Consider the following 72,089-nt stretch of genomic DNA (forward strand, 5'->3'; position numbering starts at 1 on the left):
TAACAGTTGGTAGTACGGCCGAGGCGTGGGTGCCAGTCCGTGTGGGTGGTGGATAGTGCTAGTGGGGGTAGACCATGATGCTTTTATGATTGCGGCCTGCCAGCACTGTCAGCTGTTGGGACTGTCAGTCTTTGTCAACATGTGCTGATTATTCTTTTTGGCTGATAGCCCCTTGGTTGATGGGCTCTTCGGCTGGGGCCGAAGTAGCTCACTTCAGTTGGTCGGTTGCTCGGGGCCAAGGTTGTTCTCCTCGGCTTACGTTCGAGGTCAATGGGGCAGATCTGGCCCGAGGTCGAAGTGTCTAATATTTCCCCCAATACTAGATAATAATGAATTTAAAGACTTTTTTTTTGCTTGCCTATGGTGTTTGCTCTGTTATGGTGTAATTTCATGATGAAAGTTTTTCTAGGAACGGGATGGTAGATGAAATGAGAAATAAAACCGAGAATATAAGCTTTAAGGCTCGTAGGATATTTGTTTAAGGTGTTAGTTGCCCACACTCAATATTTGAGTTTGATGAAGGCTCCAGAAATACACATTCAGAATGCAACATTGCATTATAGGATTTGCAAGCATCAATTTTGATAAAAAACCCACAAATCCTTCTCTGAAAACCTTCAACCCTTGGATTATATAAAATAAAATAATCAACAACTTGTGGCAGTGGTCTGACAATCTCGTATTCAGCTTTATTTATAAAATTCCAGAGTTTATCAGAAATAGAAACTCATAAAGGTTTATCTCCAAAAGATGCCTTTTTAGAAGGTATTTTATGTGAAAATCCAGTTGAGAAACACCGATTAATGCCTATCAGTTGAGAAAGCCAACAGTCTATTAAAAACAACTAACTTAAGAAAACAAATAAATTAAAATAAGTAAAATAATATAAATATATTATATTATATTTAAAATACAAATAGTTTTGAGTTTTAAGATTCGTCATATGAGGGTATTATGTAACATGCTAAATCCTTTTTCTCACACATTTCTTTTAGTGCAGATATTCCCTAAAATTTCTTGCAAGTGCATGATTTTAGTATTCAATCACAATTTTTCGTTTAACCTGGGACTTCCTACACCAAAATTAAATGTAGGGAAAATAATTGCTATTTTAAATTATTTAAAGTTTCTTTGGAACATTATGTTGTTTTGAACTTTGGCTAATTACAAGTAAGATAGTAGTCATAACCAACTTATTCTTGCTAATTAATATTCATATGGTCATACATAAGCTTATATCTTGATGTGTCAGTCTCTAACAGTATAAGTGGTCATACTTTTCTAGAAAGCTTGGAAAAAAAAAAGATGAGAGATCAATTAGAGAGAGAGAGAGAGAGAGAGAGAGAGAGAGAGAGAGAGAGAGATACCATATTGACAAAGCGTCAACAGAAACCTCTGGATTTTGAAGATAACCAGCGAAAAGAATTAACGCCATAAAATACCAAATCTCCAAGCTGCAAAATAAATATATAAATAAAATAAAATAAAATAACAACTCTTTTCAGCCGCATAAATAGGTAAAAGTTTTATACACTGCATCGCAAAGCAAATGCATGAAAGACTTAAATGACATGTTAAACTGATATCGTCATATATACTAAAATAATCACAGATGCTGTACTCTAGTTAATGCTTACAATGTGTTTCTCTTTGTATTAAGTATTTGGAAATGATGCCAGAGATAACATACTCCTAGTAGCTAATAGTATGGCCACACACAATTCTTAATATACAATATAAATCCCTAATTAAATAATTAAAAGAAACCTATCCTCCTCTTAGGATATGTGGAGAATCCTTTCATTCATTTTTCTTAAAATAAAATCCACTAGAAATATTAATTCTCATATTTAATCAAATTTTGATTTTTTTTTTTCATATAACTCTACAAAGAAAATAAGCTTGTATAGCATAATACTAATAGTTTCTAGTGCAACTTAATAAAATTTTCATTCAGATCCTAAATTATAAATTGACATATATGCAACAACCTAGATCAAACTCTGTTTTTTCCAAAATAAATCTAGATCAAGGCTTTTATTTTTCTTGCTAACTTTTTCGTAATACACTTTTATGTACAATATCTTGCAACAACATGTCATCTAACAACTGTAGTAGACGTATTGCAGCCACAGCCTAAAGCCCATGAATATATAAGTGTAACTAAAATTATGCTATACAAGCTTATTATATGATGGTTAACATTGTATGGAGTGCTTCTAGACTAGATAAACGCCATAAATACCAATGTTAAAAGTGGACTTCATGTTTGCAATAGTTCATATATGTCATGCACATAATGTTAAGATTTGTTGAACTGTCATGAGCCACACGTTTGGGAGTGTACCGAGCCATAATGTCATGCACATAATGTTAAGATTTGTTGAACTGTCATGAGCCACACGTTTAGGAGTGTACCGAGCCAAACTGGTGCATAGTGCTGTCAAACCAACTTGCAAACTTGGTCCTGACTTAAATCCGATACCGGCCTGACTAAAAATGGGTTGGGCATGAATACAAAGTAAGACCTATTGAAACTTCTAGATCGGATTTAGTTTTGATGTTTTTATACTTGAATCAACCTATACATGACTTAAACCTACATAATTAACTGGTTCATTATATATATATATATATATATATATATATATATATATATATATGGGGATTGATAACCTACTCTCTGTTATGGTAGGTTATCAATCTACCCATTTTTCATTGGACAAAAATACCCTTACTTTTTGCAACTCTTAAGGGTTATTTTATGTCTTTTTACGGTCCCAAATTAACTCACCCTCTCAACCTCCCAATTAATACTCTCTCCCTCTCTCTCATATATATATATATATATATATATATATATATATATATGTATATGTATATAAATACATGTATGTATATACACATATGTATATAGATACATGTATGTATATATACATATATGTACATGTATACATATATGTATATATACGTACGTATACATGTATACGTGTGTGTATATATATATGTTCATGTATGCATGTATGTACACATGTATACATGCATGTACACATGTAAATATATGTACATATATGTATATATATATATATGTATACATATATGTATACTGGAGAGAGAGAGAGGAAGAGAGTATTAATTGGGAGGTTGAGAGGGTGAGTGAATGTGGAATTGTAAAAAGACATAAAATACCCTTAAGAGTTATAAAAACTAAGGGTATTTTTTGTCTTAGAAAAAATGGGTAGATTGATAACCTACCATAGTAGAGAGTAGGTTATCAATCTCCATATATATATATATATATATATATATATGTATGTATGTATACATATATATACATATATGTATACTGGAGAGAGAGAGAGAGGAAGAGAGTATTAATTGGGAGGTTGAGAGGGTGAGTTAATGTGAAATTGTAAAAAGACATAAAATACCCTTAAGAGTTATAAAAACTAAAGGTATTTTTTGTCTACGAAAAAATGGGTAGATTGATAACCTACCATAGCAGAGAGTAGGTTATCAATCTCCTATATATATATATATATATATATGCATACATATATACACACATATATACAAAAATATGTACATACATATACAAATATAATATTAGTTTTATTTTTATATATTTCAGTTTCTAAACTTAGCATAGGAATTTTATTGGAACATGTTTGTGTGTTTATATTTTACTTTACAACACAATAATCACTATTCCTATATAAGTTTTGCTCACCATTGATGAGGTAAACTTGCACCTGGGGGATATGAAGGGTTCTAGCATGCTATAATGGGAAGCGGAAGCTAGGAATTTTAAAAATTTCTTGATAAAGTTCCTTAACATAAAACCCTTATAAGCCAAGATCACCTTAATGGAAGCAATCAAATAATATAATATAAATGCAGAAATAGAAGAATACCTCTAACGCTAATCCAATGTGCAGAATTTTCACTAGGTGCCCAAGTGTTCACCCTCCAACGTTGATCCACACGAAAACTTGATTTAAGTCTTAAGTTTCAAAGACTTTGATCCTTAATGCAGAATTCTTCAGCTCCAAAGACTTTGATCCTTAATGCAGAATTCTTCTAAAGAACTCTAATTGCTTGCTTTCCTTTCTTTCTATTTTTCTTTAACCTTCTAAAATTACTTCTAATCCTTTTGTCCTAAAGAAGACCACCTTGTCTTGGCTTAGGACACACTAGAAGCAATGCTAGAAAAAAAGAAACTAATGTAAGAAAGAAAGAAGAGAGGAGTGAGGTGGAGTTAGAATGATGAAACCCGTGGAGTGCTAGCCTATTTATAATAGGTGTAGGGATGCATCTCCAAGGGATGCATCCTATCCACACATCCTCTCATGAAAATGCATCATCTAAAGGGCCATATCAAATAAGAGGAGGTGCAGATCAAGTGAGGAGGTGTATCAAATAATATGTCCTTTCATGTGGTGCCATATTTTGACCAAGTCAACATCACATGCTAATCACATGTCCATCACGCCTCACCTCTTGATCTTTCATGATGATGATCCAAGGGCTCCAATGCAAGGTGCCATTCACTTAACCCATTATGTCTTCATCCAATGGTGGGATTAAGATCCAATGGTCAATTATGGTAGCCATCCTCTAACTCAATCCAATTGGGTTAAACCAACTCTCCATTATGTCTTCATCCAACGGTAGATCAAGATCTAACGGTCTAGATGGAATGATTTATTAAATTTAATCCAATTAGACTCAAACCAAGCCAATTAGGTGCCAACTCTTGGCTAACCCATATTAGAATATGATCTAATCAAATTAGATCAATTAAGAATCAGATTCGAATCCAATTCAAAACAGATTCGAATCCAATTCGAATCAGGAGCTAAGGTTTGCAATACCTACTAGGATGTTTATCTTGCAAACATGATCTAATCCAATTAGACCCTTGATAAGTTTTCTTGTGTGTGACCCATTGGGTTCCATACTTAGCCAGCAATAGGTGTGAGTGCGAGTTGACCCAACTTGATTAGAACTCTTCTAATCGATTTAAGTCCAAACTGCGCGAATCCGAACTTAACAATTAGAATCCTTTCTAATTGGTGATCGAATTAAACTCTTTAATTCGATCAAACCTATAAGACAAGATTGACATCTAGCAACATATCATGTCTACCCGGAAAATATGGAATTTGGTAGAAATACCAAAAATACCCTTCAGTGGCAAGTTACCGTGCAATTTAATCCTTTAATCAAACTGCATCCCAAATATGTATATGAGTATGAATATATGTCAAACTCAATTTCATATTCATATTTTTCTCAATCTTTTAATGATAATTCAAATAATGAAACATTTAGAAACTCTTTCTAATTTTCATTCTGCTTTGATCAAAGGCTTTCTGAATTATCATATGATTAGAATAACTAGGATGCTATCTTCTCTTACTAGAAGTGATTAATTTCTTGTTGACCTACTCATAATCTTCGTACATAATTCACCATATCCAAAAGACCTCGTACACAACTTATTGTCATGAATGAGTGTAAACTAAAATATGGGTTCATGTGCACAAGATACCATGGTGATCTCAGTTCATAGGATCAGTTGCACAACTCCCACTAAAAGAATCATCTTTTGACATGTAAGTAAGACTTCATAAGATTTCTCTTTGTAGGTCAATTCAGTGAACTCATTCTTCTGATGAGCACCCACATCTTTGTATTAGTGTCTCCACACAAATGATTGTGAGATCAATCATCCTCTGCATCGAGCATACATAAGACATGCCAGTCTTTCCGGTAATCATTGATCCCCGACTCAATGTACCAATGACTGGGAATATTTAAGATTAGGATTTTAGGATTTTAAGTCTCACTAGTATGATCTCATCATAGTCTTAAAACCATTGCCCTAATCTAAGGAGTTTATCATAAATATAATCAACAGCATATGATAAAACATAACGCCTTTATTTATATTTAAATGTCATGTACATGATTTGGACAAATCAAAAGAAAAAATCTTTCGCAATACATATTGCGATTGGCTTGTAGGGCATCTACTCTTTCAGGATAAACTCAATGTTGGTTAATTGGCTACTGCTAGCCATGGAACCAAGAAGTTGCGTTCTTCTGTTACCTACTCTAAGGCTACATATATAAATCTCTAAGGCTACATGTATAAATCATAAAATGCAACATGTTTGTTACCCCAAACCCCTGCTTTAGCTAGTCAATTGGGTTACCATGCATATCTATAGTACCATTTTTCATGCCTATTTTAAAGAAAGGATCATTGATCACATCCTGATCATCTTCTCCTCCGTCCCTCTACTTTCATAGGGACTCAATCTATCAGCATATCTCGTCAATCTCATAGTGGAGGTCAGTCCCCTGCTTGTAGATTTTTTCTGATCAATGCAAAGAAGAGTCACCGAAGTTGGAACTTGTGCCAGAGGAAGTGCAATCACGCCTTCGACCCTACCTAGGGCATTTAAGATGCCATTGGTTGCTACCTTGCACCAAGGCATCTTGGTGGTTTAGCTGGTTATGAGGGGATTGCCAATCTGCCGTTGCATTTTCTGCACCACTGTTATTAAGGCCTGCACTTGCTAGGCAAGCAAGTTGAACCTGTTGAACTAAATTAAAATTTTGAAAACTAAATTAGTCAACGGCCAAGTGGCAAGCATCCGTGCACAAGCAAGAGAGCAAACATGGAAAAATACCCAAAGAAAGCAAACCATGACAAGTGTCATGCATCCAGCGCAAGAGCAAGCATAGAAAGGCTCCTTGTTGCCCAGAGATGGTCACCCAAGAGGGGGGTGAATTGGGTGTTTTAAAACTTTTTGCCTAATTAAAAATAAAACACACAAATGTATGAACTAAAATAAAGATAGAGGTATGAGAACAATCAATCGCAAACACAAGGTTTTATAGTGGTTCGGAGCTTCCACTGCTCCTACATCCACTCCCCAAAGCACCCTTGGGAATTTCCACTATAATCCAAGATTACAATCCGGTAGTTTTGCGAGTGCACTACCCAACTCGTTGTTTTACACCGGGCTAACAACGAACCCTATAACCCCCAATTTCACCTAGGCTTGGGATGCCTTTCCCTTGTTCCAAGTCCCTTGACTGGAACAAGCACAATATTGAAAAAGTTTTACAAGGATTTAAAAGCTCTCAAGAAGCAAATAAAACAGTGAGAAATAATAGAACCCGGAAGAACCCTTTTAGCCGTTGGAAGCGTGGGAAATGGTGGTTCTTCCGATGTGGATCGCGTTGGCTTGAATGTGAGCTTTGAATGCCTAGCGGAAGAGAGTAGTTGAGCACGAAATCACTTGGGAAGCTTGAAGGCACTTGATTTCTTCACTTAAATGCACTAACTCCCTTGAACCTCTTTTTCTTTCTTCTCTCTTGAATGATCTTGTGTTGGGTTGGTGAGAAGTTGTTGGAAAGCACTTAAGAGCTCCCTTTTATAGCCCAAAAAGCAAATATAGCCGTTAGAGATAAAGTTAAGAGAGTTTGAAATTCAAACCAAACCTAAAAAAGTTGTCAGTCGCGTCCCAGGCGCTTCGGAGATGTCTCCGCTTCAACGCGAGACGTCTCGGCTGTAAGATTTTACTTTTGACGTTATTTGGGGTCGACTCGGCGCTTTACGGGGACGACTCCGATGATGAACGGTTTGAATCCTTGTTTTTCTGTTTTTCTGAGAGGGTCGCCTCGGCACTTTACGGGGACGTCTCGGCTTGTTTGCGCTTTTTGCATGGGGACGACTCCGCTGCCTTGGGGACGACTCCGCCGTTATATCTCCGAAAAACAAGTCTTCTGGAATTCTCTGAGAGAGTCGACTCCGCTCTTTCAGGGGACGTCTCCGCTGCCTTATCACCGAAAAAGACATCCTCTGGAATACCCTGAGAGAGTCGACTCCGCACTCTCTGGGGACGACTCGGAAACTCAGCTTTTACTTGCGGGGACGACTCCGCGTACTGTAGAGACGGCTCGTGTGCATCTCTTGAAATCGGCCTTTCTGCCGCCACTGAGAGAGTCGACTCCGCTTCTGAGAGAGTCGACTCCGACCCTGCGAGACGCCTCGCCAGGTGCCGGGGACGTCTCCAAACATGCCAGTTCTTCCTGTTTGTGCCAGAGACGTCTCTGGAACAAACCGAAGACGTCTCGGCTGTCCCTGATCTGTTTTCTTCATCTCAAAAATTCTTCAATAAATTCATAAAAATTATGGAAACTTGCCTAGACATTTTTTAACAATATTCTTAATTAAACACATGAAATCCTCAAGTAAATTGTTAAGATAAATGGAATTATACTCTAGTGTTTTGTATTCATCAAAATCCATTAGTGGGTCAACAATCTCCCCCTTTTTGATGATGACAAAACACTGAGTATATGCAAAATTCGAAATTTAAATATATACACAGTATTTGATCAGATGTACAAGTATAATGTTTTGATTAGAGCTAGATACAGTGTGCATAATTCAAAATAGTCAATTTTCAGTTCTATCCTTATGCATAAGATTGATCTTAATAGCTCTTAAGCAATTTTAGCATATCAACTGAATTTGAATCAAGTTAAAATGAAATATTGATGCTAAAGATAATTGAAAGCTAAGTTCTTTTTGACTCCCCCTTTCTTTTCCAGAAGGGCAATTATCTTAAAGCCAATATTCTTCAATTTTATCTTTTCTAATTCAACTTTAAGTATGAGTGTAAATTTTGCATTCCATATTCAGATTCTACTCCATATATAAGTTCTATATATCTACTCCCCCTTTTTGTCATCAACAATGAAGGGGACAAATTATACGTAGGTACTTAAAGCACAATTCCTAGGGGAATTCAGCATATTACAATGAACCACTCAAGGATATTCAAGTTATGCTCCCTCTGTCTATTGTTTTATTAATGAATTCAGAATTCATTTCACTCCCCCTTTGATATTCAGGTTGTGCTCCCCCTGTTTCATATGCATTGATAAGTTGTGTCAAATTTACATACACAAGGTTTCAAAAGGAATTGTATGTCATTCATTGTAAACATTTGAAGTCATTACAAGGTTAAAATGGAAATCATTACAAGTATTGATTCCTAATACAAAAGAAGTTTCAAAATGAGCCTAGGGTTTTACAAAAACAGATGAACTCTAGATGTCTACAAAATGTCCCTCATCGGCGACGTTGCTCATAAGCCCTAGCAGCTGCATCTATAAATGCATTAATTGAGTCCAGTAGAGTTTTGAACTGCTCTCCTTGAGATTGATGGAAGGCTGCCACTAGTGCTTCAAATTCAATGCTTGCCCTTTCAATTCTTCCTCTAAGTTGGGCAGCCACGGTGCCCACATTGCCTCCAGGGCTTGTCAACTCTTGAAGACCATCTGAAATGTTCCTCAAGCTGTCTTGTAGCTCAATTGATCTGAAGGTTTGGGTGGCACTCACACTAACTAGTTCTTGCGCTGTAGCTTCTATCTGAGTTCTGATTTCCTTCAACTCTTGTAGAAGCCCTTCATGTGAGGCTCTGATGGGGGCCAACTCAGTAGAGATCATTGATCTCATTTCCTCCCTCATTTGCTGGCATATCACAGATGCTAAAGTGCGCATCTGTTCTTCTGATAGGGAGAAGGGCCCACTGACTGTAGGAGGAGGTGGCATAGAGGTGGAAGGTTCAGCTGAGCTGGAGGGTATATCAGGGAAGTCCATGTGGCTGAGTGGAGGAGAGTGGTGGTCAGGCTCCTGATGTGGGATCTCAGGGTCTAAGGTTTGAGCTTTTCTTTTTGGTACCTTAACCCATGACCCATCTACCTTGTGAAACTCCATTCTACGCATTGTGCTCTCATTATAATAGTCGGTGTTTTTCAAGGGTTTTGCAGGTTTATTTTCTGGAATGTGAACTGTTGCTGGTGGTCCAAACCGAGAACGATTGGCACTGCGGTGTGAACGGAGTTCCGTCTGAGTTGTCTTGGTTGGTGTTGGTTGCGCTCCACCTTCCGCCAAGAAACCTGCAAACAAGCCTTGCACCACCACCAGGGTGGTGATGGCCCTCCGACGGTCAAGTCAGAGGAGATTGGAGGAGGAGGAGAGGTGATAATCGCAAGTAAGAGAGTGCTCTGGGAGATATTGCTCACCCCCCCCCCTTTCTCCCCCCAGCCGCATATATACCTGGCTGGGGGGTCTCTCAGGGGGTTCGTTATCGTGGGGCACGATGGTGTGGCCACTGACATGGCCGTTACAGGGCGTCGTGGAGCAGCACCGGGTACGGCCACGTCAGGGCATAGTGGGGCTCCGCTTTGTACGGCTGATGCAGGAGATCGTGGAGCAGCATCGGATACAGCCGTTGCAGGGAGTAGTGGAGCAGGAGGCCGCGGCGTGCCTCTGGGGAATAGCCTGTCGTTATCAAGAGATCTCCGACTCGGGGTCGGAGCGCTGGATCAAGGGGCAGCCGACTCGGGGTCGGGCTGCGGAGCCGAGGATATCCGACTCGGGGTCGGATTGCTGGATCAAAGGGCAGCCGACTCGGGGTCGGGCTGCGGAGCCGAGGATGTCCGACTCGGGGTCGGAGCGCTGGATCAAAGGGCAGCCGACTCGGGGTCGGGCTGCGGAGCCGAGGATGTCCGACTCGGGGTCGGATTGCTGGATCAAAGGGCAGCCGTAGTCTTCCTGGGCGCGCGTGCCGGTCACGTGGGGCATGGCGGCTTATTTCCCCCGTAACAGTAGCCCCCCACTTCCGAGCCTGGAACCAGAAGGGGAACAGGTGAAGGGAGTGATGTTTCGGGATTGCCGCCGTTCCTCGGAGAGGCGCGCGCGCTTCGAGCTCCCCGCCCTTTTTATGGCGTATGGCGGTTATTGCCGACCTGGCAGTCTGAGGATTTCGGCGGACATCCTTCCTCAATGGTGTCGATTCGCCTTTGGGGCGCGAGCGACCCTTCGGCAGCCAGGCGTCCTCTGGCGTCATCGAGGCGTCACTTTCCTTTCCGCCTATTTAATCGGGGGCCTTTCCCCGTCCGTCTTCTTCTTTACAGATATTTTCAAGTTTCCCCTTTGCGCAGCTGTTGCTGCCGTCGGACTGTTCACTTGTTTCTCCTTTGGCGCTCTCGGAGCCGTTCTTACCTCTTTTCCGGTGAGTTTTCCCCATTCTTCTACTTAGGGCTCTCCATACTTTCCCCTCTTATACTAGTGTACTCCAGTCGCTCCGGTCTTTCCCCCCTTCCTGTCCCCGTCCTAACCGTAGGTTTATTGGCCATTAGGAATGGGCGAAGTGAGAGCAGATCAAATTAAGTCGGAGCTGGTCGCCACAGATTTAGACAGACTCGTGGCTCGGTACCACCTTCCCGAGGCCTGCAACGCCACGCTCCCGGGGCCTGAGGAGAGGATGTCCCATCCTCCTCCAGGGAAGATCACCATCAATGAGGGCATTCTCCAGGCCGGGTTCCGCTTTCCCCCTTCGGACTTGGTCATGCAGGTGCTACGGGGTTTAAGAGTGGCACCGACGCAACTGGTGCCGAACTCGTGGCGGGCCCTGACGGTCTTCCAGGTTCTCTGCCGTATGCACGAGATCCCCGCCACCCTGAATGTTTTTTGGGAGTTCTACAGCCTGAGCGGCCACCCCCAGGACAAAGGGTGGTGGTGCTTCGCAGCGCGGCGAGGATGCGGCCTTGTCAAGGAGGCTCCTACCTCCATTCACAAATGGAAGGAGCGCTTCTTTTTTGTTGATGCAGATCCCTCTTGGGAAATCAGGGCGACCTGGGAGACCCCGATGAAGTCTCCGATCGGCCTATCGAGACTGTCAAGGGAGGAGTCCGATGGCTTGGCCGCCTTGAAGGGGTTGGTTGCCGAGGGCCAGCTCCCCCCGGTGGCCCGCCTTATTTCCGAGGATACTTTGGTGAATGTCGGTCTGAGCTCGGTCCCCACCGACCGTGAGTCCGCCACCGATTATTTCTTGACTTTTTCCCTTTTTTCGTCCCGTTCTTTCCTTTGGTTTCTCCATCTCCGACTATCCCGTCCTTTTTGCAGAGATCGACGACGTCATGCGGTCGGTGAAGACAAAGGCTGTTGGTAGGGCGTCCCTGCTGGAAGCAGCCCAGAGGAGGAAACGAGCTCTTCCGAGCGGGGCCCCACCGGCGAAGAAGTCCCGTAAGGAGGTGCCTCCGACGCCGACCGACGAGTCCGGGCCCACCGATCAGGGAGACGTCGTGGGCACGGACCGGCAGCAGACGCTGTATCAGCCCTCCGGTGGTAAGATTGCCGCTACTCCGGAGGTATCATCCGAGCCTGCCCGAGACGGACGGGTCGGACGTGATCGGTCCCCGACCCGGCCTTCGACTCGGTCAACTCCTGATGACTCGAGGAGGGACGCGCCGAGGCCCCGACCGAGCGGGACCCTATCAATTCCTGGGGTGACCCCCGCCCCGAGCGCGATCGGCCGGACTCTTCCCCAGGCGATGGATAGGGGTAAGGCTGCAGAACCACCGTCCGGCTCTGGGGAGAAATCGGGGTCTGCCTTCACTACCGATGGCGCCCGAAATCTCATCGAAACAGTGCTGCTGGAGAAGGACCGTCGGCGGGTCCGGGAGTTGGAGGTCTCTGACGTTGGGGCTGCCAGCTGTGTCTGTCTCATGTCGGTGAGTGTTCTTCTGGCCGCTTTTCACCATTTATTGGCTCTGTTGTTCTCCGCCTGACTCCCTTATTTTTCCTATTTCTTAGCTCGCCCAGTACATGATCCGTCTGGAGGAGTGCTACAAGGAACAGGCGGGGCTTCTGGCGAAGGCCGAGGACCGGCTGAAAGCAGTGGAAAAGGGAGGCCAGGCTGTGGCAGGCAGGACGACCGGGGACTTCGAGGCGAGGCTCCGGGAGGCCGAAGAGCGGGCACTCGGCTTTGCTGCCCTCGAGAAGCAACTGTTGGAGGCTCAGGAGCAGCTCAAGGTTGCCTCGGGTCTCGAGGGCGAGGTCAAGAAGGCGGATGAGCGGGCCGAGAAGCAGTCCCGGAAGGCTGCCGACTACCAGGAGAGGTGGGAGAAGGCCCAGCGGTCAGCCGACAACGCCCGCAACCGAACCCGGTCTCTTGAAGCTAAGCTGGGCGAATTGGAGTCGGCCTTGGAGAAGTCCCGTGCGAGCGATCAGGAGCTTCATTCGCGCCTGACGGAGGCTGAGGCTGCTCGCATTGCTGCCGAAGCGAAGCACAAGGAGGCTCGGGCTGAGCTGCTGAGGGTCTCCACCGAGGCGGAAGGCCGGATTGTGGCGAAGGTCTTGGAGGCGAAAGCCCAGATTATGGAGCGGGCAGAGACGGCGCTGGCCGAGAGGAGTGCGGAAATCGGGCGTCAGGCGGTAGAGGCTTATCGCCAGTCCGCCGAGTTCGCTCATGATATGTCGGAGGCAGTACAGACCTATCGTCAGTCCGACGAGTTTGTCCGTGACGCGTCGGACGCGGGGGCCGAAGCCTTTGTCTTAGGCTTCGAGGAGGGCCTGGCAAGGGTGTCGGCTAAGTACCCCGAAGTTGACCTGAGCGAGATCTCCCTTCGCGACTCCTCTCCGGCGCCATTGCCTGTTGGTTCTCCTGCTGCTTCCCTACCTCCTGCGGACGAGCCCGACGTTCCCGACCCGGGAGTTCCTCCAAGCTGACCTCTTGTACCTTTCGTTGTCTTCTTTTTTTTTGTATACCGGCGTTTTGCCAAATTGTATGGGCCTCGGCCCTGAAACAATGAAAATTAATGCAAGTTGAATGTTTCTTCATCTCGCCTTCGTCCTTCTTTTTCTTTTAACTCTCGGTAGCGTCTTGCTGACTCCTGGCTCCCGAAATTCTTCCGGCGCTAGGCCAGGCATCCGAGGGTTAGGCCTCAGGAAACTCTTCCGGCGCTAAGCCAGGCATCCGAGGGTTGGGCCTCAGGAAATTCTTCCGGCGCTAAGCCAGGCATCCGAGGGTTAGGCCTCAGGAAATTCTTCCGGCGCTAAGCCAGGCATCCGAGGGTTAGGCCTCAGGAAATTCTTCCGGCGCTAAGCCAGGCATCCGAGGGTTAGGCCTCAGGAAACTCTTCCGGCGCTAAGCCAGGCATCCGAGGGTTAGGCCTCAGGAAATTCTTCCGGCGCTAAGCCAGGCATCCGAGGGTTAGGCCTCAGGAAATTCTTCCGGCGCTAAGCCAGGCATCCGAGGGTTAGGCCTCAGAAAATTCTTCCGGCGCTAAGCCAGGCATCCGAGGGTTAGGCCCCAGGAAATTCTTCCGGCGCTAAGCCAGGCATCCGAGGGTTAGGCCTCAGGAAACTCTTCCGGCGCTAAGCCAGGCATCCGAGGGTTAGGCCTCAGGAAATTCTTCCGGCGCTAAGCCAGGCATCCGAGGGTTAGGCCTCAGGAAATTCTTCCGGCGCTAAGCCGGGCATCCGAGGGTTAGGCCTCAGGAAACTCTTCCGGCGCTAAGCCAGGCATCCGAGGGTTAGGCCTCAGAAAATTCTTCCGGCGCTAAGCCGGGCATCCGAGGGTTAGGCCTCAGGAAATTCCACTCGTTGGTCGACCAAGGCTGGCGCATGCCGAGGCAACTGGTCGGGGCTTCAGGCTAGTCTGCTCCCGGGATGGTCATCGGGTTAGCCTGGCATCCGAGGGCCGAGCCTCGGGACCTTCCACTCGTTGGTCGGCCAAGGCTGGCGCAAGCCGAGGCGACCGGTCGGGGCTTCCGGCTAGTCTGCTCCCGGGATGATCATCGGGCTAGCCAGGCATCCGAGGGCCGTCAAGCCTCAGGAAATTCCGCTCGTTGGTCGGCCAAGGCTGGCGCAAGCCGAGGCGACCGGTCGGGGCTTCAGGCTAGTCTGCTCCCGGGATGATCGTCGGGTTAGCCTGGCATCCGAGGGTTGTCAAGCCTCAGGAAATTCCACTCGTTGGTCGGCCAAGGCTGGCGCGAGCCGAGGCGACCGGTCGGGGCTTCAGGCTAGTCTGCTCCCGGGATGGTCATCGGGTTAGCCTGGCATCCGAGGGCCGAGCCTCGGAACCTTCCACTCGTTGGTCGGCCAAGGCTGGCGCAAGCCGAGGCGACCGGTCGGGGCTTCCGGCTAGTCTGCTCCCGGGATGATCATCGGGCTAGCCAGGCATCCGAGGGCCGTCAAGCCTCAGGAAATTCCGCTCGTTGGTCGGCCAAGGCTGGCGCAAGCCGAGGCGACCGGTCGGGGCTTCAGGCTAGTCTGCTCCCGGGATGATCGTCGGGTTAGCCTGGCATCCGAGGGTTGTCAAGCCTCAGGAAATTCCGCTCGTTGGTCGGCCAAGGCTGGCGCAAGCCGAGGCGACCGGTCGGGGCTTCAGGCTAGTCTGCTCCCGGGATGATCGTCGGGTTAGCCTGGCATCCGAGGGTTGTCAAGCCTCAGGAAATTCCACTCGTTGGTCGGCCAAGGCTGGCGCGAGCCGAGGCGACCGGTCGGGGCTTCAGGCTAGTCTGCTCCCGGGATGATCGTCGGGTTAGCCTGGCATCCGAGGGCCGAGCCTCGGGACATTCCGCTCGTTAGTCGGCCAAGGCTGGCGCAAGCCGAGGCGACCGGTCGGGGCTTCAGGCTAGTCTGCTCCCGGGATGATCGTCGGGTTAGCCTGGCATCCGAGGGTTGTCAAGCCTCAGGAAATTCCACTCGTTGGTCGGCCAAGGCTGGCGCGAGCCGAGGCGACCGGTCGGGGCTTCAGGCTAGTCTGCTCCCGGGATGATCGTCGGGTTAGCCTGGCATCCGAGGGCCGAGCCTCGGGACTTTCCACTCGTTGGTCGGCCGAGGCTGGCGCAAGCCGAGGCGACCGGTCGGGGCTTCCGGCTAGTCTGCTCCCGGGATGATCATCGGGCTAGCCAGGCATCCGAGGGCCGAGCCTCGGGAAATTCCGCTCGCTGGTCGTGCGCTTGTCGCTCGCTGCCCGACGGGGTTTCTCCGTGGCCAGCCGCGATCATGTTTCTCCTTTTCTCTAAGCGTTGCCTGGGGGAACACGAGAAGGGCATTAAACGCTAATTAATGCGTTACCTGGGAAATCGGATCGCCAGCTGCTGCTTGCGAGGAGTGTTAGTTGAGCGGCCGCGATACGCGGGTTCTTCGAGGAGGATACGGCCTGGGCGCGAGCGGAGATATGTGGACCTAGGGGTACATGACACCCGGATTGTCCTGCACAAAGAATGCGGTTTAAGGAGAATGACGCTTAGGAAATCGCGGGGAGATACGCCTCGGGAGCCGGAACGGCTCCGGTTTCAATGCGCCTGCATTTATTGGAGCCACCCGCATCGGAACGACCAGGGGGCCGCAGTTTGGCTATAAATACAGGTGCAGGTACGATGGAGTTTGCCAAGCCGGAGCTGTTCAGGTTGCCATGGATCGCGGACCTCCTCCTTGGCATATGACTGAGAGACTCCTGTTGAAGGAAAGGGGAAGCGCTCCCCTTGCGACTTCAGCCAACTAGCCGTTTCATCTGGGATCAACAAGGAGGGTCTTCCCGGCGGAACTCCGCTCTAGGCGTTTCATCCGGGATCACATCTCCCCTCCTTGAAGTTCAGCCTCCCGATTGAGCTCTGCACCAGACGCTCAGTCCGGGACCGCGCCTCCATATGCTCTTCCCCCTCGAATTCCTTCTCTTTCCTACCACTGGGGAGGATGGGAATATCCTTTGGAGGCGGCGTTCCCCTGGGGGCAGCGGGAGCTTCTTCTGCGGCGGCTCCTCGCCTTTTTGGTGAGGTGCTGGATGGCGCCTCCGGTTAGAAGCACCCACTTCCGGTGGGATTGCAGCTGCTTTGGGTTGAGGGTTTGGGATCCTCGGTCCTCAGCTCCACGGATTCTCCACCTCTTCTTTGCTTTCTTTACTCCCTAATTCCCCTCTGGGAATTCCTTGTAATCACACGAGCACGCCATTGTAACCAGAAATTATTGAAATGAAAAGTGTTGCACCTTTTCAAATTGTCTTTCTGGCCTTGTTGTTCTACTGGTAATACATCCGCAGGTTAGCGGAATTCCAGCCCCTTGGAATTTCTCGGCCATCTAGGGCTTCCAACTGGTAGGAGCCAGGTCGGTTTACCCAACGAACTTTATACGGGCCTTCCCAATTCGGCGCTAGCTTCCCACCTTCCGTAGGTTGAGATGCCTTAGCTCGCCTCAGCACCAGATCTCCAATTCTGAAAAGCTTCGGTCGGACTTTGGAGTTGTAATATCGGGCCACCCTCCGCTGATACATTGCCATCCGAACCTGCGCCATTTCCCTTGCTTCTTCCAAGAGATCCAGGTTCCCTCGGAGTTGCTCCGAGTTGGCCTCGGGTCGGTGTGCGGCTACCCGAGGTGAGGGAAGTCCGAGCTCTACGGGGACAACGGCTTCCGTGCCATAGGTTAGGCTGAAAGGCGTCTCTCCGGTAGGAGTCCGATGCGTGGTCCGATACGCCCAAAGGACATTCTCGAGTTCCTCGACCCAAGCTTGCCCCGTCCGTCCGATCCGCGCTTTGATACCTTGGAGGATTGTCCGATTTGTGACCTCGGCCTCGCCGTTGGTTTGGGGATGCGACACGGACGTGAACCGATGTTCGATCCCGAACTCCTCGCAGAAGTCTCGGAAATGCTTGTTATCAAACTGTCGACCGTTATCCGAGATGAGGACCCGAGGTACCCCAAATCGGACAATGATGTTCTTCTTTACGAACTTCCGGACTTGCGCCTCCGTGATGGTGGCCAGTGGCTCTGCCTCCACCCACTTGGTGAAGTAGTCGATGGCGACAATCAAAAATTTCCGCTGGGCCGAAGCGATGGGGAATGGTCCGAGGATATCCATTCCCCACTGTGCAAAGGGCCAGGGGGCGGTGATTGGCGCCAAGGGAACAGAGGGGACTCTCTGGATGTTGGCGTGGCGCTGGCAGGCGTCGCATTTCCGTACGTGATCCTTTGAGTCTTCCAATAAGGTCGGCCAATAGTAGCCTTACCTCATGATCTTATGTGCCAGGGACCTAGCCCCCAGGTGCGATCCGCAGATGCCTTCGTGGACTTCGCTGAGGGCGTAAGCCGCTTCCGAAGGGCGGAGGCACCTTAAGAGGGGGGCGGTGAACGAGGTCCGATACAGCCTCCCTTCGTAGAGTACGTAGTGGGCGGACTTCATAACAAGTCGCCGAGCTTGATCTTCATCTTCGGGGAGGATCCCTTCGGCGAGGTAAGCTACAAGCGGGTCCATCCAAGATGGTTCCGGATCAATTGCCATTACCGCTTCAGCCTCGCCGATGCTCGGGGCATCTAGGGTCTCCAGGTATATCGCCCTTGACAAGTTGTGTGCCTCAGCGCCCACCAAGCGGGACAACCTGTCGGCCCTAGCATTTTCGCTCCTTGGGACCTGCTGAATGTCAATACTGCCGAGGTCGGGAATGAGTGCTTGCACCTTCCGGACGTAGCTCTGCATGGTCGGGCTCCGTGCCTCGAACTCCCCTCGAACCTGCCCGACCACCAGCCGGGAGTCGGTGAAGACCTTCAGACGCCGGATGCCGAGCTCCTTGGCGAGTTTGAGTCCCGTGACTAGGGCCTCGTACTCCGCCTCATTGTTGGTCACTGGAAATCCGAACCTCAAGGCATACACGGCTATCACTCCATCGGGATTGGTAAGGACCAGCCCAGCCCCTCCACCTTCAGGGTTCGACGACCCGTCAATGTGGAGCGTCCAGATCGGGAGATCGAGGCTGGGTGTTTCCGGCGGCCTAGGTTCCGCCTCCTGCACAGTGCACTCAGCGAGAAAGTCCGCGAGCACCTGGGCCTTGATGGCGGGCCGGGGCTGGTAGCGGATGTCGAACTCACCAAGTTCTACTGCCCACTTCACCAGCCGTCCCGCATTCTCAGGATTGCTGAGGATCTGCCGCAGTGGTTGATCGGTCAAAAGGGTGACAGAATGAGCCTGGAAATAGGGGCGAAGCCTCCTGGTCGCAGTCAGCAGCGCGAAGGCGATCTTTTCAGCCTTCGTGTACCGCGTCTCGGCATCCCGGAGGACTCGGCTGGTGTAGTACACGGGCTTCTGAAGTTTTGCCTCTTCCCGAACCAGTACTGCGCTGACTGCGGTTGGGGAGACCGCCAGGTAAAGGTAGAGCATCTCCCCCTCTTGCGGCTTGGACAGCAGGGGAGGAGACGCCATGTACTCCTTGAGCTGGTCGAACGCCACTTGACATTCAGCCATCCAGAGGAAGTCTTTCGGGCGCTTCAACACCTTGAAGAACGGTTGGCAGCGTTCGGCCGATTTTGCCACAAATCGTCCGAGCGCGGCGACCCTTCCAGCGAGCTCCTGAACCTCCTTCACTTTGGTCGGAGGGGACATATCTTGGATGGCCTTGATTTTGTCCGGGTTGGCCTCGATCCCCCACTGGTTGACAATGAAGCCGAGGAACCTCCCGGCCGAAGCACCAAAGGCGCACTTCGCTGGGTTTAGCTTCATACGAAACTTCCGCAAGGTGGCGAAGGTCTCCTCCAGATCCGCAATGTGCTGATCCGCATGGCGGCTCTTTACCAGCATATCGTCCACGTACACCTCCATGTTCCGGCCGATCTGCTCCTTGAAGATTTTATTGACGAGGCGCTGGTAAGTAGCGCCAGCGTTCTTCAGACCGAAGGGCATTACCTTGTAACAGTACAGCCCCCTGTCTGTTATGAAGGCCGTTTTCTCCTCGTCCTGTGGAGCCATCATTATTTGGTTGTAGCCGGAGAAGGCGTCCATGAAAGACAGCAGCTGATATCTGGAAGTCGCGTCGACCAGTTGGTCTATTCGCGGAAGCGGAAAGCTATCCTTGGGGCACGCCTTGTTCAGGTCGGTGTAGTCGACGCACATCCTCCACTTCCCGCTCGCCTTCCGGACAAGTACGACGTTTGCCAGCCACTCGGGGTAGCTCACTTCCCTTATGAAACCTGCCTCCAAGAGTTTGTCTACCTCCTGGTTGACCACCCGGATCCGATCCGGGGCACAGTGTCTCTTCTTTTGCTTTACTGGTCGGTGGGTCGGGTCGACGTTGAGGGCGTGAGAAATGACCTCCGGGTCGATCCCAGGTACATCGGCCGCCGACCAGGCAAACACATCAGCATTGGCTCGGAGGAATTCCACTAACCGGAGCCGAGCTTCCAAGTCGAGGTTGGCACCGACCCGGACCGTGCGGTCCGGGCGGCCTTCTTCGAGGGGAACTTCGATTACGCCCTCGGCTGGCTCCCCGTGCCGCAAGGCCACTTCGTCTCTGGCGTCAAGGGACTCGACGCTTAGGGCCTCCATGGGCTTCTTCCCTTTGAGAGTTGCTAGGAAACACTGCCGTGCGGTTGGTTGGTCACCTCGGACCTCTCCAATCCCGACCGCCGTGGGGAACCGCATGAGCAAATGGTAGGTAGAAACCACCGCGCGAAGGGCGTTCAGTCCGGGTCGTCCGAGGATAGCGTTGTAGGCCGAGGGGACACGGACGACCAAGAACCCGAGTCGCACCGTGGCTTCTGCGGGTGCAACGCCCGCAGTCACAGGCAGCTCAATGACACCTTCGGCCGAGATAGCGTCTCCAGTGAATCCTATGAGGGGGGTGGATGTTTTGTGCAACAATTGTCGGGACAAGCTCATCTTTTGGAAGGCCTCGTAATACAAAATATCAGCTGAGCTTCCACTATCCACAAGAACACGCCTTACATCATAGTTCGCCATAGTGAGAGAGATCACCATGGCGTCATCGTGGGGAGTCTGAACCCCCTTTACATCTTCATCACAAAAAGCGATTACATTTCCGACCCGCTGCCTCTTCGCGACGGCCACTCCTGATGCTTCCGCCGAGCCCCCTGCGTTCCTCACGGGCCGAGAGCAGCCCCCAGTGATGGTGTGGATCACTCCCGCAACGGGTCGATTCTGCTCCCGAGGCTCCTGAGGGGCCGGGTCGGCCGGACGCGGGTCTGCCGGGGGACGTCGGTCGTTTACATATCGACCGAGACGCCCTCGGCGAATGAGAGCCTCGATCTCGTCCCGAAGCTGGAAGCAGTCTTCGGTATCGTGGCCGTGGTCTCGGTGGTACTCACAGTACGCCCGAGAAGGCCTCCTCCCAGGGATCTTCTTCATCTGCCTCGGGACCGGGAGGTCCTCCCGCCCCTTGACCTCCATGAGGATCTGGGCCCGGGGGGCCAGGAGTGGGGTGTACCGGTTGAAGCGTCGGTGCGGAGAACGAGGGCGTGTGGCGCCGTGGTTCCTTGCTGGTGACGGGCTTCTGCGCCGGCGTTGAGGCGTCGGGCTCCTCCTCTGGGGTGCCTCTTTTCGCCTTTTCTTTCCGGGCTTTAGAGGGGCCTCGGCGGCCTCCTTGTTCCGGTGGGAGGCTGCCTCCTCGGCGTCTGCATACTGGTTTGCCCGAGATAACAGCTCCGGGAAGCTCCGCGGCAGGCGTTTGTCCAGGGAGAAGGTGAGTCTGCCCTTCCGGAAGCCACGCTTCAGGGCTGAGAGAGCCACTTCCTGGCTCAGGTTCCGGACCTCCAGTGTAGCCTTGTTGAAGCGGGTGAGATAATCCCGCAGGCTTTCTCCCTCGTTTTGCCGGACATCAAAGAGGGAGTCGGAGACCAGTCGCCGCCTGCTACTGACGGCGAAATGGCTGATGAAGAAGCGGGTGAACTGGTCGAAGGACTGGATGGAGTTAGCCTCCAGGCCGGCGAACCATGCCCTTGCCGGGCCACGGAGGGTCGCCGGGAAGGCCTTGCAGAGGAGCGGATCCGATGCTCCATGGAGGAGCATAAGAGTCCTGAAACTCTCCACGTGGTCCCGCGGGTCCGCCGCCCCGTCGTAGGGTTCGATCGCCGGCATTTTGAACCCCGGCGGGTTCGGGGTCCGCAGGATCCTCGAGGCAAGCGCCGGCTGGGAGGAGATCTCCAAGTCAGCGAAGGGATCTTTAGAGTGGCCCTTCAGGACCTGGAGTTGTCTGTGGAGATCGTCCACCCGCCGGTCCAGGGAGCGCGACCGGTGGGTGGGGGACAAGGAGCGGCGCGAGGGGGACCGACTGGAGTGCGGGCCCCTCGAGGACTGGGGTGTCTGAGAACGCGCCCGGGTCCGCCTCTCGTACCCCGCACAGCTCCGATGAGAAGGTCCTGGCAGAATGGACCGCACTCGAGAATCCTCCTCGCGCCGGCGCTCCTCTCCATGGGAGAGGAAGGAGCACGGGTTGTGAGGAAGAGGCGAGTGCTCGGGGGGCAGCGACTCCTGAGCCCGTTGCGGCACCCGAGAGATCACACCCTGCAGATTCTGCACTGCCTCCGCGAGGGTGCGAACCTGCTGGGCTAGCTGGTCGAACTGAGCAGCTTCGACCGTCTGAATGGGAGAAGGGGCGGTGGAGTGCTGCTGAGAGTGCGTTGGGGACGCAGCAGCCTCTCGGCCGGAGGCGCGAGAGGCTCCGCGACCGGAAGCATTGGAAGCTCCACGACCACCTCGCCGTGCCATTACGATCGTTCTAAGATTCGGCCCTCCTTCTAGCGCCAACTGTTGCTGGTGGTCCAAACCGAGAACGATTGGCACTGCGGTGTGAACGGGGTTCCGTCTGAGTTGTCTTGGTTGGTGTTGGTTGCGCTCCACCTTCCGCCAAGAAACCTGCAAACAAGCCTTGCACCACCACCAGGGTGGTGATGGCCCTCCGACGGTCAAGTCAGAGGAGATTGGAGGAGGAGGAGAGGTGATAATCGCAAGTAAGAGAGTGCTCTGGGAGATATTGCTCACCCCCCCCCCTTTCTCCCCCCAGCCGCATATATACCTGGCTGGGGGGTCTTTCAGGGGGGTTCGTTATCGTGGGGCACGATGGTGTGGCCACTGACATGGCCGTTACAGGGCGTCGTGGAGCAGCACCGGGTACGGCCACGTCAGGGCATAGTGGGGCTCCGCTTTGTACGGCTGATGCAGGAGATCGTGGAGCAGCATCGGATACAGCCGTTGCAGGGAGTAGTGGAGCAGGAGGCCGCGGCGTGCCTCTGGGGAATAGCCTGTCGTTATCAAGAGATCTCCGACTCGGGGTCGGAGCGCTGGATCAAGGGGCAGCCGACTCGGGGTCGGGCTGCGGAGCCGAGGATATCCGACTCGGGGTCGGATTGCTGGATCAAAGGGCAGCCGACTCGGGGTCGGGCTGCGGAGCCGAGGACGTCCGACTCGGGGTCGGAGCACTGGATCAAAGGGCAGCCGACTCGGGGTCGGGCTGCGGAGCCGAGGATGTCCGACTCGGGGTCGGATTGCTGGATCAAAGGGCAGCCGTAGTCTTCCTGGGCGCGCGTGCCGGTCACGTGGGGCATGGCGGCTTATTTTCCCCGTAACATGAACCTTAAAATGTTTGAATACTAGGGTAAAGATCATCCCATAGGGTATGCTAAACCTAGAATACCTATGACATATAGCAATGTAGTTCAACATAAGTCTAGGGAGGTTTAGGGGAATCCCTAGTAGGATGTGGTGCATGATAACTAGGTCTCGCTCCGAAACAAAATCGAAGCGACCGGTTTTTGGAAACAAGACCCGGTTGACAATACTCAAAAGTAGTCTCATTTCGGCATTTAGGTCTTGTGAGTTAACTACATCAAGAGGGCCGCAGTCCTCTCTCCCTAATAGTAGGTTTAGGGCTATTTCCCTTTGGGGATGTGAGGTCGGAGCCTCACCGTCTTTAGGAATTTGCAACACGCTAGAAAGGATATCCTCGTTAATCTCTACCAACGTCCCCCGGACATGTGCAGTGTACCCTAAGTCCCCTAAGGCCATATTACTAAACATCTCTCTAACTAGGCCGGGGTAGGTCGATGTATTGAGGGTACAAAGGTATTCCCACCCTTGGGCACGGAGTTTCTCTCCAATAGAGAGCCCCTCACTATCTAGAAAATGGAAATCTATGTACCTACCGGTGGTTACTGTGCGATTCGCACAGGAAATGGTCGTGGTTGGCAGAGCAACCGGAGGGGACGGCGCGGATGGCTCTTCCCTCCGTTCCTCACCGTCGGTTGCTACCCTAGGACGCCTCCCACCGGTTCGTCTAGCCCTCTTAGGTGCCATGGATGCTAGGGTTTGTGATGGAGAGCAAATGGAGGCTAGGGTTTGTGGTGGAGAGCAAATGGAGGCTAGGGTTTTTGTTTTTGTCGGGGATGGAAGAGAATAGCTCGGGTCGGCTCGAGCTGTTTCACCTATTTAAAAACCCTCGTTCGGTCCCCGAGACGTCTCCGCGACTGATGCGAGACGTCTCGCCGGGGGGACGTCTTTGCGATTTGCCAGAGACGTCTCCGGCACTGAAAAATTTCAGACTAATTTCTATCTTTTCCCAATTTATTTTACTCAATCACACTAATCAACATGATTTCTTTTGGTGACTACAGAGTGAGTTTGTTTGTGATCCTCCCCCTTAATAATACATCCTATAAAAGTTTGATAATGATTTTTTGAATTATTAACATTGAAATGAGGAATGTTTGACCAAATTTCGAATACCTATGAAATAGGCTCTGAAAATATCTCCATGAAGAGTCCAAGGGAGGGTAACCATCCTCCGGAAAGTCGAACAATTCGTCATTTAACTTAGATAGATTCATGCTTTCACTTATGTTGACCTTGAGGTGGATTACTAGTTTGAGTAGCAAAGCATTGCAATGCAAGTTCAATTTAATTGCTAGGATCATACAAGCTCAATGCATTCCTTAAGAAGTTGAACCTATCTTTACAAAGGGGCTTTGTAAAGATATCGGCCAATTGATTTTCAGTACATACATACTCAATCATCACATCATTTTTCAGCACATGATCCCTAATAAAGTGATGCCTAATCTCTATATGTTTTGATTTTGAGTGTTGGACAGGATTTTTTGTTAAATTAATTGCACTTGTATTATCACATTTAATTGGTATATTGTCCATTTTGATACCGAAGTCTTCAAGTTGTTGCTTAATCCATAGAACTTGGGCACAACAGCTTCCAGCTGCAATGTACTCAGCCTCAGCTGTGGATAAGGCAACTGAATTCTATTTCTTGCTAAACCAAGAAACCAAATTAGCACCCAAGAATTGACATGTGCCACTTGTGCTTTTTCTGTCGAGTTTGCACCCGGCAAAATCAGCATCGGAATAAGCAATTAAATTTATGTCAGATTGTTTAGAATACCATAAGCCTACATTAGATGTCCCTACTAGATATCTAAAAATTCTTTTAACAGCTTGCAAGTGTGATTCCTTAGGACATGCTTGATATCTAGCACACATACAAACACTGAATAATATATCTGGTCTACTAGCAGTAAGGTAAAGTAAAGAGCCTATCATACCTCTGTACAATTTGCAGTCTATACTTTTACCTTTTTCATCTTTGTCAAGCTTGCAACTTGAGCCCATGGGTGTGCTGATTTCCTTTGCATCCTTCATCTTGAATTTTTCCAACATCTCCTTGATATATTTGGACTGACTGATGAAGATGCCTTCCTCTGATTGTTTTATTTGTAGCCCAAGGAAGAAGTTGAGCTCACCCATCATGCTCATTTCAAATTCTCCCTGCATAAGCTTGGCAAACTCTTGACAAAGACTATCATTAGTAGCACCAAAAATTATATCATCCACATAAATTTGCACAAGCAATAAGTCATTTCCTTTTCTTTTAATGAAGAGGGTTTTGTCCACATTTCCTCTTTTAAATTTATTTTCAATTAGAAAATTACTTAATCTTTCATACCATGCCCTAGGGGCTTGCTTAAGTCCATATAATGCTTTATGCAATTTAAAAACATAATCTGGATGTAAGTGGTTCTCAAAACCTGGAGGTTGTCCTACATAAACTTCCTCCATTATATAACCATTTAAAAAGGCGCTTTTTACATCCATTTGATAGAGTTTGAACTCCATAAAGCATGCATATGCCAAAAGTAGTCTAATAGCCTCTAATCTAGCAACAGGAGCAAAAGTTTCATCAAAGTCTATTCCTTCCTCCTGATTATATCCTTTGGCCACTAGCCTAGCTTTGTTTCTTATTACTATTCCATCTTCATCTAGTTTATTTCTATATACCCATTTGGTGCCTATAATTGAAACATTAGGGGGTCTTTTCATTAGAGTCCAAACTTTATTTCTTTCAAATTGGTTTAATTTCTCTTGCATAGCATTCATCCAATTTTCATCTTTTTCAGCTTCTTCTAGTGATTTAGGCTCGATTTGTGAAACGAATGCAAGATAATTACTAGTGTTTCTTAAAGAGGATCTAGTTCTTATTCCTTGTGAAGGATCACCAAGGATTAGATCCCTTGGATGACCATGTGCATACCTCCATTCCTTAGGAGGATCTTGATTTCTCGATGGAGGTTGATCTTCTTCATCTTGCTGAATTGTATCTTCTTTGATCTCATCCTCATGTTGTTTGTCTTGTATGGAGAATTCCTTCATTCGGTCTTCAAGTATACCTGCATCACCATCTTCTTCTTTTCTAGAAGAATCTCCATTAGCTTCATCAAAAACAACATGAATGGATTCTTCAACAACGAGAGTTCTCTTGTTGAAGACCCTGTATGCTCTACTAGATGAGGAATAACTTAAGAAGATCCCCTCATCTGATTTAGCACTAAATTTACTTAGATTGTCCTTTCCATTGTTTAAAATAAAGCATCGACAACCGAAAACATGAAAATAGCTTATATTTGGTTTCTTACTTTTTATCAACTCATAAGGTGTTTTCTTTAAGATGGATCTAACTAAAGCACGGTTTAAAATATGACATGAAGTATTTATTGCTTCAGCCCAAAAGTACTTTGGTAAATCCGATTCGCACAACATGGTACGAGCCATATCTGCTAGTGTGCGATTCTTCCTTTCTACCACCCCGTTTTGTTGGGGTGTCCTAGGTGCCGAGAAATTGTGATTGATACCATTTTCTTCACAAAATTTTTCAAAATACTGATTTTCAAACTCGGTACCATGATCACTCCTAATTGCTTTTAGTTTAAGATTGAGTTCATTCGAAACTCTATTATGAAACTTGATAAAAGCGGAAAAGGACTCATCTTTGTGTGCAAGAAATGAAACCCATGTAAAACGTGAAAAATCATCAACAATTACAAGACCAAATTTCTTACCCCCTAGACTAGCAGTTCTAGTGGGTCCAAATAAATCCATGTGAATTAGTTCTAAGGGTTTTGATGTTGAGACTATGTTTTTAGACTTGAAAGAGCTTCTCGTTTGTTTCCCTAATTGACATGCAGCACAAATTTTGTTCTTTTCAAAATCTATTTTTGGTAGTCCTTTGACTAGATCTTTTGTAATCAATTTAGAGATTAAATCCATGCTAGCATGCCCTAACCTACGATGCCATAACCAACTAGTCTCATTGACTTTGGGATCCATGGCTACAAGACATTGGCCATCCTTCATGGTGAGATCATCAAGATCTACCATGTAAACATTTCCATGCCTATGTCCTGTAAGTATGATCTCATTGTCAACTGGACTACTAATTATGCAAAGTGAAGATTCAAATGACACTTTAAAGCCCTTGTCACAAAATTGACTTATACTTAATAAATTATGTTTGAGTCCATTAACTAACAATACATTGTCAATAAATGAGGAGGGTGATATGGAGATTTTACCAACACCAATGATTTGACCTTTAGCATTGTCTCCAAATGTGACTACTCCTTCTTTTGATTTTAAAGTGATGAAGAGACTCTTGTCACCGGTCATATGCCTTGAGCAACCACTATCAAGATACCACATTCTCTTTTTATTCCCGGCTGCAAGGCATACCTGCAAAATGATCATGTGAAGCTCTTACGTACCCAAGTTTTCTTGGGTCCTTCGTGGTTAGTGTAGTTGGTTCCCTTAGGCACTCATACTTTAGTTATGTTTTTAGCTTTTACAAATGTACTCTTGTTAGTTTGGATCTTTCTTTGAATACAAGAGTAGGCTTTATGTCCACTTTTTCCACAATTAAAGCATGTAGGTTTTTCAGTTTTGACATCTTTTGCTTTCACAAAGAAATTCTTTAGATACTTTTGTTGCTTGTTAGTTTTATATCCTAATCCAGCTTTATTAAAAACAGCTCTTTGATTTGAAAGAATAAGATTTAATTTCTCAGAGCTTTGTGTAAATTTTTCAACAATTGGTTTGTACTTATGTACCTCATTCTTAAGATCCAAATTTTCTTTAACTAGTTCTTCCTTATCCTTTTTAAGGGATTCAACATTTTGTGCAAGTGAGGTATTATTATTGAGTAGAGATTTAACTTTTAGATTCAATTCCTTAATTAGTGTTTTTGCCGTTTCATTTTCAATGCTAAGTTTTGAATTTTTATTTTCTAGATCAATGGTGTTAACATTTTCAACGCTCTCTTTCTCAATCAATAGTTCTTTGCTCCTAATATACTACAATCACTCATAAGTTCTTGAAAAGCTTCATATAATTCTTCTAAAGTAAAATTTATAGTTGAGCTTTGACATACCTCGTCGTTTTCAAATGCCATGAAGCACAAATTTGCGGTCTCTTCCTTCTCTTCCTCGGAGGAGGATGTGTCACTATCGTCCCACGTTGCCTTCAACGCCTTCTTCTTCTTCTTTCCAAAGTGCTTCTTTTGTTGAGGGCATTCGGAACGAATGTGTCCCGGTCTCTTGCAATCATAGCATATGATTGGGTCTATTTCTTTTTCCTTTTTTTTTTCCCAATCATTTCTCCCTCCAAATTTCTTTCTTGGGAAGGGTTTCTTTCTTCTCATGAATTTCTTAAACTTCCTTACTATTAAACCCAAGTCCTCATCTTCGCTTTCTTCTTCACTCTCACTACTTTCTTCTTCACACACACTCGAAGTAGCCTTGAGTGCAATTATCTTCTTCTTTGGCAACTCTTCTTCATGTTGCTTCATTGTGAGCTCATGCGTCATCAATGAGCCCAATAGTTGTTCTAGTCCCAAAGTGTTGAGATCTTTGGCTTCTATGATCGCCGTGACCTTTGCTTTCCATGCTTTCGGCAAAGACCTGAGAATTTTACTCACAAGTTCCGGATTAGTATAGGATTTACCCAAACTCTTTTAGACCATTAATTATATCGGTGAAGCGTGTAAACATGCATGTGATGGTTTCATTGGGTTCCATCTTAAACAACTCATATTTGTGAACTAGAATGTTCACTTTAGACTCTTTGACTTGATTCGTACTCTCGTGGGTAACTTCAAGCCTATCACATATTTCCTTGGCGGAACTACAGGTGGAGACTCTATTGAACTCATTTACATCTAGAGCACAGAATAATGAGTTCATGGCTCTAGAATTGAGTTGAACCATCTTACTGTCATTCTCATCCCAATCCTCCTCAGGTTTGGGAACTTGAATGCCATTAACCATGTGAGATGGTTCGTGTGGTCCCTTGATTATGACCCTCCACAAGGCATAATCTTGTGCTTGAATAAAAATCCTCATTCTAGTCTTCCAATAGGTATAATTTGTCCCATTGAAGAGTGGAGGTCTATTGGTTGCCTGCCCCTCAGCAGGAACATTGTTAAAGGGTGTTGCCATCTAGATCTTTGGCTAAGACGGTTAGGTCTTTCAAGAAATACACAGAGCACCCGCTCTGATACCACTTGTTGCCCAGAGATGGTCACCCAAGAGGGAGGTGAATTGGGTGTTTTAAAAACTTTTTGCTAATTAAAAATAAAACACACAAATGTATGAACTAAAGTAAAGATAGAGGTATGAGAACAATCAATCACAAACACAAGGTTTTATAGTGGTTCGGAGCTTCCACTGCTCCTACATCCACTCTCCAAAGCACCTTTGGGAATTTCCACTATAATCCAAGATTACAGTCCGGTAGTTTTGCGAGTGCACTACCCAACTCGTTGTTTTACACCGGGCTAACAACGAACCCTATAACCCCCAATTTCACCTAGGCTTGGGACGCCTTTCCCTTGTTCCAAGTCCCTTGACTGGAACAAGCACAATATTGAAAAAGTTTTACAAGGATTTAAAAGCTCTCAAGAAGCAAATAAAACAGTGAGAAATAATAGAACCCGGAAGAACCCTTTTAGCCGTTGGAAGCGTGGAAAATGGTGGTTCTTCCGATGTGGATCGCGTTGGCTTGAATGTGAGCTTTGAATGCCTAGCGGAAGAGAGTAGTTGAGCACGAAATCACTTGGGAAGCTTGAAGGCACTTGATTTCTTCACTTAAATGCACTAACTCCCTTGAACCTCTTTTTCTTTCTTCTCTCTTGAATGATCTTGTGTTGGATTGGTGAGAAGTTGTTGGAAAACACTTAAGAGCTCCCTTTATAGCCCAAAAAGCAAATATAGCCATTAGAGATAAAGTTAAGGGAGTTTGAAATTCAAACCAAACCTGAAAAAGTTGTCAGTCGCGTCCCAGGCGCTTCGGAGACGTCTCCGCTTCAACGCGAGACGTCTCGGCTGTAAGATTTTACTTTTGACGTTGTTTGGGGTCGACTCGGCGCTTTACGGGGACGACTTCGATGATGAACGGTTTGAATCCTTGTTTTTCTGTTTTTCTGAGAGAGTCCGCCTCGGCACTTTACGGGGACGTCTCGGCTTGTTTACGCTTTTGCATGGGGACGACTCCGCTGCCTTGGGGACGACTCCGCCGTTATATCTCCGAAAAACAAGTCTTCTGGAATTCTCTGAGAGAGTCGACTCCGCTCTTTCAGGGGACGTCTCCGCTGCCTTATCACCGAAAAAGACATCCTCTGGAATACCCTGAGAGAGTCGACTCCGCACTCTCTGGGGACGACTCGGAAACTCAGCTTTTACTTGCGGGGACGACTCCGCGTACTGTGGAGACGGCTCGCGCGCATCTCTTGAAATCGGCCTTTCTGCCGCCACTGAGAGAGTCGACTCCGCTTCTGAGAGAGTCGACTCCGACCCTGCGAGACGCCTTGCCAGGTGCCGGGGACGTCTCCAAACGTGCCAGTTCTTCCTGTTTGTGCCAGAGACATCTCTGGAACAAACCGGAGACGTCTCGGCTGTCCCTGATCTGTTTTCTTCATCTCAAAAATTTTTCAATAAATTCATAAAAATTATGGGAACTTGCCTAGATATTTCTTAACAATATTCTTAATTAAACACATGAAATCCTCAAGTAAATTGTTAAGATAAATGGAATTATACTCTAGTGTTTTGTATTCATCAAAATCCATTAGGGGGTCAACACTCCTCGAAGAAGGAAGAAAGCATGAACGACCAAGATGCAATAATCCGAAGAATCAAAGGAGCACAAGAAGACACGTCATCAATCCGCGGGAGGAAAAATTTTCTTCTTTTGACAAGCCTGAGCCTATATAAAGGGCTCTAGGGATCATTTCAAACACAATTAAAAAAATTTCTCTTCTCCCTATTTCAAGAGTCTAGATAAAAAGGGCTCTAGGGATCATTGGGGAGAAAAGAAATAAAAAAAATTTTTCTTCTCCTCATAATTTTTCTAAGTTTCTTTTGAGCTATCTGCAAGCGTGACGTGCTCTTCTTTCTTCCCTGGAGGTGCACTGACGGGGAAGACGTGGTTCTGTATTGGGTTGTCGTATCTCTAGGAGATCTGTGCCAGCAGATCCGTGCGTGGGGGGCATAACTTTTCTGGGACAGCGCATCAGCGTGCTTCGATCCACAGGCCATCTACTCTCTCTTTCTTCATTTTATTATTATATTGTCAAGATAATTATTTGCTAGTTTATTCTTCTTATTTATTATTTTTAAATATTAGAAATATTTTATTTATTAATTATATTTGTGCATCTAGGCTAACAATCCAGGAAAGTTTATATACTGTTAGCACTAGATTTTAGATTGCAATATTTATTAAATATTTTGCTACATAATTATAAATTGTTCTATTTTAGCTGTTACACATTTATGCTAGCTTTATTTTAGTACTTAATTTTTCAAACAAATAATTAGATTGCTCAACCTCCAAGAGGTTTATTAATACCTCCATTTGGACTCCTCATGGAGTAATTTCTAGATTCCATTCAAACGAAAATTCGAAAATTAGTTAATTCATAGGAGCTAGCTTAATATTGCACTTAGGATAAAATTGAACGATATCTAGTAAAATTATCTATTGAATAACGGTGTCTAAGAAAAGCTTGTCAAAAAGGCATACGTGCCTAAGAAAGGCTGATACTTAAGTGAGCCAAGTGCTCCACCACTGATCTGGAGCTGATCTGGCTATTATTCTTTGGATTTTTCAATTAGACATCTAAAGTTCAAATTAGATATCAGTGCAATAATTTGATATAAACCTTCCCATTTTCACATGTGTCAAAATTGTGTTAAACTACAAATTAATGACTTCCCACACATCTGAAATCTTAGTGCTAAATCTGAAATGTTTGATGGTCAAAACTTTAGAAGGTGGCGGAATCAAATACGGTTCTTGCTCACCACCCAAGGCTTGATTTCAGCCATTGGTGAGAGTACTACTAAAGTCAATAATGGGTCTAACCCATTTGCTCTCCTTCCCCATTTGATTTTCAGCATGTGCCCTGCATGGGAGAAGTTTGAATTTGAATTTGAATTTCACCTCATGCAGTTGATTAGGAAGTAGTTTCAATTATCCCGCCGACAAGCTATGTATGGCACATGAGTCTTAAGTCTACATAAGGGAGTCATAGGCCCTTTGTGAGGATACATCTTTGATCATTGTATTTGCTTTTTAATGCACTTGAACTTAATCCCAAAATTAGAATTTAAGAATAATGACAAATATGAGATATGTGTAGAGGCCAAATTACTAAAAGATCCTTCCACTCTGTAAGTAGAGATTCTGATCTTCTTAAACTCATACATAGTGATATATGTGTGTTGCCCAAGGAGACAACCCAAGAGGGGGGGGATGAATTGGGTTTTAATTAATTATGACCAATTAGAAACTATGATAAGTAATTAAATAAATTTAATGCAAGCAAATTAGATAATTTACTAGATGAAGTGAGAGTAGAGAGAAAAGGAGACAGCAGCCAATACAAACACAACCAAGTTTATAGTGGTTCGGAGCCAACTCTTGCTCCTACGTCCACTCCCCAAGCCGCACTTGGGTTTTCACTATAATCTCTAGGATTACAGCCGGTTGTTTTACAATCTCACAACCTAACTTGTTGTTTTTCCGAGATTCCAACTAACTCGGTCGGTTTTCACAGGCTCACGGACTAGAACCACCCAATTATTTTTTCAGGTTCATAATCAAACCCAGTTGGTTTTCTCTGGTTCACCAACCAAAACCTTACACCGTTGGTTTTATATTTGGCTCACCAACAAACCTTACAACCCTTGATTCAATCCCCTGATTAAATCAAGTAAGAAAAATAGAGTTTGGGATTTCACAGAGAAAGCTTCTAAACAAGCAGATGTGAAAACAATAAATGCGAAGTAAAGTTAGAAGCCCTCAAACAGATTTTGAAAGAGGAAGAAAGGGCTTCTCGAACTCTGAGTCTCCTCTTTGAGTACACTGAAGATTTGAATGCGAAGGAAAAACTTCTAAGAATGAATTGAATGCGTTTCTTCCTTCTTTTGCTTGTCTTTTCTCTCAATGGACTCTTGGTAGTTGGAAATGCCTTAATGCACAGATGGAGTAACTTTCTTGTTGTCTACTACTGTTTACTCTGGCTATTTAAACAGTCCCTTTTGAAAAATAGCCGTTAGACACTAATTTGTAGCCGTTCTGCACAGTCTGCACCTCCTGACAATGTATCCGTTGGGGTTGGAGTCGACTCGGCTGTTGCTGGAGTCGACTCATGCTTTATTGGAGACGACTTGCCCACTGTTCAGAATTTGAATTAAAGTGTCGTCCCAACCTGAAGTCGACTCGGTCCAAGCCTGGAGTCAACTCGCCAAGATCTGGAGATGACTCGACATTTTGGAGACGGCTCGTTCTCAGGATTCCAGAGATCTATTTTTCTGCATTTCTCTCTCGAGTCGACTCGGATCCTCTTGGAGTCGACTCGTCTCTCAGAGTCCGAAAAACCGATCCTCTGTCTATTGATCTGAGCTGCCTCAGAGTCGACTCGCACTTTGTTGGGGTCGACTCGGCTGACTTGGGGTCGACTCTGGAATTCTCGGAGTCGACTCGTTCATAGGGTCACTGAGTTTGGTTCTCTGCCTTTCAGTCCGCTTTCCTCTGAGAGTCGACTCTGGCATGATTAGGAGTCAACTCGCATCCTTCTGGAGTCGACTCGCATCCTTCTGGAGTCGACTCGGTAACAAGGTCTAGAAAACACCTCTCTGTCTTTCTGTCTGTTACTCCTTGGAGTCGACTCGGATCTGTAGAGAGTCGACTCGTCAAGCATCGGAGTCGACTTGAAGCCTTCTGGAGTCGACTCACTGACAGGGTCTGAAAACCATCTTTCTGTCTTTCTTTCTGTTCTCAGTCGGAGTCGACTTGTAGAGTATCGGAGTCGACTCGAGCTGGTGCCAGAAACTCTGAACTATTTGGAGTCGACTCGTAATCTTCTGGAGTCGACTCGAAAATCAGCCCTTGGTTTAAATAGGGTTCAATACTTGTCCAACTTATTTTGAACCAAAGCTTGAGGCACTTAATTGAAAATATACAAGTATATGCCTGAAATACTAGATTGAATTCATTAGTATAACATAAGATATACTCAAATGCTTTGAGCTCATCAAAATCAAATAGAGGTTTAATCAATCACTCCACAATCTCCCCCTTTTTGATGATGACAAAACATTGAGTATTTGTAAAGTGAATTGCTCAGACATGAATTGACTTGTACTAAAGTTTCAAAATGAATTCAAATGTCTAGTCATTTAGTGTATCCAAAATTGAAAGGTATGAGTCAGTAAACTTTGAAATTAAGGCTTTTCCTTTCATTTGGAATTAAATAAGTCTTCAAAGCATACACTCAATTGTTTGGCTTATATTCTTTCAATTTAAATTGCTTATAATTTTGATTCTCCCCCTCAATATTTGCATTCTCTTTTGTTCAAACTTTGTTCAGATTTTTTTTATTAAGTTTCTTTTGATTAGAGAGGGAAAAATCTGACAATTTGTTCTTTAATATGATTCAACTAATCTCCGAATATCCCTTGAATAGATTCTGGAGATTACTCCTTGAGGAGCCCCAACAGAGAAATAATCACCCTCGAGGTATTGAATCCACTAAGAACAAATTATATTTTTGATTAAAAATGTTTCTTTTGTTTATATCCCTTTGCTTAAGATTGTTTCTTTTGTTTGTATCCCTTTACATTTTTCTCCTCCTTTTTGTCATCACATCAAAAAGCATATAAAACATAAAGAGATAATAAGTCAAATTGCACAGATTTTTGAGGAAAAATCTCTATTCATTATAGTAAGTACAAGAATGAATACATATCAGAAAAGTCCTCATCATAAAATCAAAAATACACTAGGGTCGTCTAGTAGTGGAGGATGTGGCTCCCGTACTCAGTCTAGTATGTCGCATGACCAAGCTTATCCCCTCAGATACATTCCCTAGTTGTGTGATGATCTCCGAGATGGTCTTAGATTGTATCTCAGTTAGCTGGGTCACATTCTCCTGAATAGTGTCAAGCTTGAAGATTAAGGCATTTGCAAGGCTTTCCGCACCTTGACTTTAGCTTCTCATCTCTTCTCTGATGCTGTCTCGCATCTGCCTCGTGTCTTTCTTTATGTCTCTAAGGCTCCAGTATTGACCCTGGACTAGGCTCCTTCTGTTGGACATTTCCTCCCTAAAAACTGCTATCATCATGGATACCGCTGCTGTGGAGGGAATGACGTCAGTGGAGGGTACACTAGGTGGACCTCGCAGCTCTCTCACTATCTCATCTTTCAGCTTCCGGAGCTGCTCAGGGCTGATCTTGACCTCTAGGGGCTGCTGAGGTGGTGGAGCTGTAGATGGTCCAGCTGAAGTGGATGGTTTCAGTTTGGAATGAGGGACTAGAAGTGGATGGAAAAGTGGGAGGAGCTGTGTAGTAGTCCTGGTCATGGTCAGGGCTAGGTGAATGGTGAGTAATAGGGTCAGATGGTGTGGATGAAGATGTTTTTTCTAACCCAGACACCCTCTATTTTATGGAAGCCCATTCTGTGAAGAGTTCCCTCACCCATATGATCAGTGTACCTGAGGGAGCGTGTGGGTTCTCCCTCAAGGATAGGGACCTCTAATTCCCTAAAGATAAGTGTAAATAGCATTCCGTAGGGAAGACTTAGCCTAAGCTTATCTAAGGGTTCACAGAGATACCTATAGATTAGCTTTGGAAAGTTTAGGGGAATGTCATGTAGAATGTAGAACATCAATGCTAGGTCCTTTTCTGAGACAAAGTCAAACCGATCAGTCTTAGGAAAAAGGGTCCTAGATATGATGCTCAAGAGGAGTTGCATTTCAGCCGAAAGCTGATTTGCAGACACATCCTCTATGGGGGATTGGGGTGGTCTCCCTAAAATGGTCGTAAGGGCCTCTGTCCTATCTATGGGATGTGTGGGAGCGATCCCATCGCGAGACAAGTGGAGGACCCTAGCAATGAGATCTTCTGAAATGAGAATGGAGACATTGGCTACTACCCCTTGGACTCAACTGCCATCCCTTGTGAGATCAAGAGAGCAAAAATATTCTAAATTTTGGGCTCTAAGGTGATGCCCTAGGTTGAACCCTTTTCGGGAGAGAAAGTCAAAGTTGACTCGTCTTCCGATAGAGACAACCCTCCCGGCGCATAGTTGCGAGGGAACCATCCTCGGCAGAAAAGGAATCGGAGGTGGTGGCCTCATGGGTTTGTGTTAGATGTATGCCCTAGAAGCCAATTTGGCTGACACATTGTTGATTCTAGGGACATAATTTTGTACTTGACTATTTATTATTGAATAAATAAAAGGCATCTTTTTCATTCATATTGTTTATGTGTCTATGAATCGTCCAAGAAATTAATAAGATGATGATACATATTCTCAAGAGTTGAGAATTTGAGCCATGTATCATTGGTGATTAATTTCTAAATGCTCCTGATCAAAGGATCATCACGAGGACGGTGATCGATCCGATCAGTGCACAGATCACTCTCCTTCTGGATGGACGAGACTTGAGTCCACAGTGTAGGGACACTGAAGTGATAGTGCAGGTGCTTGTTAGAGAACAAGGGTACTGAGCGTGACCAATACAAGAAGTCACTTGGATGTCTATCCACTCGTCAGTGACTTGCTTGATGTTGCAGTAGTGTGACTGGTCCTTTGACCTGCGGTGCTTCGGCTACTCACAGTGAGGTTATTGTAGTTTGACTGCACACATACATGGTCTCTAGCCATATGGGTCCATGCAGTGTAGATTGGCTGCAGTAAGTTCACTGTAGGAGTAGGGTATGCACCTATATGGAATCTATCGACCTTGATAGATAAGGAGAGATCCTATGTGATTTATAAGACTGAGTTCGTAAGACCTCGGCCGGGGCAGTATGCACAGTGGAGAAAGAGTTTTTCACTATCGAACTCGAGTCGAATAAATCTTGACATATGACAGACGATGGGGTTTGACGAGTTGTCCATGACCTCCGTCCTGTAGGGATCCACGATAGTAGGACTGTATCACATGTTTAACTGCACCTAGAGGTTCATCATTCTATTCTGCTGGGTAGCCACTACATGCTGCTAGGTGTCACTGGTGGATGGTGGGACTCATAGGGATTATCTTGATGATCGATAAACCCTAATGAGTTGAGTTGGAATCGTTCCAACCCATTGAAAGGAGTTTTCAATGATATAGTGATAGAGATCACAATATATCTCACTACCAGTCAGAATAGAACCTATGGGGTCACACACACTAGAAGTATTGACCGATCCGATGGTTGAAATCGTGATTAGGAATCACAAGAAATCAATTTGATTGATAAGAAGTTGAAGAAGAACAAAGGGAATTAATTAATTGGACTTGAAACAAGAATCCTACTTCGGGTAGGATACCTAGAGTTCTAATTGGATTAGGACTGGGATTCCTACTTGGAATAGGATTCCTCAATCCTAATGAGATTAGGAGTTTTGAATTAAAATTGGATTCCTACTTGGAGTAGGATTCCTAGAAATCCTAATAGGATTAGGACTTCGGATTCAAATAGAGTCCTAATTAGATTAGGACTAAAATTAAACAAATCCTAATTGGATTAGGATTCCTTAAGTCTAAATTAATTATTAATCTAATGAATCAACATGACTCCTAATTGGATTAGGATTGAAGAGTTCAATTGAGTCATGGTTCATTCAAGTCCTAATTGGATTAGGACTAGCATAGATTGAACCCAATTTGGCCAATCCTAATTAGATTAGGATGAAACCATGAGAGAGGCACCTAATCCTCTTTGGAAGAGGATTAGGTTAACCAACTAAGAGGGGCATCAGCCCCTCTCCAAATGCTTGGGGCGACAAGAAGAGAGGAGCTAGGGCCGGCGCCCCCTTCTTATTTGGTAGGTTGTCATTGGAACTCCTAAAAGTTAGGAGCTCCAATCCCTTTTTAAAGAGGACTAGAGGCCGGCGCCCTAAGAGAGCTTTTCATCCTCCTCTTGCTGCCGCCACCCTCCCCTCTCCTCTCTTGGTTCAGCCGCAAGCAAAGGAAGAGCAAGGTCCAAGCGTTGGCGTCTTCCTCTTCCTCCAATCCTTCTTCCAACGCAGGGAAAAGAAAGAAGGCTGCAGAAGCTGTGTTCTTCTTCCTTGAGTTCCTTCTTCTTCTTCCTCCTCTCAAGCACTTTCAAGAGTTGAAAGAAAGAGAAGAGATCAGCCATCAAAGGAGTCTTTGCAAGGGAGCTAGCACCCCGGGAAGACAAGAAAGCTTTGATCGGTTCTCTACTTCGTGTGGATACCCGTAGAGGCCGGACGTTTGAACGGCTTCAAACGAACCCTCTTCCAAAACCACGAATTCAGATTCGCGGTGATCATCTACCCGCGCAAGGTGAAGATTTGATCTTCCTATTAGTTCTAAAAGTTTTAATTCTTACCTAATTACGAAAGGTCTCGAAACAAGCGTTCATGCGATGAACGTCGAACCCGTGCATGCCGATTCCGCTGCCATCTGAAATTTTTTGAAATATCAGCGGCATGGGCGGGTTCCCAACAGTGGTATCAGAGCCTAGGCTTCGTAGATTAAGGTAAGAATTAAATATCTAAAGGCATATTAGATCTGAAAATTAAATGATCATGCATGCTGAAAAATTCTGCATGCAGATTTTTTCAGGGGTGCTGATTTTTACATGCTGATTTTTATGTGATAAAAAGATGATTCTAATTGCATTGTTAATGGGATTACAAAGTTTAGAATCATGATTAGCATGATCAGCGACCTATGTCATGATATAATCAGTTAAGTTTCAGATCTGAAAATTATAATTGTAGCATACAGTGATGATCATAGGATTCAACCCCTTTTGGTATCAAATGTAATGACCTGCGATGTGATCTGCGATGTCATGTAATTTTTCAGATGCTTGCATGCATCTTATTTGATGTTTTGAGAGGCCTGCGTGCCTCCTAAAAGGAGATGTAAATTATTTTTATTTTTATTTTACATCTGGTTGTATTTCTGTGATGTGATGTACATCAACGATCAAGTCGAAGACGATGCATGAGATGAACAGGGGTCTAAGCGGTTGATGGCGATGGGATCAAGAGTTGATCAAGGATCGAATCAAGGAAGCTTGGATCCAATTCAAGAGTTGAAGACCACTTGATCGATTGATGTGCATGTGCTTGTAATACGACCTAATTAGAATCCATGATCATCACCTAGTTAAAGTTTAGCTTTAATTATTGCCGCGATTATAACTGCCTGCAATGCGCCGTTTGCATGTGATGTGAATGAGAGTCGGGTAGATAGGTCTACATGTGATGTAGCAAACCCAATTGAGACCTAAATCAAAACCTCCTCAATCAAGTCGAGAGTGAACCGACATGAGCAAGTCATATTAGATTAATTGATCTAATTGGTGTCTAGGAAAGCATGAAAGGTGGTTACTTAATTAGGACCTTACTCTCTGAGTAAGGGGAGCCTCCCACCTGCTTACCTGGCCAATTGTTCGATTACCTCTTATGAAAGGCTCAAGTTGCAAACACTAAGACCTGATTAACCAATATTAAGTCAATAGGTCTTCCACTGTAGTAGAGCTGCTAAGGCCTTTCTGATGTTGACTTGTCTCGGCTGGATACAGTGGTCAAGTTGCATTGGGGGGCTGGACCTCTCTATAGACATGAGATGTTGTAGGGTAAAGGTGGGGTTGGGCACCAATAACTGTTAGGTGAGGACCCAATGACGACTTTATTCCTACGGTTATACAGTGGGTCTGACTTAACTAAGAAATGAGACCAATAACTGTTAGGTGAGGTCTTCATGGCTTAGAGACCAAGTTGCACTGCAACATGCTTGAGAAGCATTGTACAAGAGTTGTACACTCATCCATCTATGTGTCACCAATAACTGTTAGGTGAGGTGGCATGTGAATTGGTGGGACCGCAGTACCCACTAGAAACCCTAGTCGTGTGGGATTTCCGTTTTCCTACCAGGGGAGTGTGAGGAATTCGAAAAAATAGTGGGAGTCATATTTGTTCTAAAAGACCTTAGGACAGATTAGGATCAAGTACAAGAGTCTAACTAGAATCTTTACTCTCTGCAGATACAATGTCGGCTTCAAACCCTTTGACCCGTATTCTTGAGACCAACCGACTGACTGGAACCAATTACAAGGACTGGCTTAGAAATCTCAAAATAGTTTTGGACTGTGAGAAGATAGGCTATATACTCGATTCAGATATCCCCACATTACCAGCACGTCCCACTGATGTTCAGCGTGAGATGCATAAAAAGTGGTTGGATGATGACATTAGAGTAAAATGCTATATGATGGCATCTATGTCTAATGAACTCCAATGCCAGCATGAAAATATAAAGACTGCTAGGGACATACTGGCACACCTACAAGAGTTGTATGGTGAGCAGAGTCGCACAGCTCGTTTTGAAGTGTCCAAGAGGCTTTTCAAAGCGAAGATGCGCGAAGGGCAGTCTGTTCATGATCACGGTCTGACCATGATCAAGGACCTAGAGGAGCTTGAGAAGCTCGGTATGGACATGCACAAGGAATTGCAAGTGGATTTGATCCTACAGTCACTTCCTGATTCATTTGGTCAGTTTATAGTAAACTACCACATGAATAAGATTGAATGCACTAAGACTGAACTAATCAACATGTTGGTAACTGCTGAGGGAGCCTTGAAAGGTTCAAGGGGCAATGTCCTCGCTGCTGAGTTGACTTCTGGTTCCAAGAGAAAGTCTACTTGGAAGAAAAGGAAGCCTACAAAGAAGCAGAAGAAAGACAAGAAGCCAAAGAAGGAAGTTCAAAAGAAAAAGGCTAACGACAAAGGAAAATGTTTCCACTGCAATGTCGAAGGCCACTGGAAGAGAAACTGTCCTTCATACCTCGAGAGCCTGAAGAACAAGAAAGGTGACACACCTTCAGAAGGTATAGACTTGCTCATAATTGAAACTAATCTAACGGTTTCTTCTACTTCCAGTTGGGTTATAGATTCTGGTTCTAGTGCTCATTTGTGCACTACCATGCAGGGTCTAAAGGAAAGTAGAAGGCTGGCAGAAGGTGCGGTAACCCTTCGGGTTGGCAACGGGGCAAAAGTTGCTGCTGTGGCTGTGGGCACCTACCATCTGCGACTACCGTCTGGATTTAGTTTAATACTTAGAGACTGCTATTATGTACCTGTTGCTAGCAGAAATTTGATTTCTGTTTCATGTCTAGCACAGGAAGGTCATGTTTTTACATTTGACAAAGACTGCTGTTCTATTTATTTGAGAAATAAAATAGTCGCACGTGGTTTTATGATTGACAGTCTCTATCATTTACATATGGATGTATCTGTGAATGTTACCGAGCAAGATGTGAGTGCCAAAGGATCCAAAAGATCCAGAGATGAGATAAACCAAAGATATTTGTGGCACCTCAGACTTGGCCATATTGGAGAAGATAGAATGAACAAAATGGATAAAGATGGGCTCTTAGGCTCATTGACTTCCGAGTCATATCCAGTTTGCGAGTCCTGTCTTCAAGGAAAAATGGCTAGACTGCCCTTTGTAGGACATGGGGAGAGGACCACTGAAATACTTACCCTAGTACATACAGATGTATGTGGCCCATTCGATGTGCTAGCCAGGGGACGTTATTCTTACTTCATTACCTTTACCGATGATTATTCACGGTATGGGTATGTGTATCTTATGAGACACAAGTCTGAATCCTTTGAAAAGTTCAAAGAGTTCAAAAATGAAGTAGAAAAACAAACTGGAAAACCTCTTAAGGCTCTTCGATCAGATCGGGGAGGAGAATACCTTAGTGGGGAATTCCGGGACTATCTCAAAGAAAACGGCATAGTCTCACAATGGACACCTCCGGGTACACCTCAACTCAACGGGGTGTCAGAGAGGAGAAATCGGACCCTATTGGATATGGTCAGGTCCATGATGAGCTTCACTGATTTACCTATGTTCCTTTGGGGAGATGCCTTACTCACAGCGATTTATTTATTGAATAGAGTTCCCTCTAAATCCGTTCCTACCACACCGTATGAGATATGGCATGGTAAGAAACCAAGTCTGGGTCATCTCAAGATTTGGGGATGTCCGGCCCACGTCAAGCGACTACAGGCGGACAAGTTAGAGGCTAGGACCATAAGTGCTCGTTTTATAGGATATCCTAAAGAGTCATTAGGATACAATTTTTACGTCTCAGAGGATCACAATGTGTTTGTGAGCCGTCATGCCATCTTCTTGGAAAATCAGTTTATCCTTGATAGAGGCAGTGGGAGGAAAATTGAGCTTGAAGAGAAAGTCTCTGAAAAGCAACGAGTCATGGATCCTAAAGAACCTATTCATAAGGAGCCAGTACACGATGTCCCTCAACCACCTCGTAGATCTAGTAGAGTCTCCCATCCTCCCGATAGATACTTAGGTATACTTGAAGAGGATACTGAGGAAATGTTCCTAGTGGGAGATAGGGATCACATACAGGATCCCAAAACCTACAACGAGGCGATATCTGATATCGATTCCGAGAAATGGCTGGAAGCTATGAAGTCAGAGATAGACTCCATGCATTCCAACCAAGTCTGGACCTTAGTAGATCCACCAGAAGGTATTGTACCTATTGGATGCAAATGGATCTACAAAAGGAAGATAGGTTCGGATGGAGAGGTAGAGACCTATAAGGCAAGGCTTGTGGCGAAAGGGTATAGTCAGCGCGAAGGCATTGACTATCAGGAGACCTTTTCACCTGTAGCCATGCTAAAATCCATCCGAACATTGCTTGCCATTGCAGCATTTCATGATTATGAAATCTGGCAGATGGATGTGAAAACTGCTTTCCTGAATGGATATCTTGATGAAGATATCTATATGGAAACAGCCTTTGGGTTTCACTTCCAGTGATGGAGATCACAAGGTCTGCAAGCTGCAAAGGTCCATCTATGGACTAAAGCAAGCATCTCGGAGTTGGAACACTCGTTTCGATGATGCAATCAAAACGTTTGATTTCATCAAAAACGAGGAGGAACCATGTGTTTATAAAAAGGTTAGTGGGAGTGCTGTCGTTTTTCTCGTACTGTACGTAGATGACATTCTCCTGATTGGGAATGATATTCCCATGCTAACCTCGGTCAAGGTCTGGTTGTCAAAAGAATTCTCCATGAAAGACCTTGGGGAAGCATCCTATATTTTGGGAATAAAGGTCTATAGAGATAGATCTAAAAGGATGCTTGGCCTGTCACAGAAAATGTACATAGAGGAGGTGCTGAAGAGGTTCAGCATGGAAAACTCCAAGAGGGGTCTCTTACCCCTAAGGCATGGAATTCATCTCTCCAAGAAGATGTGCCCCAACACATCTGAGGAAATTCAACGCATGAGCAAGATTCCTTATGCATCGGCAATAGGAAGCCTCATGTATGCCATGTTATGTACACGACCTGATATAGCTCTTGCTGTGAGTGTCACAAGCAGATATCAGTCGAATCCAGGTGAAGAACACTGGACAGCTGTGAAGAATATTCTTAAGTACTTGAGAAGAACTAAAGATTTATTCTTGGTTTTTGGAGGATCATCAGAGTTAAAGGTAGAAGGGTACACAGATTCAGACTTCATGACTGATGTCGATGACAGGAAGTCAACATCTGGATATGTGTTCTTGTGCAATGGTGGTGCGGTAAATTGGAAGAGTTCTAAACAACCGATCATTGCTGATTCTACTATGGAAGCCGAATACATCGCCGCCTCTGAAGCTGCTAAGGAAGGCTTCTGGTTCAAGAAATTCATTGCAGAGTTGGATGTGATGACATCAGATGCCATAACACTCTACTGCGATAATAATGGCGCCATAGCCCTTGCTAAGGAGCCAAGGTCTCATCAGAAGTCTAAGCATATAGAGCGGCGCTTTCACCTCATACGCGACTATGTGGAGAAGAAATATGTAGAGGTGCAGAGAGTAGACTCCGCGGATAACGTGGCAGACCCGTTCACTAAGCAGCTGAGTCAGCAAAAGACTGAAGCCCACCTTGAGAAGATGGGCCTAAGATATATGACCAATTGGCTTTAGTGCAAGTGGGAGATTGTTAGATGTATGCCCTAGAAGCCAATTTGGCTGACACATTGTTGATTCTAGGGACATAATTTTGTACTTGACTATTTATTATTGAATAAATAAAAGGCATCTTTTTCATTCATATTGTTTATGTGTCTATGAATCGTCCAAGAAATTAATAAGATGATGATACATATTCTCAAGAGTTGAGAATTTGAGCCATGTATCATTGGTGATTAATTTCTAAATGCTCCTGATCAAAGGATCATCACGAGGACGGTGATCGATCCGATCAGTGCACAGATCACTCTCCTTCTGGATGGACGAGACTTGAGTCCACAGTGTAGGGACACTGAAGTGATAGTGCAGGTGCTTGTTAGAGAACAAGGGTACTGAGCGTGACCAATACAAGAAGTCACTTGGATGTCTATCCACTCGTCAGTGACTTGCTTGATGTTGCAGTAGTGTGACTGGTCCTTTGACCTGCGGTGCTTCGGCTACTCACAGTGAGGTTATTGTAGTTTGACTGCACACATACATGGTCTCTAGCCATATGGGTCCATGCAGTGTAGATTGGCTGCCAGTAAGTTCACTGTAGGAGTAGGGTATGCACCTATATGGAATCTATCGACCTTGATAGATAAGGAGAGATCCTATGTGATTTATAAGACTGAGTTCGTAAGACCTCGGCCGGGGCAGTATGCACAGTGGAGAAAGAGTTTTTCACTATCGAACTCGAGTCGAATAAATCTTGACATATGACAGACGATGGGGTTTGACGAGTTGTCCATGACCTCCGTCCTGTAGGGATCCACGATAGTAGGACTGTATCACATGTTTAACTGCACCTAGAGGTTCATCATTCTATTCTGCTGGGTAGCCACTACATGCTGCTAGGTGTCACTGGTGGATGGTGGGACTCATAGGGATTATCTTGATGATCGATAAACCCTAATGAGTTGAGTTGGAATCGTTCCAACCCATTGAAAGGAGTTTTCAATGATATAGTGATAGAGATCACAATATATCTCACTACCAGTCAGAATAGAACCTATGGGGTCACACACACTAGAAGTATTGACCGATCCGATGGTTGAAATCGTGATTAGGAATCACAAGAAATCAATTTGATTGATAAGAAGTTGAAGAAGAACAAAGGGAATTAATTAATTGGACTTGAAACAAGAATCCTACTTCGGGTAGGATACCTAGAGTTCTAATTGGATTAGGACTGGGATTCCTACTTGGAATAGGATTCCTCAATCCTAATGAGATTAGGAGTTTTGAATTAAAATTGGATTCCTACTTGGAGTAGGATTCCTAGAAATCCTATAGGATTAGGACTTCGGATTCAAATAGAGTCCTAATTAGATTAGGACTAAAATTAAACAAATCCTAATTGGATTAGGATTCCTTAAGTCTAAATTAATTATTAATCTAATGAATCAACATGACTCCTAATTGGATTAGGATTGAAGAGTTCAATTGAGTCATGGTTCATTCAAGTCCTAATTGGATTAGGACTAGCATAGATTGAACCCAATTTGGCCAATCCTAATTAGATTAGGATGAAACCATGAGAGAGGCACCTAATCCTCTTTGGAAGAGGATTAGGTTAACCAACTAAGAGGGGCATCAGCCCCTCTCCAAATGCTTGGGGCGACAAGAAGAGAGGAGCTAGGGCCGGCGCCCCCTTCTTATTTGGTAGGTTGTCATTGGAACTCCTAAAAGTTAGGAGCTCCAATCCCTTTTTAAAGAGGACTAGAGGCCGGCGCCCTAAGAGAGCTTTTCATCCTCCTCTTGCTGCCGCCACCCTCCCCTCTCCTCTCTTGGTTCAGCCGCAAGCAAAGGAAGAGCAAGGTCCAAGCGTTGGCGTCTTCCTCTTCCTCCAATCCTTCTTCCAACGCAGGGAAAAGAAAGAAGGCTGCAGAAGCTGTGTTCTTCTTCCTTGAGTTCCTTCTTCTTCTTCCTCCTCTCAAGCACTTTCAAGAGTTGAAAGAAAGAGAAGAGATCAGCCATCAAAGGAGTCTTTGCAAGGGAGCTAGCACCCCGGGAAGACAAGAAAGCTTTGATCGGTTCTCTACTTCGTGTGGATACCCGTAGAGGCCGGACGTTTGAAACGGCTTCAAACGAACCCTCTTCCAAAACCACGAATTCAGATTCGCGGTGATCATCTACCCGCGCAAGGTGAAGATTTGATCTTCCTATTAGTTCTAAAAGTTTTAATTCTTACCTAATTACGAAAGGTCTCGAAACAAGCGTTCATGCGATGAACGTCGAACCCGTGCATGCCGATTCCGCTGCCATCTGAAATTTTTTGAAATATCAGCGGCATGGGCGGGTTCCCAACAGTTTGTTTCTCGCCTTGGACCGTCTCTCGGTGCCGCTCGCGGAGAGAGATCTCTTCCGGCTCGGGACAATTGCTTTCCTAGGAATTTTCGACCTAATACGGAAGGATGGACTCGAAGGACGGAAGAAAATAAGGAAGAAATGACGGGAAAAAGGATCGGAGACGATGTAGGAGACGACTCTAGATTTTGAACAGTGGTGCCGAGAATAGAAGTGGAGAAAAAGGATATTTCACTTAGGGTTAAAAGTCGGATTTCCGACCTCGAGTCGACTTCTGAACATGCGCGAGTCGACTCGACCTCGAGTCGACTCCTAAACATTGCGAGTCGACTCGCCCACGAGCCGACTCTAAAATCTATTCGAGTCGACCCAAACTCTGGCACATAACTCAAAAACTGAGTTAATTCCGTGCCAGAGGAGAGAGATATGGAAATTTTTTGAACTTAAGGAATGATTTGGTGACCATAGACGAAAATTCTATATCCAACTTAAGCTAATCATCAAAATCAATGAATTATAGAAGAGTATCACAAAAATGGATCAATCACTCCTAACCCTCTTCTAAGGATACAAAATCGATCTTCACTCAAAGATTTTATGAGGATATCAGCAAGTTAATCATCAGTACAAACAAATTCAAGCATCATATCACCATTTAACAATGATCTCTTATGAAGTGATGTCTTATCTCAATATGTTTAGTTCTTGAGTGTTAAATTGGATTTTTAGTTAGATTTATGGCACTTGTATTATCGCAATTTATGGGAATCTTATCTTGTTTAATGCCATAATCTTCAAGTTGTTGCTTGATCCATAAAATTTGAGCACAACAACTTCCGGCAGCAACATATTCGGCTTCCGCCGTGGATAGTGCAACCGAGTTTTGTTTCTTGCTAAACATGAGATTAAGTTCTCTCCTAAGAATTGACATGACCCGCTGTGCTTTTTCTATCAAGTTTATACCCAGCGAAGTCAGAATCAGTGTACCCTATTAAGTTTATGCTTGATTCTTTAGAGTACCATAGACCTATATTTTTTTCCTATTAGATATTTAAAAATTCTCTTAACTGCAATTAGGTTGATTCCTTAGGATTAGATTGATATCTACACACATGCATACACTAATATGATATCAGGTCTACTTGCTGTAAGATATAATAATGATTCTATCATACCTCTATACAGCTTTTGATCTACTGATTTACATGATTCATCTTGTCTAGTTGCATGATGACTCATGGGAGTGCCAATTGACTTGTTTCCATCCCATATCAAACTTCTTTAGCATTTTCTTGATGTATTTAGCTCGATTGATGAAAATTCCTTCCTTGGATTGTTTGATTTGAAGTCCGAAGAAGTAGTTCAATTCTTCTATCATGCTCATCTCAAATTCACTCTGCATTAATTCAGCAAACTCTTCGCAAGACGATTATTAGTAGCACCGAAAATAATATCATCTACATAAATTTGCACTACTAACATATTTTTATTTTTCTTTTTCAAAAATAGGTTGTATCAACATTTCCTCTAGAAAATTCATGGTCTAATAAAATTTGCTAGCCTTTCATACCATGCTCTGGGGCTTGTTTTAGACCATAAAGTGCTTTATTTAGTTTATAAACATGATTGGGGTATTGATGATTTTCAAAACCAGAGGTTGTTCTACATAAACCTCCTCATTAATATACCATTTAGGAAGACATTTTATATCCATTTGAAATAATTTGAATCTTTGAGCATGCATATGCTAGTAACAGTCTAATTGTTCAAGTCTAGCCACAGGAGCAAGGTCTCATCAAAACCTATACCTTCTTCTTGATTTTAACCCTTTGCTACTAGTCTAGCCTTGTTCCTAACCAAACTCCATTTTCATCAAGTTTATTTTATTATATCATTTAGTCCAATTATTGAATATTCGGTGGTTCTCTACTAAGTTCCATACTTTGTTCTTGTAAATTGGTTTAGTTTCTCTTGCATAGCATTAATCCAATTTACATCATTTTCAGCTTCTTCAATGTTTTTAGGTTCTAAATGTGAAACAAATGCTAGATAATTATTTAAGTTTTAAGGAGCTCTAGTTCTAATAGGTTTAGATGGATCATCTAAGATTAACTCTTTAGGATGACCATGAGTATACCTCCAAGCTTTGTAAGCCCATGTTCAGCAATTACCTCTTGACTGTTGAAGTCTTCTTCAAATTGCTTCAGTTCATCCTCTTGTAAGGTCATTCATCCATCTTTTGCTCAAGTATCCCTGTTTCATCATCGAAGGCTACTCTCTTGCTAGAAGAAGCATAATTAGTCTCATCAAAAACAACATGAATAGACTCTTCAATTACAAGAGCTCTTTTGTTGAAGACTCTATATGCCCTACTTGATGTAGAGTATCCCAAAAAGATACCCTCATCAGATTTGAAATCAAATTTTCCTAAGTTATCTTTATCATTATTATGAACAAAACACCTACAACCAAACACATGAAAGTAGTTTACTTTAGGCTTTCTATCTCTCCAAAGTTCATAAGGTGTTTTCTTAATAATTGGTCTCAATAAAACTCTATTTAATATAAACATGATGTGTTAATAGCTTCACCCCAAAAATACTTTGGGAGATCACTTTCACATAATATGGCCCTAGCCATTTTCTCTAGGGTTCTATTCTTTCTTTCCACCACTCTATTTTGTTGTGGAGTCCTAGGTGCAGAAAAATTATGAGTTATCCTCTTTTTACTACAAATTTTTTCAAATAGATGATTTTTAAATTCCGTTCCATGATCACTCCTAATAGCTATAACTGAAGCATTTCTTGAGTTAGTTACTTTCTTATGAAATTTCTTAAATACTGAAAATACTTCATCTTTATGAGCTAAAAACATGACCCATGTGTATCTAGAAAAATCATTTACAATGATAAGGTCATACTTGTTTCCACCAAGGCTTGTGGTTCTAGTTGGTCCAAAAAGATCCATGTGAAGTAGTTCAAGGGGTCTAGTAGTAGAGACACAATTTATGGATTTAAAGGAACTTCTAGATTGTTTGCCATATTGGCATGCTTTACAAATTTTATTTTTCTCAAATTTTAGCTTTGGCAACCAATCACAGAATCTCTTTTAACTAATTTTGATATTGTATATGTGGAGTGATTGATTATAACCCTATTTGATTTTGATGAGCTCAAAGCATTTGAGTATATCTTATGTTTTACTAATGAATTCAATCTAGTGTTTCAGTCAAATACATGTAAATTAATGGTTAAGAGTCTCTAGATTTGGTTCAATACATTTTGGATAAGTAAAGAATTCAATTTGAACCAAAGTCTGAGTCTCGAGTCGACTCTGGGAGATTACGAGTCGACTCCAAGCGTATCAGAAGCACTGGCACAGGCTCGAGTCGACTCCTGTACATTACGAGTCGACTCCAACTGAGAACAGACAGATGGACAGAAAGATTCATCTCAGAACCTGTCAACGAGTCGACTCCTGAAGAGCGCGAGTCAACTCCGATGCTTGCCGAGTCGACTCCAGGGTAGTACGAGTCGACTCCAGGGAGTAAGAGACAGAAAGACAGAGAAGTTATTTTGGACCCTGAGAGCCGAGTCGACTCCTGAGGAACTCGAGTCGACTCCGATGGTTGGCAGGTCGACTCCTAAGGAAGCGAGAGTCGACTCCCAGAGAGAAGCAAGGCAAAAGTCAGAGAGCCGATTTTGGCACTGAGAGCCGAGTCGACTCCCGCAAAGTCCGAGTCGACTCCAAGGCAGCGCGACCCCAAAAGACAGAAGACGGTATTTTCGTCTTTGAGAGGCGAGTCGACTCCAAGACAGTTCGAGTCGACTCCAAGGCAGCGCAACCCCAAAAGACAGAAGACTGTTTTTCGGATACTGAGAGCCGAGTCGACTCCGAAACAGTTCGAGTCGACTCCGAGACGGCATGAGTCAAAAGACAGAAGATCGGGAGTTCGGACTCTGAGTGCCGAGTCGACTCCTAGAATTTTTGAGTCGACTCGAGTGAGCAAACTTGAAAAATACATCTCAGGATTCCTTGGAACGAGTCGTCTCCAAAAATGCCAGGTCAGCTCCGGACATTGGGGAGTCGACTCCAGGTTAAGTCGAGTCGACTCCAAGTCGAGACAGCACTTTAATTCAAATTCGAAACAGTTGCCGAGCCATCTCCAGAAAAGCACGAGTCGACTCCTGCAACAGGCGAGTCGACTCCAGATCGCACGAGTCGACTCCGATCCCAACGGAAATATTGTCAGGATGTACAGAATGTGCAGAACGGCTAGGAGAGTGTGTCTAACGGCTATTTTTCTCTGAGAATGGCTTAAATAGCCTGAGGGAACAGTAATAGAGCAAGAAAGAGAGACTCCATTGAAAGCTAGAGTGATTTCCACCAACCAAGAGCTCTCTAGAGTGATTACACGTAAAAAAAGGAAGAAGTGCATTGAAGTCGATTCACCAACTCCCTTCCTCACATTCAAGGCTCTCCTCCAGACAGCAAGTCTACTTCAAATTCAAGAGGAGTCAAAGAGTTCGAAAAGCCCCAATCTCCATCTTCAAAATCAGTTTGAGGGCTTCTTACTCCTCCTTGTTTAAATTTTTTTAAATACACTTTTGAGAAGCTTCTTTTTCTGTTTGTTTCAAACCAGTTTGTTTCTTACTTGATTCAATCAGGGGATTGAATCAAGGGTTGTAAGGTTTGTTGGTGAGCCTAGGTTAAAACCAACGGTGTAAGGGTTTAATTGTGATCCCGGAAAAACAATTGGGTGGTTCTAGTCGGTGAGCCTGGAAAAACCGACCGAGTTTGTTGTGATCTCGTAAAACAACAAATTAGGTTGTGAGCTTGTAAAACAACCGGCTGTAATCCGAGGGATTATAGTGAATTCCCAAGTGAGGCTTGGGGAGTGGACGTAGGAGCAAGGGTTAGCTCCAAACCACTATAAATTTCCTTGTGTTTGTGATTGCTTTATTGTCTCTTACTTTCCTTTCATTCACTGCATATAGCAACTAATTAATCCACTTGCAAAAGTTTTAATTAGTTATTCATAAAGTTTTTAAATTGCAATAATTGTTTTAAAACCCAATTCACCCCCCCTCTTGGGTTGTCTATCTGGGCAACAAGTGGTATCAGAGCCGGAACTCTTTTACCAAAAGAGTAAAAGATCAAAATGACAACCCCATTTGGATCTTCTCATATTGAGGGTCAGTCCACCCATAGACCTCCATTCTTTAATGGATCCGACTACTCATATTGGAAGGCTAGGATGAGAATATTTATCCAAGCCCAAGACTATGAGATGTGGACCACCATACTTAATGGACCATACATCCCATCCATTTTTGTAGAGGGTGTCACTATACCCAAACTTGAAAAGGATTGGGATGACAATGACATAAGGAAGGCACAACTAAATGCCAAAGCAATGAATGTGCTTTATTGTGCTTTAGATAGAAATGAATTCAATAGAGTCTCTACTTGCATTTCTGCAAAAGAGATATGGGATAGACTTGAAGTGACCCACGAGAGCACAAATCAAGTAAAAGAATCTAAAATAAATATATTAGTTCATAAATATGAATTATTTAAGATGGATTCCAATGAAACAATCACTTGCATGTTTACTAGATTTACTGACATTGTCAATGGCCTAAAAAGCCTTGGCAAAAATTATACTAACAGTGAACTTGTCAGAAAGATTCTTCGTTGTTTGCCAAGGTCATGGGAAGCCAAGGTAACGGCAATCCAAGAAGCTAAGGACTTAAACAAGCTGCCACTCGAGGAGCTTCTTGGATCCCTCATGACGCATGAGCTAACTATGAAGCAACACAGTGAAGAAGAGTCCTTCCATAAGAAAAAGGTAATAGCCCTCAAATCTGTTTCTACTAACAAAGATTTATCTTGCAGCAGCAGCAGTGAAGAGGAAGATAATGAGGGAGATGATGATGAGGCTCTTCTCGTGCGTAAGTTTAGAAAATTCATCAACCGAAAGAAGTCCTTTCATCAAAGGAGAGGCCCCTCAAGTTTCTATCACAAGGATAAGGGTAAGAAAAGGGAAAATGAGGGAATCGGATGCTACGAATATAAGAAGCCGGGACACTTCAGAGCAGACTGTCCTTTGCTCAAGAAGGCCAGCAAATACAAGAAAAAGAAGGTCCTCGTCTCCACCCTATCGGACTCCGATACATCATCATCATCATCGGATGAGGAACAAGAAGAAAAGGCCAACCTATGTTTTATGGCAAACGACAATGAGGTAACATCTGAAACACATTTAGACTTTACCTTCGATGAATTATATGATGCTTTCAATGAATTAATGGACGAATATAAGACAATAAACCTTAAGAACAAAGAATTGAAACTAACTAACCAATCTTTCTTCCGTAAGTACGATACATTAGTTAAGGATAAAGATGTTATCATTAAAGAAAATTCAGAACTTAAGACAAGCAACCAACTGTTAATTCAAAAAACTAATACCTTAATTAAAGATAATAAAAAACAAACCAAGAAAATTTCTGTACTTAAAAAGGGTAAACAAACTTTTAGAGATAATTTCACAAAAGACTTAAATGCACTAAAATCAGAAAAATAAAAGTTGGCACTAGAACTTGAAAAGTACAAACCTTTTGTAGAAAAGTTTACATATAGCTCTGAAAAATTAGAAATGATACTTAATAGTCAACGAGCTGTATTCAATAGAGCTGGTTTAGGGTATAAACCAAAAAATAAGCAAAAGCTCCTTAGTAATTTCTTTGTAAAAGTAGGAGAAAGCAAAACTAAGAAAATAACCTGTTTTTGCTGTGGAACAATAGGACATAAAGCTAATGTGTGCGATTATAGAAAAGAAAAAACTAAAAAAAAAATTAAAAGGGTTTGGGTTCCAAAAGGAACCAACCTTACTAACCATGAAGGACCCAAGAAAACTTGGGTACCTAAAATTGTATGATTTTCTTGTGTAGGAGTGTCTTGCAGCCAAGGTCGACAAAAACTGTTGGTACTTGGATAGTGGCTGCTCAAGACACATGACGGGTGACAAAAACCAATTCTTCACCCTTGAGCCTAAGAAGGGAGGTGCAGTGATATTTGGAGACAATAACCAAGGTCACATCACTGGTATAGGTAAAGTACAAATCACCCCTTCAACCTTTATTGATAATGTTCGATATGTTGATGGTCTTAAGCATAACCTACTTAGCATTAGTCAATTGTGTGATAGAGGTTTTGATGTTCTGTTCAAACCATCTTTATGCATCATAACCAACTCAATTGACAACAGTTTAGTATTTAAAGGAATTAGACGTGGCAATGTGTACGTAGTAGATCTTGAGGATCTTGCCAAACATAACCCTTGTTTAGTTGTTAATGATACTAAAGAAAATGATGCAAGTTGGTTATGGCACCGTAAGTTAGGTCATGCAAGTATGGATACAATATCAAAACTAGTTAAAAGAGATTCCGTGATAGGTTTGCCAAAATTAAAGTTTGAGAAAAATAAAGTATGTGAAGCTTGTCAATATGGCAAACAATCAAGGAACTCCTTTAAATCCATAAATTGTGTCTCTACTTCTAGACCTCTTGAACTCCTACACATGGATCTATTCGGACCAACTAGAACCACAAGTCTAGGTGGAAATAAATATGGTCTTGTTATTGTAGATAATTTTTCTAGATATACTTGGGTCATGTTTTTAGCTCATAAAGATCAAGCATTTTCAGTATTTAAGAAATTTCATAAGGAAGTAACAAATGCTAGAGATACTTCAGTCATAGCTATTAGAAGTGACCACGGAATGGAATTTGAAAATCATCTATTTGATGAATTTTGTAGTAAAAAGGGAATAACTCATAATTTTTCTGCACCTAGGACACCACAACAAAATGGAGTTGTAGAAAGGAAAAATAGAACCCTAGAGGAAATGGCTAGAACCATGCTATGTGAAAGTAACCTCCCTAAGTACTTTTGGGGAGAAGCCATTAATACATCATGTCATATACTAAATAGAGTTTTATTGAGACCCATTATAAAGAAAACACCTTATGAACTTTGGAAAAATAGAAAGCCTAAAGTAAACTATTTTCATGTTTTTGGATGTAGGTGTTTCGTTCATAATAATGGGAAGGATAACCTAGGTAAATTTGATTCTAAATCTGATGAGGATATATTTTTGGGGTATTCTACAACTAGTAAAGCCTATAGAGTTTTTAATAAAAGAACCCTTATTATTGAAGAGTCTATACATATTGTTTTTGATGATTCTAGTGATATCTCTTCTAGCAAGAGAGTTGATCTTGATGATGATGCTGAAATTCTTGAAGAAAAGATTGATGAGATGACATTACAAGAAGATGAATAAAAACTAATTGGAAATGCATCATCAAGTCAAGAGGCAATTGTGGATCATGGGCTGACTAAGGCTTGGAGGTATGCTTATGGGCATCCTAAGGAATTAATTTTAGATGATCCATCTCAACCTGTTAGGACTAGAGCATCTCTTAGGAACTTAAATAATCATCTAGCATTTGTCTCACATTTTGAACCTATAGAGCATCTCTTGAACATTTTGAAGCTGAAAAAGATATAAATTGGATAAATGCAATGCAAGAAGAACTAAACCAATTTACTAGAAACAAGGTATGGAACCTAGTTGAACGACCCTCTGAATATTCAATTATAGGTACCAAATGGATATATAAAAATAAACTTGATGAAAATGGAATTGTAATTTGGAACAAGGCTAGACTAGTAGCAAAGGGCTATAATCAAGAAGAAGGTATAGACTTTGATGAAACCTTTGCTCCTGTAGCTAGACTTGAGGCAATTAGATTGTTACTAGCATTTGCATGCTCTAAGGATTTCAAATTATTTCAAATGGATGTAAAAAGTGCATTTTTGAATGGGTATATTAATGAGGAGGTGTATGTAGAACAACCTCCTGGTTTTGAAAATCATCAATTCCCCAATCATGTGTATAAATTAAACAAAGCACTTTATGGTTTGAAACAAGCACCTAGAGCATGGTATGAAAGACTTAGCAAAATTCTACTAGATCATGAGTTCTCTAAAGAAAATGTAGATACAACACTATTTTTAAAGAAGAAAAACAAAGAAATGTTAGTAGTGCAGATTTATGTTGATGATATTATTTTCGGTGCTACTAATAATCGCCTCTGCGAATAATTTGCTGACTTGATGCAGAGTGAATTTGAAATGAGCATGATGGGAGAGCTGAACTATTTCCTCGGGCTCCAAATCAAACAATCTGAAGAAGGGATCTTCATGAATCAAGCTAAATACATCAAGGAGATGCTTAAGAAGTTTGATATGGAAGGAAACAAGTCAATTAGCACACCCATGAGTTCATCATGCAAACTAGACCAAGATGAATCAGGTAAATCAGTAGATCAAAAGATGTATAGAGGTATGATAGGATCTTTATTATATCTCACTGCAAGTAGACCTGATATCATGTTTAGTGTATGCATGTGTGCTAGATATCAATCTAATCCTAAGGAATCTCATTTAATTGCAGTCAAGAGAATCTTTAAATACCTAATAGGAACAAAAAATATAGGTTTATGGTATTCTAAAGAATCTAGCCTGAGCTTAATAGGATATACAGATTCAGATTTTGCTGGTTGTAAACTTGATAGAAAAAGCACCAGCGGGTCATGTCAATTCTTAGGAGAAAATTTAATCTCATGGTTTAGCAAGAAACAAAACTTGGTTGCATTATCTACTGTTGAAGCCGAATATGTTGCTGCCGAAAGTTGTTGTGCTCAAATCATGTGGATCAAACAACAACTTGAAGATTATGGAATTAAACAAGATAAAATTCCCATTAATTGTGACAATACAAGTGCTATTAACTTAACTAAGAATCCAATTCAGCACTCAAGAACCAAACACATTGAAATAAGACATCACTTCATAAGAGATCATATACTGAATGGTGATGTTACACTTCAATTTATTTGTACTGATGATCAACTAGCTGACATCTTCACAAAACCCTTGAGTGAAGAGCGATTTTGTGTGCTTAGGAGAGGATTAGGAGTGATTGATCCATCCTAGTGATGTTCTCTTCTAGTTCATTGATTTTGATGATTAGCTTGTGTTAAATATAGAGTTTCTCATCTATGATTATCAAATCAGATCATAAACTTAGTAATTATCCCTTGTCTGGCACGAAAATAACATGATTTTTAGGTGCGTGCCAGAGTTCGAGTCGACTCGGATACATTTTAGAGTCGGCTCATGAGGGAGAGTCGACTCGCACATAGATAGGAGTCGACTCGAGGTCGATGGCATCATAGGGGGAGTCGACTCGCGCATATTTTGGAGTCGACTCGAGGTCGAGTCGACTCGCGACTTACTGGAGTCGACTCACGGTCGGAAATCCGATGTTTTAACCCTAATCGAAGCGCTTAATCGACACTTCTATTCACTGCCTCCACTGTTCAAAAACCCTAGAGTCGTCTCCGATCTCGTCTCCGACCTCCATTAGGGCATTTCCGTCGAGTTTCCCCCCGATTCCTCGTGTCTTTCCCCCTCCTTCGGTCTAGGATGCCTCGGAAAGTTGTTGTCCCGAGCCGGAAGAGGCCCCAATCCGCGAGCGGCGCCGAGCGACGGTCCAAGGCTCGGAATGAACCCGTGAGGCCACATCCTCTGGCTCCTTCCCCGCCGAGGTCGGTTCCCTCGCGTCCGTGCGTTGGGAAGGCGGTCTCCACCGGGAGATATGTCAACTTTGACTTCCTCTCCCGGGAAGGCTTTACAATAGGGCATAGGTTAAGGGCTCAAGGGTTAGAGATGTTTTGTTCCCTAGATCTCCCTACTTACTCGGGGTTAGTTAGGAAATTTTACGGTACAGTAGCTAGGGGTCATGGTGGGATACAGGGAACCGTAGCGGGTGTCCCTATATTTATTTCGGAGGATTTCATTGCACAAATCCTCCATCTTCCCCAAGTAGGGGTGTTTCCCTCTCACCCAGCCGATAGGACTGAGGCCCTTACGGCCATACTAGGGAGTCCACCCCAGTCCCCCCTAGATGAGGTGTCTGCAAGTCAGCTATCAGTTGAAATGCGGCTCCTCTTAAGTATTATATCTAGGACCCTCTTCCCTAAGACCAGCCGTTTTGATTTTGTATCTGAGAAGGACCTAGCCCTGATGTTCTACATTCTTCAGGATACTCCTATCAACTTTCCAAAACTCATCTATAAATACCTATGTGAGCCTCTAGACAAACCTAGGCTTACTCTTCCCTATGGGATGTTGTATATCCTGATCTTTAGGGAGTTAGAGGTCCCCATTCCTGAGGGGGAACCCTCTCGCTCACTGCGATACACCGATCGCATGGGTGAGGGGACTCTACACAGGATGGGATTCGATAAGGTTGAGGGAGTCTGGGTCCGGAAACCATCCACTTCCACACCTTCTGACCCTACTACTCGACACTCCCCTAGCCCAGATCGTGACTCAGATTTTCCCACCTATCCCTCCACTTCAGCACCTTCTACTTCAGCCGGACCCTCCACTGCACCACCTACTCAGCCATTAGAGGTCCGGATATCTCCTGAGCAGCTCCGGGAGTTGCGGCAGGAGATTGTGAGGGATCTTCAGGACGACCTACTCAGGGAGCTCCGAGGTCCAGCGACTGCTCCCTCCACTGCTCTGGTTCCTTCATTGGCAGCCGTGACCGAGATGACGGCTCATCTGAGGGAAGAAATTTTCAATGTAAGAAGTCTAATTCAATCCCAATTTTCAAATATGAGTGATGTCACGAGTAACACAAGAAAGATGCGAGATGACATCCGACAGGACTTAGGCAGCCAAAGTCAGGGGGCCGAGCGTCTAGCCAATATATTGATCTTCAAGTTGGATACCCTCTAGGAGAATCTGACTGAGCTCACCTCGATCTAGAGTAGGGCCACCTCGAAGATCATAAGGCAGCTAGGAAACATTACAGATGGGATCAGTCTAATTATGCAACAATCTAGACTGAACAAGGGAGCCACATCCTCCACCTCAAAGAAATCCTAGCTTGCTTTTTCTTTTTTGATATGTACTTACTGCTTTACTTTTCGTTGTATCTACAAGTATACTTAAATATACATCAATACAATGAGTAGACATTTCTCTTCCAAATTGTGCAAATTTGATCTCTAATTGCTTTTGTGATGTGCTTTCTTCCTTTTTGCTATGATGACAAAAAGGGAGAGAAAATATATTGAATAGACATGTAAAGGGAATCAATAAAAAGAAAACTTTTAAAACACACAATAATTTGTTCTTAGTGGATTCGATACCTCGAGGCTCATTATCTCTCTGTTGGGGCTCCTAACGGAGTAATCTCCAGAATCTATTCAAGGGATATTCGGAGATTAGTTGAATCATACTCAAGAACAAATTGGCAGATTTTCCCTCTAAAAACCAAAAATTTAAGTTCAAAAGCTTCAATACACTAAAAGAAAATTCAGAGAATCAAAACAAAGTTGAATACATGTGTTGAGGGGGAGAATCTGAAATTTTAAGAAAGCAAACTCATTAAATATATATAAGCCAAACAATTGATTGCATGACATGAAGGCTTATATAATTCCAAATGAAAGGGGGAGCTTTAACATCAAAATTTACTGTTTCACACCTTTCAGCTTTGGATAAATTAAATAACTAGACACTTGAATTCATTTTAAAATTTTACTATAAATATCCTTTTTGGTTGAGCAATTCACTTTTCATATACTCAATGTTTTGTCATCATCAAAAAGGAGGAGATTGTGGAGTGATTGATTATAACCCTATTTGATTTTGATGAGCTCAAAGTATTTGAGTATATCTTATGTTTTACTAATGAATTCAATCTAGTGTTTCAGTCAAATACTTGTAAATTTATGGTTAAGAGTCTCTAGATTTGGTTCAATACATTTTGGATAAGTAAAGAATTCAATTTGAACTAAAGTCTGAGTCTCGAGTCGACTCCGGGAGATTACGAGTCGACTCCGACTGAGAACAGACAGACGGACAGAAAGATTCATCTCAAAACCTATCAACGAGTCGACTCCTGAAGAGCGCGAGTCGACTCCGATGCTTGCCGAGTTGACTCCATGGAGTAACAGACAGAAAGACAGAGAAGCTATTTTGGACCCTGAGAGCCGAGTCGACTCCTGAGGAACTCGAGTCGACTCCGATGGTTGGCAGGTCGACTCCTAAGGAAGCGAGAGTCGACTCCCAAAGAGAAGCAAGGCAAAAGTCAGAGAGCCGATTTTGGACACTGAGAGCCGAGTCGACTCCCGCAAAGTCCGAGTCGACTCCAAGGTAGTGCGACCCCAAAAGACAGAAGACGGTACTTTCATCTCTGAGAGGCGAGTCGACTCCAAGACAGTTCGAGTCGACTCCAAGGCAGCGCAACCCCAAAAGACAGAAGACTATTTTTCGGATACTGAGAGCCGAGTCGACTCCGAAACAGTTCGAGTCGACTCCGAGACGGCACGAGTCAAAAGACAGAAGATCGGGAGTTCAGACTCTGAGTGCCGAGTCGACTCCCAGAATTTCCGAGTCGACTCGAGTGAGCAAACTTGAAAAATACATCTCAAGATTCCTTGGAACAAGTCGTCTCCAAAAATACCAGGTCAGCTCCGGACATTGGGGAGTCGACTCCAGGTTGAGTCGAGTCGACTCCAAGTCGAGACAGCACTTTAATTCAAATCCGGAACAGTTGCCGAGCCGTCTCCAGAAAAGCACGAGTCGACTCTTGCAACAGGCGAGTCGACTCCAGATCGCGCGAGTCGACTCCGATCCCAACGGAAACATTGTCAGGATGTGCAGAATGTGCAGAACGGCTAGGAGAGTGTGTCTAACGGCTATTTTTCTCTGGGAATGGCTTAAATAGCCTGAGGGAACAGTAATAGAGCAAGAAAGAGAGACTCCATTGAAAGCTAAAGTGATTTCTACCAACCAAGTGCTCTCTAGAGTGATTACACGCAAAAGAAGGAAGAAGTGCATTGAAGTCGATTCACCAACTCCCTTCCTCACATTCAAGGCTCTCCTCCAGACAGCAAGTCTACTTCAAATTCAAGAGGAGTCAAAGAGTTCGAAAAGCCCCAATCTCCATCTCCAAAATCAATTTGAGGGCTTCTTACTCTTCCTTGTTTAAATTGTTTTAAATACGCTTTTGAGAAGCTTCTTTTTCTGTTTGTTTCAAACCAGTTTGTTTCTTACTTGATTCAATCAGGGGATTGAATCAAGGGTTGTAAGGTTTGTGGTGAGCCTAGGTTAAAACCAACAGTGTAAGGGTTTGATTGTGATCCCGGAAAAACAATCGGGTGGTTCTAGTCGGTGAGCCTGGGAAAACCGACCGAGTTCGTTGTGATCTCGTAAAACAACAAGTTAGGTTGTGAGCTTGTAAAACAACCGGCTGTAATCCGAGGGGTTATAGTGAATTCCCAAGTGAGGCTTGGGGAGTGGACGTAGGAGCAAGGGTTAGCTTCGAACCACTATAAATTTCTTGTGTTTGTGATTGCTTTATTGTCTCTTACTTTCCTTTCATTCACTACATATAGCAACTAATTAATCCACTTGCAAAAGTTTTAATTAGTTATTCACAAAGTTTTTAAATTGCAATAATTATTTTAAAACCCAATTCACCCCCCTCTTGGGTTGTCTATCTGGGCAACAGTATACATACTTGCATGACCTAATTTACGGTGGCATAACCAACTTGCATCATTGACTTTAGAATCACTAGCTACTAAGCAACGGCTATTTTTGGCGAGATCTTCAAAATCTACTACATAAACATTACCACATCTTATTCCTTTGAATACTAAGCTATTGTCAATTGAGTTGGTTATGATGCATAAAGATGGCTTAAACAGAACATCAAAACCTCTATCACATAATTGACTAACGCAAAGTAAGTTATGCTTAAGACCATCTACAAACCGTACATTATCAACGAAGGTTGAAGGGGTGATTTGTATTTTACCTATACCAATGATGTGACCTTGGTTGTTGTCTCCAAAAGTCACCGCACCTCCCTTTTTAGGCTCTAGGATGAAGAATTGCTCCTTGTCACCCGTCATGCGTCTTGAGCAGCCACTATCCAAGTACCAACAGTTTTGTTGACCTTGGCTGTAAGACACTCCTACACAAAAAAATCATACAGTTTTAGGTACCCAAGTTTTCTTGGATCCTTCAAGGTTAGTAATATTGGTTCCTTTTGGAACCCAAATCTTTTTAATCTTTTTTTTAACTTCATTTTTTTTTTGTTACATACATTTGCTATATGTTCTACTTTACCACAACAAAAACAAGTTACATTTTCGGTTTTACTTTTTCGGCTTTTACAAAAAAGTTTTTAAGAAATTTTTGCTTGTTGTTAGGCTTATACCCTAAACCGGCTTTATTAAATACAGCTCTTTGACTATTAAGAATCATTTCTAGTTTTTCAGACTAAAGGTAAACTTCTCAACTATAGATTTATATTTTTCAAGTTCTTTTGTTAAGTTCAGTTTTTCTGTTTTTAGTAAATTTAGATCTTTTGTAAAGTTATCTTTTAGAGTTCGATTACTATTTTTAAGTTCTAAAACTTCCTTAGTTAGTCTTTCGATATCTTTAATTAAAGTATTAGTTTTTTGAGTTAGCAATTGGTTGCTTGTTTTAAGTTCTAAATTTTCTTTGATGATAGAGTCCTTATCCTTAATTAATTTATCATACTTATGAGTGTAAGATTGATTAGTTAGTTTCAATTCTTTATTTTTAAGGTTTATTGTCTTATATTCATCCATTAGTTCATTAAAAGCATCATACAATTCATCAAAAGTAAAATTTAAATGTGTTTCAGATATTACCTCATTTTCGTTCGCCATAAAACAGAAGTTGACATTTTCCTCTTGTTCATCTTTCGATGATGATGATGATTTATCGGTGTCAGTCCAGGTGGTGACAAGAGCTTTCTTCTTCTTGTATTTGTTGCTTTTTTTCAGCAAGGGACAGTCAGCTCTGAAATGGCCCGGCTTCCTGCATTCATAACATCTGATTCCCTCTCTTTTCCTTTCCTTACCTTTATCCTTGTTAAAGAAATTCGAGGAAACTCTTTTCCTATGGAGAGTCTTCTTCTTGTTGATGAATCTTCTGAATTTCCTCACAAGAAGGGCTTCTTCATCATCTTCCTCATTGTCTTCTTCTTCTTCACTGCTCTACTGCAAGAGGGATCCTTGTTAGAAGAAGTAGACTTAAGGGCAATTACATTTTTCTTGTGGGAGGACTCTTCTTCACTGTGTTGCTTCATTGTGAGCTCATGTGTCATCAAAGATCCAAGGAGTTCCTCGAATGGCAGCTTGTTCAAGTTTTTAGCTTCTTGGATCGCCGTTACCTTGGCTTCCCATGACCTTGGTAAAGATCGAAGAATTTTCCTGACAAGGTCACTGTTAGTACAACTTTTGCCAAGACTTTTTAAGCCGTTGACAATATCAGTAAATCTAGTGAACATGTAAGTGATGGTTTCATTAGATTCCATTTTAAACAGTTCATGCTTATGAACTAGCATGTTTATTTTAGATTCCTTGACTTGATTCGTGCCCTCGTGGGTCACTTCAAGTCTATCCCATATCTCTTTTGCAGAATTGCAAGTAGAGATTCTATTGAATTCATTATGGTCTAAGGCACAATAAAGTACATTCATGGCTTTGGCATTTAGTTGTGCCTTCCTTCTATCACTATCATCCCAATCTTTTTCAAGCTTGGGTATAGCAATGTTATCTGCATAGATAGAAGTAATATATGACCCATTAACTATGATGCTTTAAACATCATAGTCTTGGGCTTGAATAAATATCCTCATTCAAGCCTTCCAATAGATGTAGTTAGTTCCATTGAAGAATGGAGGCCTATTGGTGGATTGCCCCTCACTAAGAGAAGATCCAAAAGGGGTTGTCATTTTAATCTTTTACTCTTTTAATATAAGAGCTTCTGCTCTGATACCATTTGTTGCCCAAGAAGACAACCCAAGAGGGAGGGGGGGTGAATTGGGTTTTAATTAATTATGACCAATTAGAAACTATGATAAGTAATTAACTAAATTTAATGCAAGCAAATTAGATAATTTACTAGATGAAGTGAGTGTAGAGAGAAAAGAGACAGCAGCCAATACAAATACAACCAAGTTTATAGTGGTTCGGAGCCAACTCTTGCTCCTACGTCCACTCCCCAAGCCGCACTTGGGTTTTTACTATAATCCCTAGGATTACAGCCGGTTGTTTTACAAGCTCACAACCTAACTTGTTGTTTTTCCGAGATTACAATGAACTCGGTCGGTTTTCACAAGCTTACCGACTAGAATCGCCCAATTGTTTTCCCGGGTTCACAATCAAACACAGTTGGTTTTTCTCGGTTCACCAACCAAAACCTTACACCGTTGGTTTTATATTTGGCTCACCAACAAACCTTACAACCCTTGATTCAATCCTCTGATTGAATCAACTAAGAAAAATAGAGTTTGGGATTTCACAGAGAAAGCTTCTAAACAAGCAGATGTGAAGACAATAAATGCGAAGTAAAGTTAGAAGCCCTCAAACAGATTTCGGAAGAGGAAAAAAGGGCTTCTCGAACTCTGAGTCTCCTCTTTGAGTGCATTGAAGATTTGATGTCAAAAAAAGAGCCTTGAATGCGAAGGAAAAACTTCTAAGAATGAATTGAATGATTTTCTTTCTTTTTTTGCTTGTCTTTTGTTAGATGTATGCCCTAGAAGCCAATTTGGCTGACACATTGTTGATTCTAGGGACATAATTTTGTACTTGACTGTTTATTATTGAATAAATAAAAGGCATCTTTTCATTCATATTATTTATGTGTCTATGAATCGTCCAAGGAATTAATAAGATGATGATACATATTCTCAAGAGTTGAGAATTTGAGCCATGTATCATTGGTGATTAATTTCTAAATGCTCCTGATCAATGGATCATCACGAGGACGGTGATCGATCCGATCAGTGCACAGATCACTTTCCTTCTGGATGGACGAGACTTGAGTCCACAGTGTAGGGACACTGAAGTGATAGTGCAGGTGCTTGTTAGAGAACAAGGGTACTGAGCGTGACCAAGACAAGAAGTCACTTGGATGTCTATCCACTCGTCAGTGACTTGCTTGATGTTGCAGTAGTGTGACTGGTCCTTTGACCTGCGGTGCTTCGGCTACTCACAGTGAGGTTATTGTAGTTTGACTGCACACATACATGGTCTCTAGCCATATGGGTCCATGCAGTGTAGATTGGCTGCAGTAAGTTCACTGTAGGAGTAGGGGTATGCACCTATAAGGAATCTATCGACCTTGATAGAAGAGGAGTGATCCTATGTGATTTGTTAGACTGAGTTCTAAGACCTTGGCCAGGGCAGTAATATAAAGTGGAAAAAGAGTTTTCCACTATCGAACTCAAGTCGAATAAATCTTGACATATGACAGACGATGGGGTTTGACGAGTTGTCCATGACCTCCGTCCTGTAGGGATCCACGATAGTAGGACTGTATCACATGTTAACTGCACCTAGAGGTTCATCTTTCTATTCTACTGGGTAGCCACTACATGCTGCTAGGTGTCACTGGTGGATGGTGGGACTCATAGGGATTATCTTGATGATCGATAAACCCTAATGAGTTGAGTTGGAATCGTTCCAACCCATTGAAAGGAGTTTTCAATGATATTGTGATAGAGATCATAATATATCTCACTACCAGTCAGAGTAGAACCTATGGGGTCACACACACTAGAAGTATTGACCGATCCGATGGTTGAATAGTGATTATGAATCACGAGTAATCAATTCGATTGATATTCGGTTGAAGAAGGAACAAAGGGAATTAATTAATTGGACTTAAACACAAATCCTACTTCGGGTAGGATTCCTAGAGTCCTAATTGGATTAGGACTGGGAATCCTAGTTGGAGTAGGACTGGGATTCCTACTTGGAATAGGATTCCTACAACCCTAATGAGATTAGGAATTTTGAATTAAAATTGGATTCCTACTTGGAGTAGGATTCCTAGAAATCCTAATTGGATTAGGACTTCGGATTCAAATAGAGTCCTAATTGGATTAGGACTAAAATTAAATACATCCTAATTGGATTAGGATTCCTTAAGTCTAAATTAATTATTAATCTAATGAATCAACATGACTCCTAATTGGATTAGGATTGAAGAGTTCAATTGAGTCATGGTTCATTCAAGTTCTAATAGGATTAGGACTAGCATGGATTGAACCCAATTGATTCATGATTTGGTTAAAGCCTAATAGGATTAGGACTTAGCCATAAGAGGGACACCTAATCCTCCTTAGAGGAGGATTAGGGCATCACAAGAAGGAGGGATCACGCCCCTCCTCCTCTCCTTGTGTGCGGCATGAAGAGAGGGGCCGGCGCCCCCTTCTTATGGAATTAACTCTAGGGCTCCTAGATTGTAGGAGCCCTAGATGGCTATATAAGAGGAGGCAAGGGGCCGGCGCCCTAATGCACTTGAAGCCCTCCTCTTGCTGCCGCCACCCTCCCCTCTCCTCCCTTGGTTCAACCGCAAGCAAGGTGCAAGGGAAAGAAGAGCTTGGCGACATCCCTTCTTCCTCCTCTTGGCTTCAACGCATGAGAAAAGAAGAAGGCTGCGAAGGGCTTTGATCTTCTTCCTCTTCTTCATCCTTCTTCTTCCTCCTCTCAAGTGCAATCAAGAGTTGATTGAAAGAGAGGAGATCAGCCATCAAAAGAAGTCTTTGCAAGGGAGCTAGCACCCCGGGAAGACAAGAAAGATTTGATCGGTCCTCTACTTCGTGTGGATACCCGTAGAGGCCGGACGTTTGAACGGCTTCAAGCGAACCCTCTTCCGAAAACCACGAATTCAGATTTGCGGTGATCATCTACCCGCGCAAGGTGAAGATCTGATCTTCCTAATGGTTTTAAAAGTTTTAATTCTTACCTAATTACGAAAGGTCTCGAAACAACGTTCATGCGATGAACGTTGATCCCGCACATGCCCCCTTTCCGCTGCCATCTGATTTTTGTTTTGAAATATCAGCGGCATGGGCGGGTTCCCAACAGTGGTATCAGAGCCTAGGCTTCGTAGATTAAGGTAAGAATTAAATATCTAAAGGCTTATTAGATCTGAAAATTGAATGATCATGCATGCTGAAAATTTCTGCATGCAGATTTTTCAGGGGTGCTGATTTTTGCATGCTGATTTTTATGTGATAAAATGATGATTCTAATTGCGTTGTTAATGAGATTACAAAGTTTAGAATCATGATTAGCATGATCAGCAACCTATGTCATGACATAATCAGTTAGTTTTCAGATCTGAAAATTATAATTGTTGCATATGGTGATGATCATAGGATTCAAACCCTTTTGGTATCAAATGTAATGACCTGCGATGTGATCTGCGATGTCATGTAATTTTTCAGATGCTTGCATGCATCTTATTTGATGTTTTGAGAGGCCTGCGTGCCTCCTAAAAGGAGATGTAATTTATTTTTATTTTTATTTTACATCTGGTTGTATTTCTGTGATGTGATGTACGTCAACGATCAAGTCGAAGACGATGCATGAGATGAACAGGGGTCTAAGCGGTTGATGGCGATTGGATCAAGAGTTGGTCAAGGATCGAATCAAGGAGGCTTGGAACCAATTCAAGAGTTGAAGACCAGTTGATCGATTGACGTGCATGTGCTTGTAATACGACCTAACTAGAATCCATGATCATCACCTATTTAAAGTTTAGCTTTAATTTGATGCTGCGATTATAACTGCCTGTGATGTGCCGTTTGCATGTGATGTGAATGCGAGTCGGGTAGATAGGTTTACATGTGATGTAGCAAACCCAATTGAGACCTAAATCAAAACCTCCTCAATCAAGTCGAGAGTGAACCGACATGAGCAAGTCATATTAGATTAATTGATCTAATTGGTGTCTAGGAAAGCATAAAAGGTGGTTACTTAATTAGGACCTTACTCTCTGAGTAAGGGGAGCCTCCCACCTGCTTACCTGGCCAATTGTTCGATTACCTCTTATGAAGGGCTCAAGTTGCAAACACTAAGACCTGATTAACCAATATTAAGTCAATAGGTCTTCCACTGTAGTAGAGCTGCTAAGGCCTTTCTGATGTTGATTTGTCTCGGCTGGACACAGTGGTCAAGTTGCATCGGGGGGCTGGACCTCTCTATAGACATGAGATGTTGTAGGGTAAAGGTGGGGTTGGGCACCAATAACTGTTAGGTGAGGACCCAATGACGACTTTATTCCTACGGTTATACGGTGGGTCTGACTTAACTAAGAAATGGGACCAATAACTGTTAGGTGAGGTCTTCATGGCTTAGAGACCAAGTTACACTGCACCATGCTTGAGAAGCATTGTACAAGAGTTGTACACTCATCCATCTATGTGTCACCAATAACTGTTAGGTGAGGTGGCATGTAAATCGGTGGGACCGCAGTACCCACTAGAAACCCTAGTCGTGTGGGATTTCCGTTTCCCTACCAGGGGAGTGTGAGGGATTCGAGAAAATAGTGGGAGTTACATTTGTTCTAAAAGACCTTAGAACAGATTAGGATCAAGTACAAAAGTCTAACTAGAATCTTTACTCTCTGCAGATACAATGTCAGCTTCAAACCCTTTGACCCGTATTCTTGAGACCAACCGACTGACCGGAACCAATTACAAAGACTGGCTTAGAAATCTCAAAATTGTTTTGGACTGTGAGAAAATAGGCTACATACTCGATTCAGATATCCCCACACTACCAACACGTCCTACTGATGTTCAGCGTGAGATGCATAAAAAGTGGTTGGATGATGACATTAGAGTAAAATGCTATATGATGGCATCCATGTCTAATGAACTCCAATGCCAGCATGAAAATATGAAGACTGCTAGGGACATACTGGCACACCTGCAAGAGTTGTATGGTGAGCAGAGTCGCACAGCTCGTTTTGAAGTGTCCAAGAGGCTTTTCAAAGCAAAGATGCGCGAGGGGCAGTCTGTCCATGATCACGGTCTGACTATGATCAAGGATCTGGAGGAGCTTGAGAAGCTCGGTATGGACATGCACAAGGAATTACAAGTGGATTTGATCCTACAGTCACTTCCTGATTCATTTGGTCAGTTTATAGTAAACTACCACATGAATAAGATTGAATGCACTAAGACTGAACTAATCAACATGTTGGTAACTGCTGAGGGAGCCTTGAAAGGTTCAAGGGGCAATGTCCTTGCTGCTGAGTTGACTTCTGGTTCCAAGAGAAAGTCTACTTGGAAGAAAAAGAAGCCTGCTAAGAAGCAGAAGAAAGACAAAAAGCCAAAGAAGGAAGTTCAAAAGAAAAAGGCTAACGACAAAGGAAAATGTTTCCACTGCAATGTCGAAGGCCACTGGAAGAGAAACTGTCCTTCATACCTCGAGAGCCTGAAGAACAAGAAAGGTGACACGCCTTCAGAAGGTATAGACTTGCTCATAATTGAAACTAATCTAACGGTTTCTTCTACTTCTAGTTGGGTTATAGATTCTGGTTCTAGTGCTCATTTGTGCACTACCATGCAGGGTCTAAAGGAAAGTAGAAGGCTGGCGGAAGGTGCGGTAACCCTTCGGGTTGGCAACGGGGCAAAAGTTGCTGCTGTGGCTGTGGGCACCTACCATCTGCGACTACCGTCTGGATTTAGTTTATTACTTAGAGACTGCTATTATGTACCTGCTGCTAGCAGAAATTTGATTTCTGTTTCATGTCTAGCACAGGAAGGTCATGTTTTTACTTTTGACAAAGACTGCTGTTCTATTTATTTAAGAAATAAAATAGTCGCACGTGGTTTCATGATCGACAGTCTCTATCATTTACATATGGATGTATCTGTGAATATTACCGAGCAAGAAGTGAATGCCAAAGGATCCAAAAGATCTAGAGATGAGATAAACCAAAGATATTTGTGGCACCTCAGGCTTGGCCATATTGGAGAAGACAGAATGAACAAAATGGATAAAGATGGGCTTTTAGGCTCATTGACTTCCGAGTCATATCTAGTTTGCGAGTCCTGTCTTCGAGGAAAAATGGCTAGACTGCCCTTTGTAGGACATGGGGAGAGGACCACTGAAATACTTACCCTAGTACATACAGATGTATGTGGCCCATTCGATGTGCTAGCCAGGGGACGTTATTCTTACTTCATTACCTTTACCGATGATTATTCACATATGGGTATGTGTATCTTATGAGACACAAGTCTGAATCTTTTGAAAAGTTCAAAGAGTTCAAGAATGAAGTAGAAAAACAAACCGGAAAATCTCTTAAGGCTCTTCGATCAGATCGAGGAGGAGAATACCTTAGTGGGGAATTCCGGGACTATCTCAAAGAAAACGGCATAGTCTCACAATGGACACCTCCGGGTACACCTCAACTCAACGGGGTGTCAGAGAGGAGGAATCGGACCCTGTTGGACATGGTCAGGTCCATGATGAGCTTCACTGATTTACCTATGTTCCTTTGGGGAGATGCCTTACTCACAGCGATTTATTTATTGAATAGAGTTCCCTCTAAATCCGTTCCTACCACACCGTATGAGATATGGCATGGTAAGAAACCAAGTCTGGGTCATCTCAAGATTTGGGGATGTCCGGCCCACGTCAAGAGACTACAGGCGGACAAGTTAGAGGCTAGGACCATAAGTGCTCGTTTTATAGGATATCCTAAAGAGTCATTAGGATACAATTTTTACGTCTCAGAGGATCACAATGTGTTTGTGAGCCGTCATGCCATCTTCTTGGAAAATCAGTTTATCCTTGATAGAGGCAGTGGGAGGAAAATTGAGCTTGAAGAGAAAGTCTCTGAAAAGCAACGAGTCATGGATCCTATAGAACCCATTCATAAAGAGCCAGTACACGATGTCCCTCGACCACCTCGTAGATCTAGTAGGGTCTCCCATCCTTCCCGATAGATACTTAGGTATACTAGAAGAGGATACCGAGGAAATGTTCCTAGTGGGAGATAGGGATCACATACAGGATCCCAAAACCTACAACGAGGCGATATCTGATATCGATTCCGAGAAATGGCTGGAAGCTATGAAGTCAGAGTTAGACTCCATGCATTCCAACCAAGTCTGGACCTTAGTAGACCCACCAGAAGGTATTGTACCTATTGGATGCAAATGGATCTACAAGAGGAAGATAGGTTCGGATGGAGAGGTAGAGACCTATAAGGCAAGGCTTGTGGCAAAAGGGTATAGTCAGCGCGAGGGCATTGACTATCAGGAGACCTTTTCACCTGTAGCCATGCTAAAATCCATCCGAACATTGCTTGCCATTGCAGCATTTCATGATTATGAAATCTGGCAGATGGATGTGAAAACTGCTTTCCTGAATGGATATCTTAATGAAGATATCTATATGGAACAGCCTTTGGGTTTCACTTCCAGTGATGGAGATCACAAGGTCTGCAAGCTGCAAAGGTCCATCTATGGACTAAAGCAAGCATCTCGGAGTTGGAACACTCGTTTCGATGACGCAATCAAAACGTTTGATTTCATCAAAAACGAAGAGGAACCGTGTGTTTACAAAAAGGTTAGTGGGAGTGCTGTCGTTTTTCTCGTACTGTACGTAGATGACATTCTCCTGATTGGGAATGATATTCCCATGCTAACCTCGGTCAAGGTCTGGTTGTCAAAAGAATTCTCCATGAAAGACCTTGGGGAAGCATCCTATATTCTGGGAATAAAGGTCTATAGAGATAGATCTAAAAGGATGCTTGGCCTTTCACAGAAAATGTACATAGAGGAGGTGCTGAAGAGGTTCAGCATGGAAAACTCCAAGAGGGGTCTCTTACCCCTTAGGCATGGAATTCATCTCTCCAAGAAGATGTGCCCCAACACATCTGAAGAGATTCAACGCATGAGCAAGATTCCCTATGCATCGGCAATAGGAAGCCTCATGTATGCCATGCTGTGTACACGACCTGATATAGCTCTTGCTGTGAGTGTCACAAGCAGATATCAGTCGAATCCAGGTGAAGAACACTGGACAGCTGTGAAGAATATTCTTAAGTACTTGAGAAGAACTAAAGATTTATTCTTGGTTTTTGGAGGATCATCAGAGTTAAAGGTAGAAGGGTACACAGATTCAGACTTCATGACTGATGTCGATGACAGGAAGTCAACATCTGGATATGTGTTCTTGTGCAATGGTGGTACAGTAAATTGGAAGAGTTCTAAACAACCGATCATTGCTGATTCTACTATGGAAGCTGAATACATCGCCGCCT

Source organism: Phoenix dactylifera, chromosome 5, assembly GCF_009389715.1.
Source record: "Phoenix dactylifera cultivar Barhee BC4 chromosome 5, palm_55x_up_171113_PBpolish2nd_filt_p, whole genome shotgun sequence".
Taxonomy (NCBI): Eukaryota; Viridiplantae; Streptophyta; class Magnoliopsida; order Arecales; family Arecaceae; genus Phoenix; species Phoenix dactylifera.